Genomic DNA, 60,948 nt, shown 5'->3' with positions numbered 1-60,948 from the left:
CCGAAAATCGGAGGGCAACTAGGCTTCCTCCCCCGCTCTTTTTTCCTCAAAATCATTTGATCAAAATTATGAGAAAGCCATTTAGCCAAAAAAATAAACATACAAATTTCGTTTTAATTATTCCTCTGCGGAGAGCCAAAATCAAAACATGTATTGTATCAAAAATGTTCAGAAATTAAATAAAAAAACAAGTTTTTTAAATGAAAGTAAGGAGCGACATTAAAACTTAAAAAAACAGAAATTACTCCGTATATGAAAGGGGCTTTTCCTTCTCAACACCCCGCTCTTTGCGCTAAAGTTTTTTTTTACTGTTTTAAAATGTAGAGTTAAGAGAAAGAGTCAAACTTTAGCGTAAAGAGCGGGGCGTTGAGAAGGAAAAGCCCCTTTCAAATACGGAGTAATTTCTGTTCATTTTAAGTTTTAATGTCGCTCCTTACTTTCATTTAAAAAACTTGTTTTTTTTAAATTTAATTTGAAATAAGAGATCTGAGTTACGAGTTCATTCTAAATATGAAATTTCATTAAGATCCAATCGCTCCTTCGTAAGTTAAAAATACCAAATTTTTTATAATTTTAGAGAATTTACCCTACTCCCCCAACTCCCCAAAAGAGAGCGGATCCGTTCCAGTTGTGTCAGTCACGTATCTAAGACTTGTACATATTTTTCCGCCAGGTTTCATTACGATCACTCCACTCCAAGTGGGTTCAAAGATTTTAGGTTTCCCTCTGCACCCCCCCCCCCAAAGTCACTGGGTCCAGCAGGAATTCAAAATGAGAACTTTGAGACGCGATATCCTTCTAAATATCAAACTTTATTAAGATCAGATCACCCATTCATAAATTAGAATACCTCATTTTTTTATTAATTTTTCCGATTCAGCTGTCGCCCACTCCCCCCCCCAGATGGTCGAACTGGGAAAACAACTATTTCTAACTTAATCTGACCTCTGATACGCCTGTTAAATTCCATCGTCCTAGCTCATCTGGAAGTGCCTGAACTAACAAAAACGGGACAGACAGACCGACATAATTTCCGATCACTATAGGTCACTTGGTAAATACGAAGTGCCATAATAAAAAAAAGGTTATCTGTTTCCGTCCTGTTTTTATATATAGATGGAACAGAAACAGGTACTTTGTAAACAGAACAGAACAGGAAAAATAAAAACAGGTTGTCTGTTTCTGTTTGTTTCTTTTTTGTATAAACAGAACAAAAACAGATCCTTTGGAAACAGAACAAAAACAGAAAAAAGAAACAGAGTTCATACTTATTCTAGATGCGCCTGATAGATAAAATTGAATGCACTTATTTTGTTTTTATTTGCTTTAAAAAACCCCAAAACATACCCTCAAAGACTCTGGATGTTTGTATTTATTTTTGTCTCTCCATCTCTTTCAGTGCCTTTGTGTTTGAACGGACGTATGTTTGTCCCAGCGTCTGTCTTTGAGATTTTACTCTTTGTGTTTGTAAATATTTTTGTATCTCTGTATGTGCCTGTGGGTCTGATTTTCTGTTTTCTTGCCTCTCTCACTGTGACTGTGTTGCTGACCGTATGTTTGCTTGTTCCAGGGTTTGTCTTTGTATATTTGTGTGTCCTGTGTGTCTGCATATTATGGATTGTGCATCTTTCTTCTACGTGTTTGTAGTTGTTTTCGCCCCCCCCTCTCTCTCTCTGTCTCTCTTTCTCTCTCTCTGTCTCTCTTTTTCTCTCTCTGTCTCTGTACCATTGCCCCTTAGTAGCAGTTTGCTTGTCTCTCTCTCTCTCTCTCTTTCTCTCTCTGTGCCTATCTGTCCAGGTGGGTGTTTGTTTGTCCCCGTTTCTGTCTTTGTCTGTTTGTAAATCTGTGTATTTGTGTGTGTTTTGTCTATTTGTATGTGGAGGTTTCCTTGTCTCTTTCTCTATATTTCTCTGCTTGAATGTCTCACTGCCTCTTTGTTTGTCTCTCTCACTGTGCCTGTGTGTCTGATCGGATGTTTGCCGTAGTAACTTAGAGTAATTTATAGGCATAATAATTGATAGGTTTTCTAGTGATGATTGGTTTTGCAGCGGTAGCTAGTCTATGCTAGTCAAAACTACCTTAGTTTTGAAAATTAAGAATTACGGCAGGAACCTACATGGTAGCATAAGAAAGCTACAAGCTCTAAGAAGACTCTTTAAAGATTTTAACTCAGATCAGAGGATTCAAAGGATTTAATTGCTAACCGTTACACCATGAGAGTCTAATATGGTGCAGAATTCTAACAGCTGATGGGTGCATATACGGATTGAGGTGGTAGCTAACCACCACAACCCGTTTTTGATCTAATCTATGATAAGATCAAAAAACGAAGTACACTATTAGAACCAACTCTTAAGAAACACTTATATAGGAATCTTACAGCTCGTTGGTTTGAATAGCGAAGAAGACCTATTGGCTTAAAAAACACGAAAAGTTTCTTGAACTGTGATATTCTGCATCGACGGTATCTTTTGTTTCTTTTTTTCTTCCGCAGCTTGGAGGGCACTGAAACATCATAGAGAGCTGTTAAATGGCTCTTTTTAAAGGAAATTGACTTATTGAAAAGCGTTTTGTAATTGACAAAAACATTTTTATAATAGAATCAACATTTTAAAAATAAACTGTATCTTCGTGTACATGATTGATGAATTACGTCATAATCATTGGCTGTAACTATATACAACATAAATCTAAATTTAAAATTATGATGTTAGCTGCAAAGACATCAGTAAATTTTAGCATATTTTAGTTCAGAATCGCTAAAGTTATAATAAAAACTGCAAAAATATTTATGGTGTCTGAGCATTATAGTAAAGACCTCAAGCCCAAAAGAACTAAGCCCTGTGGTTCATTCATATAATACTCATTATTTTAGCTAGGAGGTTTTGTAATAAGAGTTAAATAAAGGATCGATGTATTTTACAGTAAAGAACGGACAGTAAGGCCCATAATAACTGAATACCACTAAAAGACTAAAAGTTTGCAATAAAACCTTACAGATAGAACTGAACACTGGCGTATTTTGGCTGCAACAGTAGCAACAAGCTAGTTATGATAATGGAAATTATTCTTATTATTAGTTTCAGTTATTTTAGTCAAAGGAGACAGAATAGCATTTCATGACTTGTTGGAACCCAAACTTAGACTAAAAATTCTTCGCAAGTATTAGAAACTCCTTTGTAACTTTGACTTCTGTGAAATTAGTCAAAGTAGAAAGTAGAAAGTAGTAGAAAATAGTCAACTTTGACTCCTTTGTAACTTTCTACTTTGAAAATAGAAACTCTTTGCAAGTATTAGATGAATTTGTATTGGATAAATGTCTGAACAAAGCATTTAATGAATTTGAAAATAATTAGCTAAGCTTTTTGAGTAAATTCAATGGGACTGAGTATTTCCCGTCGTGAGAAATATTGATGTTATCAATAAGCTAGAAGTTAAGTAAAAGCATGAAGTAATTTAGATAGCAGAACTATTTCTCATGACAAGAATTGCAGTTTTGTTAAATCATTCTAATATCCAAATAGCACAAATATTTACTAATTTTATATATTTTTTAAATTTCCAAGTCTTCTACGAATTTCAGTTACAAAAAACCTGTTTCCTATCAAGAATTTCAGCTCTTTAAATATTTGGGATTTAATCAATTAGACTTATTTTCCAAACAAGGCAACTTGATAAGTTTTAGCTAAATCCACAAATATTCACGAATAAACTTACGTTTTAAGATTCAAGAGAATATTCTTAATATAAACTGAAGAAAACTTAATCTGGAGTTTATTGCTTACATGCCAGTTGATACTAAAACATGGTATGAATCTATGAATCTTCATCTAAATACATGGGTATAACGCACGAAAGTTTTGAAAAACATATCTTTACTGGTATGAAACGAAATATTCAGGAAAAGGCAGCTTTCAATTTACCTACGTATAAACATGAAAAGAGCACGAGAGACACATTTCATGAAACGGGAAGGCAACATGACTATAATCAAGACCAGTTACGAGAAAGTGAAAAGGATCGTCACCATAAAACAGAAGAGAAGCAGCACACGCGACAAATGCACCAAATTCAAAATCATCATGGCCATCAGCAAGGGGAATCAGGAGAAAGTGAAAAAAATCGTCAATATAAGAAAGAAGAGGAGCAACAGAGACATCAAAAATACAAAATGGAAAGGAAACATGCCATTAAGCAAAAAGATTCACGAGAAAGTGAAAAGGTTCTTCGAGATGAAAAGGAAGTGAAGCAACACCGACATCAAAAACACAAAATGGAAAGCCGACATGACCATAAGCAACAAGAGTCAGGAGAAAGCGAAAAGGTTCGTCGATATGAAAAAGAAGGGAAGCAACACAGACGTCAAAAACATAAAATGGAAAGGCAGCACGGCCATAACATTGAAGAGACAGGAGAAAGTAAAAACGATCGTCGCCATGAAACAGAAGAGAAACTGCAGCACATACGGCAAAAGCACCAAATGGAAAAGCGACATGACAATAAGCAAAAGGAGTCAGGAGAAAGTAGAAAGGATCGTCGGAATGAAAGAGAAATGAAGCAAAACAGACATCAAAAACATAAAAAGGAAAGCCGACATGACCATAAGCAGGAGGATTCAGGAGTAAGTGAAAAGGATCTTCGAAGTGAAAAAGAACTGAAGCAACGAAGACGTCAAAAATATAAAATGGAAAGCCGACATGACTATAAGCAGGAGGACTCAGGGGAAAGTGAAAAGGTACGTCGACATGAAAAAGAAGAGAAGCAACAGAGACGTCAAAAAGACAAAATGGAAAGGAAACACGACCATAAGCAAGAAAAGTCAGAAGAAAGTGAAAAGGACCTTCAAAATGAAAAAGAAGTGAAGCAACACAGACGTCAAAAACATAAAATGGAAAGTAGACATGACCACATGCAGGAGGAGTCAAGAGAAAGTGAAAAGGTTCGTCGGCATGAAAATGAAGAGAAACAATACAGACGACGAAAACATAAAATAGAAAGCAGACATGACCATAAACATGAGGAGTCAGAAAGTGAAAAAGTTCGTCGGCATGAAAAAGAAGATAAGCAATACAGACGTCAAAAGCATAAAATAGAAAGGTGACGTGTTCATAAGCAAGAAGGGTTGGGAGAAAGTGAAAAGGATCGTTAACATTAAAAAGGAAATAAACTGCACAAACATACACAATAAAAAGGAAAGGTGACATAACCATAAGCAAGAGGATTTAGGAAAAAGTGAAATGGATCGTAAACATTCAAAAGAAGAGAAGTAACAAAACTCTAGAAGAAAGTAAAGGGAAATATAGAAAATTCCCTGATTAGTTTTTAAATTTCTTATTGAAAAAGGTGAATGAACCGAAAAAATATTTTGACCACCACCGATGCAGCGTCAGTTAAGGAATTAAAAAGCATATTTGAATTAAAAAGGAGAAAAGAAAATAAAAGAAAATAAAAGAAAATATCCGTAACAGGGAATTTACCGATCTGGTGACGTGTAAATGAAAGTCAAAAGCAAACAGTGGACGGTATTTTACGAAACTGATGTGTTGCCATCAATGATTGTTAAGCCCTTAAGAGAAACCACCAAAAGTAAACCACTTCAGGGTGTAGTCATACCCTGTCCTAGCTTGTCCTCCTTGTACCTAACTACTACTGTCCTACTTGTAGTAGTCAAAGAGTCAAATACTGTTAGTGGTTGGGTTCAAAAGGATCACTTCAAGTGGAAGCAATGGCTAAAATCTTGTTTTTGGCCACTACTGACGTTTTACTTCAATGGAACAACAATTTATTGCATTTTCTGGCATTATAGTAATGAATGAACTCTAGCTTATAGGAACTGAAATAAAAAAATAAATCAATCATACGTATTATGATGCAACACTAATATCTTTTGTTAAGATAATACAGCACAGGTATTTATTTTAAAGTTGCTTATCCGGGTATGGTACGTGGTTGCAGCAGTAGCTGCAACCTAGTAAGTGATGAAAACGTCCCACGGTAACAAAAAACAAGCCTGATCTCCCTAAAAAGGGTGTCGGACCGAAACAAAAAGTACACAATTGAAATCATTTATTTGACCGCTTTGAAAGCTTCATGCTGTGCTAACTGACTTTATTGAAATCTTTACCAAAACATCATGCATATTATTTATGTTGTGTGTGCATTGAGTAGACACCGCTTTGCTCAACAATTAGTGAAAAAAGATAAGTTTCCTTTGTTGTAAATTGTTTGTCAAAGTTACTGCTGATAATATTGTAGTTCATAATGTTTGGCAATGAAATATACTTACACAGAATGGTTTTACTTCGAATCTAATGAGTTATTATTTTATTTTTAATACTTTTGCCTTGTACTTTGGTCTTAACAAAAGATGCACCTCATCCTTTTCTTCAAAGATGACGTCACCGGTCACAAGGTCTTTACTAGTTAATTTTAACCTGAACATACGATGGATTATGTCTACCTAAAGGCACTTATCTATTTTTGCAAAAGATAATTTGTTAATAAAATTTTTTCCGTTATCATGGCCGCAGCGGTAGCTACGACGTAGTTTGAGGCAAAAACATACCATAGTAATAAAAACAATAGCCCGAAACTCTTACATATATTGTCCCATCAAAACCTAAAGGATACCATTAAAACTACCTTGTTCGAAAGCTGTATAAAGGAAATTTGCTTTCCCTAGGCTTGCACAATAAAAGATCAATTGGCCTGAAAAACAAAGAAAGTTGCTGCAACCACGATTTTCCTCATGGAAAGCAATTTTTTTCATTTTTTCTCCAGCATCATAAAGAGCTATTTAGTGGCTCATTTTAAAGAAAACTGCTACATTTAGTGCCTTTTGTAATTAACAAACATTAATTAATAAATAAAATCAATTTCTTAAGAAAAACTACATTTTCGTATACAGAATCGTGGCTGCAACAGAGGTGCCACTTGGAGGGGTCAGGGGTGGGCAAATGCCCACCCCAGATTTTCCAGTAGGGCCAAGACTTCCACCACAAAGGGCTCTATTCCGGCCATAATTACCCATTATGTCCAACATAATCCATTATGCTGCAGAGCCCATCTACCAAGTTTAGCTCAATAGTGCCCAATATATGTGTGCTGGTTCGTCAATGGCGTCACCAGTTAAAGCAGTGGCTATCCTGACAGTTTTCTGTGCCATCAATATGCAAATTAAGTACAGGAAAAATACTTCACTTGACCTTTCTTCACCCCTGCATACGGTGGCGCCATCTACTTTTTCGAACTTGGTGACTTTTAATCTTCTGACGAAGCCACCAGATGCTGCTGCCGTCCCTTTTTTTAGATGTTAGCACTGTTCACAGTAGAACAAAGCCGAGTGATATTTTCATCTTTTTTTTGTGTGTTAGTTTGTTATTTAGCATAGTGAAGCAACACAAATTAGCTGTTAGCTATGATGTTGTTTAAATAAACCTATCTCTCTCTCTCTCTCTCTCTCTCTCTCTCTCTCTCTCTCTCTCTCTCTCTCTCTCTCTCTCTCTCTCTCTCTCCTCTCTCTCTCTCTCTCTCTCTCTCTCTCTCTCTCTCTCTCTCTCTCTCTCTCTCTCTCTCTCTCTCTCTCTCTCTCTCTTATTATGTTCAAATGATTTGAACTGCACGCCTATTAGCCAAAGAGCGTAATTACCTGACGACCCATGGAGTAATTATGCTATTTGCTATTAATCATTGTAAACTTTGAAAGTAGGTTAGATTCATAATAAAAGTCTCAAGTTCTGTCAAATGCTCCATGTCCACCCCAAGATTTGGCCCAAATGCCGCCTCTGGGCTGCAACCTAGTAAAAGACAAACAAGGCCAATAGAGATCAAGCAAAACAACTTAAAGCTCCTAAACATTGTGTGTGACAGAAAAAAACATATTACATAAATTGTAATAAGGTTTTTACGGTTCCAACAACAATTCGATCTTTCGAATTGAAGCTTGAAAAGTACCTAAAAACTTAAAAATTCGTTAATTTTAGTTCTTAGTTCCAAATCTCTGAAGTGTAAATATAATAATAGTAAATAGCTGTAGCTACAACCTAGTAAAAGTTGAAACTCTGCCATTAGTAGCCAACAGTTAAAAAATACTACGCAATATTAAAGAACGATCTGTAGCCGATAGTAACTGAAGAATTTAAATAGATGATTATATACATGATAATGCAACTCAGGCTTATAATTCGACAAGATAGTATAAGCATAATAGCCTTAGAAAAATTGGTTTCCTCGTTTATGGTTACAGCTGTATCTGCAACCTAGTTAAAGGCAAACCGCTGCAATAACGAGGGAAATCTATTGGCTTGAAAAATAAGATAAGTTGCTTTAACTGCGATATACTGCAAGTATGGTATCTTTTTTCACTCTTTCTCCTGAAATAGCTTGGCACTGGAACATCGTAGAAAGCTGTCTAATGGCTCTTTTTAAAGCAAATTATTGCGGTTAAAAACCTTTAGTAATTTAAAAAACAATTTCTGAAATACAATAATTTTTTTTACGAAAAACTTCATTTCTTATGCTCAAGATTGATCAATGACATCATAATTGTAGGTTGCAGCCAGGTCGTCTCTTACTATTCCAATTAAGAAAAAGCCATAGGCTTTTTCCTGTTTGCGATTCCACAGCGTTACATTGCAAATGGTGAATATGCAAGATTCGTCATATAGAGATGGAACCAAGCGGTCTATTAGACATCTAATAATCTCCTTATAAATAGCGAGTTTTATCGGCATCTTGGTTGTAGATTGTATTTAGACAGATACGAGAAACAATATATTGATTAGTGATAATTTTTTTAATAGCTTGAGCTGTATAGCTTAAAAAGCTGTTTTAACGGCATATTTTTCAACTTTTGGTTACTATGTGCTGTAGTTCGTCTTTTAATAGATTTCCGCTAGAGCGACAACAATGATCTAAAGTAATATCTATTTTTAACGCATTATCCTGGTAGAAAAAAAAAGAAAACACGTCTGTACTACCCATGTCAAAAATTGATTTTCCTTGTTGTTAAAGGCAGGGAATTACAATTACCTTGTATAGAGTTTCCGACCATGCTGTTCCAATAGTTCACTTTTAATTTCGATCTTACTCCATTTTTGAGGGGTAACATGTTTTTTCCCAAATCACCATAAATTTGTTCACGTTAAAACGTTTATTGTTCAAATTCAATGAAAAAAAAATACCATCCCTGAGTAAGTGTCAAATGCCATTTTTTCTCATTAAGCTGTTTTTTTAACATATTTTTCAAATTGCTACAACTATAATTAAACAGCGGTCTATGATGCTCCAGTGCCCCACCAGCTACAGAGAACAACACGGATTAATAAAATGATTTTGATCCAGAATATGCAGTCAATTTTCCTGTTTTTGAAGCCAATAAAATCTCCTTGTTGTTCAAGCTAAGGGGCTTGTGGGTTTCCTTTTTAAGGGTTTCAGACAAGGCAGTTCAAATTGTATACTTTGAAGGTAGTATTGGTAAGATAAGCCTTTAGTACATGTTTAGGAGCCTTATACGATCTTGAACACCAAAAACTATGGTACATTATGGTGTTTTTGTGCCCTAAGGTTCAACGTTGAGTAGGATTTTTAAATTAATTAACGGAGCTCACAGAACAAACTAGCACTCTATATTATATTAAGTTGCATTCTCTTGCAATAACCAATCTTTTACAATAGCCATTTTTTTTATTTATCTACTAGAATATGTGTGTGTAAACAATCCTCAAAAAACAACTAATTTTGTAAAAGTTCTTAAGCCGAACTGCCCAGCAGTCTCGTTTGTTGTCTTTTCATTGAGGTTTACCTTCTTTTGTTGTTTTTTAAGTGATTTTGTTTACACTTTCTTCCTCAAAGCGTAATATTCAAAAATAGGCTGACCAGCCATGAAAGCTATAGCTGCGGAATAACTACGTAACTTTTGATGAGAGATTTTAGAGTAAGTCATTTTGGAATCAAAGGCACTCCTGTAATCCTAGAAATTATTTTTGTTAAAAAAAAAACATCATGAATGGCGAAATTCTTCAGGTTTCATTTTTCTATAGTATTTATTTTGGCAGTGAAGCAGTATATCTGTAGGGAAGCTTCTAAAATAACGTTTTATGCTATTGCACTCACCTTATTCTTTTACGGTAACCTTAAATGATGATAGTGATGCAAAATAAGGTAAAAATTTTCTGCTTCGATTTTTGGTCACCGATCCTTACCGCTATTCTGTCTGCTCATGCTCATGACATATTGCTCAGCTTTAACCTAATATGTAAGAAGCTCAGTGTGCTTGCGCATTCTATGAAACTACGAGAACTTCAGGATTCTAAAGATAATTATTATTCTCAAATTCATCAATTATTTCGATTAAATGAATCTATTTAATTGATTAGTGGGACTTGCAGGTTTTGGACTGTATGTTCAGGATTTAAGTGTACCATGGAACTTGTTTCAAATAATCATGATAATTACTTCAAGGTTGGGCTTGAATCACTTTTTAAGTTGATGAGGTTCGATATTCTGTCTATCTAAACATATTAAAACCTATTATATAGAATTTGTTCATAGAAAATTTGGTTCTTTCACCCTAAACCTAACAAAAGCCCAGTGTCTTGCTCAAAGGAACAAACAAAGCAAGAAAAAACTTATCATGTACAGCTTCACCGAAAACTAGGTTAAGTTACGAAACTAGGTGGATAATAACATCCTTTCTTTTTAAAGATACCAAGTCGATTAGATCTTCTTGTATTTATAACGAACAAAATAATAATACAAAGAACAAAATAACACACAATGAAATAGAACTGTGCTATTAGATTTTAAAGTTGCTGCTTTATTTAAGTATGGTGAGAACAAAATGGATTCAGAAACCTCATATTCTATACGCTATTTTGTATAAGGTTTCACCTTATTGGCGTTCCGCAAATTTGTTTTCAGAAATCTCTCTTGTGAACATAGGTTTTAACAATTCATTGTTAAAAATTACAGATAGCGCTAGTGGCTTCTAACATAAAAACAGAAGAGGCTGTTGAAGGCTCTTTAGCTAGCGAAAAGCTGGCTTCACTAGCAGCCCACGAAAATGCATCCTACCTTCGCCTGACCTGACTCATCTTAGTCAGTGGCTTGGGCCTTTGATATTCGCAAACTTTTTATTATGTCAGATTTTTAGTTTTTCTGTCGTTTTTTATACCCATGTCCCGTTTCAACTTTGAAAAATTGTTTTAAATAAATTATGACCTTTATATCTCGACTAATTTAAACTCTGGTTCAATACCAGCTTAATTATATGCTAGAAACTCATTCTCTATGTGTTTAAATGAAGCACTAGCTATTAACTTCATAGCTACATATTCATCATATAGCAAAGTGATTACATTTGACATATTAAAGTAAGGAAATTTAGTAAAAAGGTTCCACTGTTTATTAGCTATCACTCATCTTTTTCTAATTTAAGGAGGTAAAGTCAATGGCACCGGTGGAAAATTTTCTGGGGGGGGGGATCAGACGCAAAAATAGCAGTGGTGGCTGGGTGACAGGAAATATATTTCAAGATATTTTTTCGTAGGAATATGTTTATTTTTAAATGCTTCTAGAAAAAAAAGACTCAAATAAAAAGAGCAATTAAATTGCATTCAAAATGAAACAAAATACAGTAAATTTTAAACGACAGGGATTTCTGGTAAAGGGGTCAATTTATCTGATCGATAATATATTTAACTATTATGCATTTCATCTTAAAAGAAAATCCAACTCAAGTCAAAATTACAGAAGAATTTATTGATTCCATGGATTATTCCGAAAGTAAAACGGTTAAAAATAGGGATGAAACTTTTTAATTGACAGTGAACAGATATAAAATTATTTAACTGGATACTTCGAACACATATACAGTGTTCATCATCAGCAGTAAAAGTTTTACTGCTGATGATGAACACTGTATATGTGTTCAAAATATCCAGTTAAATAATTTTGTATCAGTTCACTGTCAATTAAAAGGTTTCATCCCTATTTTGAACTGTTTTATTTTCGTCATGGAAAGGCAGTGTGGCCTTCGAGGTTATCTATGGATTATTACAGATGTAGACCTGTCTTTATGCAATTTCCTAAGCCTTAGAATAGTTTACAGAAGGAGTAGAGATACTCAAAAATCGTCCTGCCTGGATAGATACGTTTTGATTTTACAACGGACATGTAAAATGCACCTCTTTCATAACAGGGCAATTTTCCCCCTCAAAAATATATACATCAGTCAAATTGCAATCCAGCTGTCAAATTGACCCTTTTCTTTTTATTGTCCTATTCAACTAAATAAAATGAACAGGTTCAAAAAATTTTCGGCACAAGAGAATCTTATCAAATAGTTCGTGATAAAAAATTGGAATTAAAAAATGACTTGGGCCAATCTTCACCAAAACTAAAAATGCAATCCTCATGACAATTGCTACACCGACCATATTGGCTTTTTATGCCAATTCTAAATATAAAAAATTCTTCCCGTTTATTGTTAAAAATCTGAGTTTATTGTTATAAAAACTGAGTTTACTGAGCTTATGGTTTATTGTTAAAAAACCACAAATCTGAGAAAATTTGCCTGATTTAAAAAAGGGGGAGACGTCCCCAAAAATGCAAGCGATCTTATTGAAAATCCCTTTATTAGATTTATCATATTAGAGAACCCTGCCATAGAGGTTTCAGGCTCCAACCTTCAAAATGTGGAATTTCACTTTTTTTTCAGAGGAAACATAGTTGATGCTTATTTATTTGTTTTTTTGAATCCAGTTGTAATTGTATCAATCCAAAGGTCCAATATATTTGGGAGGGAGCTCATATAAACGTAAATTTAAATATCTTTTTTAAGTGACCATACAGATTGGACCAGGAGAAGGTCTTGTTTTCTGCCATTTTAGGACACTAAACTACGAATCTACCCCAAAGACGATGAATATGCAATCATTTTAAAATTCTGAGATGTTAATTGATTCAAAAATATCAATAAGTCTGTTTTAGGCTTCACAGTTGCAAAAGAAGTAATACCACACGGTGGCAGTACTGGATTCAACCAAGTTGATTCGCCTTATTTGTAATGAAATTAGGCTATGTTTGATGATTTAATTGCGTATCTGCTATAATGAGGGGGGTGAGTCATTGTTTAGTTGGGGGCAGTGTAGATTCCTAAAAAACTACATTTTAATGGACAGACTGCTTACTGATAATGCACAGAGGCTTCAGATAAATATTTAAAAAGGTAGGGGAGGGAGCAAGAATTAATTAGAATGTTTCGCTACACAACTAAATTGTTACATTCCCATAGCTAACAGCACAGAGGTGGTAAAAGCAAGGCAAACTACCATCAGACCCGGAAAAAAAATTGGGGGTGGCAAAAATACTGCTAGGAACTTAGTTTACAGCGATTTTGTATGCTAATATTTTTCTTTGTCTATTTATAGTAGGTACATCAGTGTTTTTAAACAAATGTATGTAATACATTTATCGATTAGAAAATCCCATGGTAAAGAATGTGATGGCTTCAGTTATATAGAAGATCAAAAGTCTCACAGAATTTTCATCCATAAAAACAATAATACTCCTTTTCATCGAACCAAAAATCTTCAGTAGTTATATTAACAAGGACTTTTTACCAAAATTTCTATTCATCGCTAATTTTTTGAGTATATTGAAATTTTATCAAAAATTGAAATTGCGAATTCAAACGTAGGATGGTACAGCTCAGCATAGGATTGTTGATTCACTCATTTTAAAAGCAATTAACCAGGGATTCAAGGTACCGGTACCTTAGACTATATCTTGGTTAGCCCTGGGTATGATTTAGAAAACAATCGGAAATAAAATTAAAAAAAGATCTTTCCAACTGAAAGTAAGGAACAGATTTGAAACCTATTTGAAAAGATTATTCCTTATATGAAGGGGCTGTCTCCTGCTTAGCTCCTTACTCTTTAATGTGAAGTTTGGCATTTGTCCAAATTTTTAAAGAGAATTTTTAATTGAAAAAAAAAAAGATCTTTCAAAGCACTAAAAAACTTTTGTTTAGTGAGCAAGGTGTTGAGAAAAGGGCAATCCTCCTTGTATTTTGAATAATTTTGATTTGTTTTAACTTTTGAGTTGCTCCTTACTTTAAATGAAAACCCTTTCCTATTTGTGTTATGAAACTGAAAAGTTTTATGAATACAATACTTTTGGTAGCGCTGAAAAAACGGTCAATATTTCATTGATCTCTTTTTGGATTTTGATAGGTAATCAAACAGTTCGTGGTAATGAACTGTAAGTAAGGAGCGACCTGACCAATAGTAACGGAAACTCTAAAAAACGGAATTTTCATACCAATAGAAATTTCAAAAGAATGGACTTATTATGCTGATTCCAAATATATTAGTTTCATTAATTCAGTCTTACCCATCAAAAGCAACTAGCCTGATAAAATTTGTCTGATTTTCAAAAAAGTGGGGAAAGACCCCCTAAAATTCATAAAATTTTTAATGAAAATCACACCATTAAATTTAGCGCATCAAAGAACCCTACTATAGAGGTTTCAAGCTCATATCTGCAAAAATGTCGAATATTGTAATTTTCACCACAAGAAAGATCACAGATGCGAGTTTTTTTTTCAGTGGTGATCTCATCGATCAAGTAGGCCCAAAAAGTCAGGAAAGGGCTTATCCTAACTGAAATTAAAAGTTCTAGGACTCTTTTTAAGTAATTAAAAAATTAGAGGGCAACAAGGCCCCCTCCCACGCCATTTTTTGAAATCGTCCGATCAAAATTTTGAGATAACTATTTTGTTCAGCATAGTCAAAAGGCCCAATAATTATCTCTTTGAGATAAAATGACCCCCTAAAGCCATGGGGAAAGATTTTTAAGTTATAAAACTTGCCAGTTATAATACAAGTATACATACATTTTTCGGTTGGGGTGGGAAGGACGAATTTTTGCTGGGAGGACTTTGCAAGGGGAGAACTTTGCAGGACTTTGCTACGCGTGGATACGTTAAGGGTAATTGTCCGGGGTAAATTTTTGCCAGGATTGAATTGCCCAGAGGATATTTCTGTTGGGATGAGGATTTATCTGTGGAAGTGGAGCCAGCTATCCAAGCATTATTTAAAAAACGATCAAAAATTAAATAAAAACTAGTTTTTTTTTCAACTGAAAGTAAGAAGTAACATTAAAACCTAAAACAAACAGCAATTATTACGCATACGAGGTGGTTTCCCCCTCCTCAATCCCTCACTATTTACACTGAAGTTTACATTTCGTCCCAGTTCTTTAAAAACGACTTCTGAACCACTGGGGTTGTTTAATTAGAACAATAAGTAACTTTTTTTATAGTGCCAAAAATTGTAGCGTGGCCAGCAAGGTGTTGAGGAGGGGGCAACCCCCTCATATACGTATAATTTCTGTTCGTTTTAAGTTTTAACGCTGCTCCTTACTTTAAGTAGAAAAAACTTGTTTTTTTTATCTAATGAAGCTTAGAGACAAACGTTTTTCTAAAGGCAATAGAAGCAGTATGTCAATTAAAGTAAATGTATATAAAAACGGAAAAAGTAAGTAAGTACAAAACATGAACCAAAACAATAGCCTACTTACAAAAACTAAGATATAAACTCCCAGAATTCAGTTCTGCTGAGCAATGCCGAAGCGTTGGACGGATATTTTTTTAACAATACCGATAGTTTTGAACTTGGTTATCAAGCACCAAAATATTTAATATCTTTAGACTCAGTGTTTATAAAAAGTAACGCATTATTAGAGTAATTTCTTCAAAGTAAAGCATTCAAAGTAAGGTTAAGAAAATCAAATCAAATTTTTTGATTCAACATTTTTAATCTATTTTGAATACCAAAAACCAATATGACACCTTTATACTTCATAACTGCAAAAAATTAAATCTTTTTCAAAGTGACAACTAGATAAATACAATCACTACTGGAAATAAAATAAATAAATGTTCATAAAACACAAAACGTAAAACAAACAAAACGAAAATACAGAAATTCACAGAATTTCATCCAGGGGAAACATTTCTGATTATAGTGGTCTCATATATTAGCTCAAGGGTACTCTTGCAATGCAAGTAAAAGTTGACGGCATATTTTTGCCGAAATTTCTCCTTATTAATTTGTTTTCCTTCTGTTTTTCATACGCACTTACGTACTTTACTTATACGTACTTTCTTGTCTACAAATTAATAATAAAAACAAATATATATTTAGGATCACAACAAAAAGCTGACTCTTCAATTTATTGATATCAATAGTTTAGCTCATAATTTTTTTTTTTGCTGACAAGGATCAATATTTACTCACCATTCATTACTAGCAATACAAACAAATTCAAACATGAATTTTTTAATCTATCAGTTTAGCACAGACGTGTCCCTGAGTACTTATTATCAAATACTATTGTTTCATTTTATTCTTTTCTTTTTTTTGTGTATTTAGTGCCATTTCGATGTTTAGTGTTAAGAAGATAAATGATTTTTTTCGTTGCCTCTTATTGTTTACTCAAAGTTTTTAGTGTTGAGAATATATGCAATCTCCTTTGTGTTTAGTGTTGTAGTTCTAGCATTTTATGTTTGTCACCAGGCATTTGGTGAATGTTCGAAACTGATGTAAATATTTATTTTAAAAAAATGTACTAGTTTTGACTTTATGCATGTCTTCATAATAGTAGAGAGCATAACGCTACCTATAAAATGTGAATTTAAAAATACAGTTTGTGCAAACGCAATTTGTAGTTGCACCACTATTTCATGATCTTCTGTTGTCCATATTAGCCGACTATGTGCTGGCCGTCTATGGGGAAACTAACACCTTTTCTAGTTCCCGATCGTGATTCTACTCGCGCTTTGGTTTTATAAATATAGCCCCTTTTCTCTTGTCAAACTCTTGTCTTCCCTTGATTTATCTTCTCCCTTCCATTTTTTGCTAAATGTCGTTTTACATCAAATAAGTGTTTTGTTGTTTTTTATTATTAATTTATTGTGAAGAGTTCATTTTTAAATATATCTAGCGAATCTTCATTTTACAGGTGTAGAGACTTTAAAAATTAGAAACACGTAGGAATAATATTGAATAATAATGAATAATAACATTCCTTAGTTTCATCGCCACAAACAAGAAAAAGAAAAAAAGCTCACATGAATAAAACACAAAATATGGCCAAGGTTGAACACATATTAAATATTTGAAAAAAAAACGATTGTTTTCAACTGAAAGCAGGGATCAATATTAAAACTTGAAACGAAAAAAATCATTCCTTGTATGAGGGGGGCTGCCCCTTCCTCAACCCTCGCTCTTTACACTAAAATTTTTTTTTTAATACTTTTAATTAAGATTCCAAGGCCCTTGTGTCTGAGTAGTCTTTCTAAAATAACAGTGGCAAAAAATTAAACTCTAGCGTAAAGAGCAGGAGTTGAGGCAGGGGCAGCTCTAATATAAGGTTTAATTTCTGTCTGTTTTAAATTTTAATGGTGCTACTTTCTCTTAGTAAAAACAAAAATCTTTTTCTGTTTAATTTCTATAACCACTTCTTGGGGGAGGTTGTTCCATTCTTTTACTACTTAGTTTGAGAAGACCCAGCTTCAAACTTCTTTATTAAAAGTGTTTTACTTTAACTTAAGATTGTGTCCTAAATATTGTTTATGTTGAAGAGGAGTGTTTTCACTGGTGGCGGAGGAAATGCTTTCAAGGGAAGTCAGGTTCTTTTAACCATCTAAATCCGAATTTTAGCATATACCCTGTTAAAATTTCTATTTTAGTTTTAGACTAATCCTGTTCACTTTGTTGTTTTTACATAATTAAATAAAAATCAAAAATATATCATCAATAAAGTCTAGACAAAATCAATTTTCTTGCCAATTGACCCAGCACAATATGAAAGTAGGAGGGGGTGGTTCCACCTCCAACCCCACTGCATTTTTGCAGAAAATACATAGTCTTTGGCTTTAGTAGCAAACATAGTACTTTATATAATGATTTTCGTATCCTAAATATGTTTCGATCTTTGGGGGCAATGCAATAATTTTAATATTTATTGAAAGCATATTGTTTTTCTTGATTCAATATTCAATTAGATCTGTGAGAAATCGACGATATTTATTTTTCTTTGTTGTTTTTTTTTTTTTAACAGCATATAATATTTTATGAACATAATTCCATTCTTTTTACTTATCATGGTTTCTGGGTAAGTATAAGTACCTTATCTAAATGTTTCCCAAAATTTGACATATATGTATAACCTGTTCCATAATTTTTGTAACGCTGAGTACCCTTCGTAGAAAAAATGGATGTGTTTTAATGATATTCAAAAATGTTCATTTTTTCTCTTTTTATGCTCACATGCATGTGTGTGCCCGTATGTACAAAATGTACATGCGCGTGTACAAAATGAAATTGATATTATTATTGAATAACATTTGTTTGGATCAATGAGAAGAATCAAACTATTTATACCAGAATTTCGTTCTTTGGTTGTTAATTTTAATGTTCTTTGGTTGTACAGGTGTATAATCCTACCACTCCAGCACAACGCTTACTCCTACCATACTCTTCTCATACCCCTGAGGGTACATTGGATACCCTCATTTTGAAATGAGGGTATCTACATTTGGAAACACTGCGAAACGTAATAATAGTAGATTTTGTTTTCTTCAACAATTGGACGATTTTTAAAGACACTACTGAACAGAATATTGAATTTTCATGCCTCAAAAGACAGAAGACACAAGTTTTAATGATACATCAGATAGGAAAGCATATGGGGAGAGCGATTTCTCTGATCCTTCCCCAAAAATATTCATATTTTTATAAATTGTCAATATGGTCCATTAATTGTCTTAGCAATTACAATTTTGTGTACTTTTGTGTTATACATATAACTTTGCACACTCACTTTAATATTTTGGTTTCGTGCGGATATACATCAAAGATCTAACAGGCTCATGATGAATGAGCCTGTACATCAAAGATCTAACATGTCAGGTGAATGAGAACTGGGTTGAAGTAAAAATGGTCAAATTATCCTAACTAAAGACCTATAGGAGTTCTTTTGTCACCTCTGCAGTAAGGAGTTTGGTATAACTGCGAATGAAGATGAAAACGCCTTTGGTGAGTATTCCTCGGCACCTATTCTGTATTGCCTGGCGCAGTTTTTTAAGCCTCTTATAGAAAATTCTTCATTGATATTTTCCCAGGTAGAAAAACTCAATCAGTAACCGATTTGCTCACAGAAGACGTGGCTTCATTCATAATAATGCTCGCCCCCGTACTTCAACTGTGACAAGGTTATCCGTACAGGACTTACTCCCCAAAAACAACTCAAAAGCTGGTGAGTTGTTATTACTTGACTTCCTATACATTTTAACTGAAGAGTAAATGCAATTTTTTTCATGGTTGTAACTCAAAGTAATTTTACTGGTCTTATCTTTTAAGTTTTCAAGTCAACAAAGTTTCTATTCAATAAGCAAAAAACTTTCTTTTTACATGCAGACAGCCCAGATAATGTTGTCCTGGTTCTCTACCTTCGGCCAGAATTACATTTCGTGGCTGGGGACAAATCGTCCGAAGTTTCCAGTATACCCCTCGCCAGATGTCTCCGGGTATCCATTTCAAAATGGGTTGACTTTGGCTGAGCTTACAAATCAAACCGCTGATCCCTATTCCAAACCAACACTTCCAAACCAAACACTTTGGCTGAGCTTACAAATCAAACCGCTGATCCCTATTCCAAACCAAATAATTAGCGACACCTTTACTGAAACCTTCCCCTTTCGGACACAATGATTTCAAGTCCAGTGCGCTAGCCGCTCGGTAAGTACGGGTCAATAAATCAAGATTCATAAAAACGGGTTTACTTTCACTTAATAAATACAATAAATATAATAAATACCCTTCACAATTCCCTATATATTAATCATTTTGGCAGTTTCTAATTTAAAATGATTGGCACAAAACCGGTTTCCATCACTGGTAATGTAGTTTTTCCGCTGGTTTGTATGCTGTCTTCTCTCTTATTAGCTCGCTGAACATCCAAATTCTCGGAATCATCATATTCAAAGCCAGAAATGCTTACTTGAGGGCTTGGTATGAATGGTGCATCGAGATCTTGTAGCTTTGGAGGATCAGGTGTAACGCCTGGTGGCAATGCAGCAAGTTTTTGGCGTGTTGATGCAGCATAAGGCTTATACACTGGATGGCGATTGTGACTGACCTTGAGCGCTTTTACAGGCTGCGCATCAAACTGAGGACTGAGAATACTTGCTTGTGACTTATGACGCTGTTTTCCTTCGGGAAAGAATACAGATGTTCTGTTTCTCTTTAATGGGTTTGAATTTATCACTTGAGGTCGTTCTTGGGGCTGACCCTGTTTTGAGGGTAAACTTTGGGAAGCAGAGTTTAAGCTTAAAGAAAAAAGTGGGGGCATTGGCATACCAGGTGGGAACAAAGGTGGCTTATTGTCTTCTGGTAACTGCTTTTCAGGTTCTTCAGATTTGATTATGTTCCCAGAATATTCAACCCCATCTGGCTGTTGTAATTTAGCATTCTGAAAATTTGGTGTAGAAACAATTTCGTAAGGGTTTTGACCTTGTGATGAATCTTGACGTAGAGATTCTTGATTTCTGTTGTTAACAAGCAGAGACTTGGGTGGCTTATTGTTGACTGATGATTGCTCTTTGGGTTTTTCAGAATTCAGTATGTTTTCTGAAGCTTTGGCCCTATCTGGCTGTTTCAGTTTAGAATTCTGAAAGTTTGGTATGGAAACAGTTGGGAATGAGCTTTGGACCGGAGATGAATCTTGAAGAAGAGATCCTTGTTTTCCATTGTTAAAAAGCAGCGACTTATCTTGTTCAATTTTTAAAGAAGGGTTCTGCTTTATCGACCCCTTTTGTATATCTTTAAATTCAGGCTGGGAAGACTGCTGGTCAAACCTTTCTTCAAAGTCCTCTTGAACTGGTGACGCTTCAATAATATAAACCCCATCCCGGGAAAAGCCAGTTTTTACTGGTATTCTTACATATCTTTCTGCACTTGGGAGGGCCTCAATATCCTCTTCTTTCTCTTTGACTGCGGGTACATCCGCAGATTTTATTTCAGGCATATTTACTGGGAATAGTTGAGGCTTGGGATTTGGTATAGGTTTTTCTTCTGTAAAAGGAGAATTATCTGAAGATGATGGATTTTTTTGATTAGTTTCTGCAGGCAATGATAAAGGTGTTACTGGCAGGATAAAAGAAGATGTGGCAAGATTTTTATTAATTCGTTCTTCTTCTTTTTGAAGAGGAATTAGGTGAATAGGTGGTGAAAAAGGCGTGTCAGGAATAGAGCCAGCTTTAGCAGGTCTAATAAGAGACAAATCAACAGTTCCTCCATTAGTTGTCTTCAGACCCTGTTTTTGACTGCTCCTCAATAACTGAAGTGGATTTAGCTTTTTTGCTGTACTCTTTACAGCTGTAGACACAGAGCTAAACACATTTTCGTCCCCGTTAGGCTCTTCAACCACACCAGCATTTTGTGGTATGGAAAGCTCACTACTAACTGGATCAAGGACAGCTTCTACTGGCTGTCTAGATGTTTGGATTCCAGGGTAAAGATTCTTTTTCGGAAATACCACACCATTTCGAAGAGATGATTGCTTAGCTTGGATGTGATGGACTGATTCTTCACCATAAGAACTTCTCTGAAGAACTGAATATAAGCTGGGAAGTCTCTTTAACCCGAGAAAGGACTTATTCTCCTCTTCATCTATGTCCACTCTCTTAATTGCAACGTTTTCTGGATCGGACTTATTGCCAATAATTGGCTCAATATGTACCAATTCTGCACCCTCTACAAGAGGAGCATCACCATCAAATGGCCCAACAACAAGTAAAGGTACAGTTTTACCAGGGGGGTAGTAATAAAAATGAGGAGGTAAGCCATCTTTTTGATATGTTTCATTTCCTTTTAATTTTTCAATGTTTTCCATATCACTTCTGCCTAATTTAAAAGCCGTTGGAGCCCTCTTGGATTCTAAGGAAATAAGTTCTTCATCCACTGACCGTCTTTTACGGCCAGCCTTCCTTCCAAATAATGAGGAAAACATGCTAGTAATAGATGACAAAGGACGCGACGATTGTTCACGATTTGGAGCTGGTTGCCTGTTATCTTGCCTGATTTCAATTCGAGGAGGTCTTAAGAAAGATGTTTCTCCTTCATTTCTAAATATTTCTTTTGGATGCTGACGGAAAAAGGGCTCGCTATGTTTTTGTAAAATAGGAGGTCTAAACCCAATTGGCTCTGATGGAGTAAACGGCCGTTTGTATCCAGGTTGAGGGAATCCTGGAACAATTTGATGAGGTTTATAGGTGTTGGGTCTTATATTTGGTCGAACCTCATAATTACCAACGGGTTTATCATTTTTGAACGGAGAGTCACTATTGAAGACAGATGGAAAACCACCTTGTGTAGGTCCTGTTTCAATATTTTGCGGGATCGGTCTTTTCATCTCAGACTTCAAGTTGGCACCTGGGTTATCTCTAGGAAAGAGTGGAGGTTTTTGTACAATTGATGACTGATAATTGTAATTTTGCTGTGGTCCATGTGAGTGATGTTGACCATCACTTATAAAGGAATTTTTAGTTGCATGTGGAGGAAGTCCATGTGAGTTTGTTCCTCTTATGTTAGATTCTGGCTTGGTCACATGGAAATAAACGGATTTATCACCTGTATTTCTTTCGTCATCATAATCGTAAATTATATCTTCATCATAAACAGGTTTATTAGGAAGTGGTGTAGTTTTCCTTTCACGGAGGAATTCCTCTGGATATTCTCCGCCAACTCTTACGTCATTACTTGGAGTAGTATAATAACTTTCACCTCTATATGTTGTTGGCTTTTCAGGCTTGCGCTCTTTTGCCTTTGAGGGGTATCGATCACCATCGTACGGTCGTGAATATGTTCTTGTATCTTCAAACGATTCAAAATGATCTTCAGAAGGTCTTTTAGCTTGCATTCTTGGAGGTTGAGTGGGTGTATAAACTGGAACGTCCTCAGAAATTATTTCTTCTACTGGTCTACGGAATGATTGGTCATAATTATTCTTATTTCTTTTATTGTAATCGTCATCTTCATCTCTAACAGATGTTCCATCGTCAGAAGGATATTCAGGTCTTTCAAAGCTTGGTCTTCTGTTATACTTTGAAGGACGTCTTTCTGCTTCAAAGTTTTCGTAAGTGTCATACCCTGGAGTAGTAACCCTGTTTTTATTCTTTGAAGGTCTTCTTACTTCTTCATAATTGTCATAGGCGTCTGGTCTTGAAGTAGTGACTCTATATTTCTTTCTTCTACGCTTTGGAGTATGCTCTTCATAGCCATTTCCCTCATCTTCTTGGTTGAATCCCCCTTGGAATTTCGTATTAGCATAACCACTAGAAACTAATGGTTGCTTCGGTCTTTTCTTAAACTTTTCATAGGTATTCAACGTAGTTCCGTTACCATAGTCATGAATTGGGATGTCTAATAGGTCATGGAAAGTTGGTGGGAAAAGCTGGAAAGGATTAATCTCATTGTCATCTGGTTCTGCAACCTCATCAGCTATACGCCTCACGTTGTCATTGCTTGACAGTCCCTTCCTGCCCTGCAAGTAAAATAGAATCTTTAAGCAAAAACTTCAGAATGGGAGTCAGATCTTCCCAATAATCACACTTTCAGTTTTAGATGTTAAAGCCAGGATGTCTTAGACTTTATGTCTAGCTTCATAATTTTAAATTGTACCTATTTAAAGGTAGAACTGTAGACTAAGCCAATTTTAAAGTTTTCACAACTTTCCAGAAAATGACCAAGATTTTCACTTTGCCATTGTCTTGGCTTCCAGAATATACGCAATTTTCCTTAATATATGCCCAGATGCAGAGTAACATTGCCTCTAAAATTTTCATGCTTATTTATAACTCGCATACTAAGCCAATTTTTTAAGTTTTCACAATTTTTCAGAAAATGACCAAAATTTTCGCTATGCCATTGTTTTGGCTTCCAAAATATATGTAATTTTCCTTAATATAGGCTCTGATGCACAGTAAAATTCTACTTCTAAAGTTTATCATGTTTATCTACGGCTTGTTTACTATGCCGATTTTTTTCAAGTTTCCACAATTTCCCAGAAAATGACCAAGATTTTCGCTTTGATATTGTCTTGATTTCTAGAATACATATAATTTTCCTTAATATAAGCATATATGCACAGTAAAATTATGCCTCAAAGTTTTCGCATTTATTTATGGTTTGTATAATAAGCCGATTTTTTGAGTTTACACAATTTTTCAGAAAATGACAAAGATCTTGACATTACCATTTTTTTGGGATTCCAAAATTTTCCTTAATATAGGCCCAAATGCACAGCAAAATTTTAGATCAAAATTTAACTCTAAATAACAATAGTTTTGATTAATACATCGAGTAAACAATAAACTGTCACTTATGCCTTTTCACGTTTATTTGGGGAATTTTTCTTAAATTAATGCAAATTAGGTTCCTACTTTCACTAAATACATCATTGTTTTATAATCCAAAAGCAAATATGTAATAAAATTTCCCTTTTTAATATTTTTGGTGAATGTTCTGTTGGTTTTTTTTTGTTTTGTTTTTTCAAAATCTTAATGCTAGTAATTAGCCTAGTTCCTGCAATTGAATAAGTACAGTATTATTAATATTATTTATTTGAAAACTGTTATATAATAAAAAGACGGAATGGCGAAAAAAAACAAAAGCAAAAGAAAAAAAAAGAACACAACGGAAAATAACGATACTAACGAAGACAAAGAAACAAGTGAAAACATTACAATAAATATGAAGGAATGAGGGTATAACTAAAAACAAACAGAAAAATCAGGCCAGTACTAAAACCCAAGGATGATTTAGCTTCAATTACCAGGCATTACAAAAGCACCCTTGTTTTTGAATAGAAATGTTTGAATCAGCAAGTTTATGTTTTCTCGGAATAGCTTTGCAGCTCCATAGTGGTGTGGGGGGGGGGGCGGAATGTTAAACTTCCATGTGTAATGCTAATAGAGCCACCCAAAAAGGTCTAATTGAAAATTACACTGTTTCTGATGAAAATGATGTATTACAAAATTTAAAGCGTATAAACATATTTTTTATGGTTGAATTTTAATCAGTATTGTAAAAAACGTAAGTTTTGGAAGAACATTGAATTACAGCATTTCCAAACGGAAAAATAGCTGTTTGATTGAGTATCTTTATCTATTTGAGTCATCTTTGTCTAGTTTACCAAAAAATTGAACATTCAAATTAAAGAATGAAATATTCATAAAGTATTATTCTATATTTGACAATCAGCTTTGTAAAGCAATGCTGCTATAAGCTAAAGGAACAAAAAGTAAAAAGTAAATAACTAATTTACTTAAAAAGTAAATAACTAATACTACTACTACTTCTACTACTACTACTAATACTGCAGCTCACTGCAGCACCAAGCCCCCCGAGACCAACACAGCTACGCACGCTCCTCCATTCAAGGCCTCCCTCTTTGCACCCTCTCAGGAAGTTCCCATTTTCTTTAAATATTTATTTATGACATCCTTGCGACCCAGACGAGGACAACATGCTTTCCGTGTAGCTCCAGACGGTTGTCCAAAAAGGACAATCTTCGGCAATCTGTCATCCTTCATCCGCAGAACGTGGCCTAGCCATCTCAACCTTTCTTTCATTATAGTCCAGGAAAGCGGGATGGAACCACATTTTTCGTACAATCTACTGTTTGAAATACGGTCAGTCAGCCGGGTACCCAGAACAATCCGTAACCAATTTCTCTGGAAAACATCTAGTAAATTTTCGTCTGTTTTTCGGAGCGCCCATGCTTCAGAGCCATATTTATAACTACTATTATCACTGTAGCTTCCAATATTCTAATATTGGTTTGCACACTTATCTCCCTATTCTTCCAAACTTTTTTTTAACTGTGAAAAAACAAACTGAGCCTTAGCTATTCTACTTTTAACGTCTTCATTGCTCCCACCGTCTTTACTAATAATACTAACAAGGTAAGTGAAGCTGCCAACCTGATCAATATTTTCGTTACCCAACGTCACCTTTTCATCTTCATTTAATGACTTAGTCTTCTTAAGATTAATTTTCAAGCCTATTCTAGCACCCTGAACACGCAAAACCTCTAAGAATTCATTCCTTTTGCTCACACTTTTATCTAATCTGCTTAAATAATCAGCATAATCTAAGTCCAAAAGTGTTTTTCCTCCCCATTTGATTCCTTGGTCTCCAATTGCCTTTCCTGTGGTCCATTAGACGAAGTCCATCAAAATGATCCATACAAAGGGGGATAGAACACAGCCCAGCTTAACTCCTCATCTAATACAAAACCAGTTACTAACTTTATTTCCTACCTTAACCGCAGCAGTATTATTCTCGTACACAGAACAAATCACCTTAATGTATTTGTCTGGTATACCATATAAGGATAAGACCTTTGCTAATGCTCTTCTATCAACAGAGTCGAAAGCTTGCTCATAATCAATAAAACTGAGGACCAAAGATGTTTGACAACGAAGGGACTTCTCAATTATTAACCTAGGAGTGAAAACTAAGTCGACACATCCTCTACCTTTTTTAAAACCGCACTGTTCCTCCCTTAAAACTTTGTCTGCAGCATCTCTCAGACTAAAAAGTATCCTATTACTAAGTAATTTGCTCACTCACTCTTGTCACCTTTCTTATACAGTGGTTTAATTAAGGTTTTTCTAAAATCATTAGGTACTTGCGAAAAAACTACAATTATTTGAAAAAAACGCATACATGTTACAATAAAAAACAAGAGCTAAGAGCTCATATGGTACATTTGACGAGGCCGGAAGAGCCAAGAGCCAGGAGATCATATGGCATGAGCTCTAGCAAAATTCTAAGAATCAATAGATTGCTTTAAAAGGAAAATCAGAGGCTTAATGCCGGTCGGGATTTAAAATAAGAGCTCTGAGTCACGAGGTCCTTCAAAATATTAGAATTCATTAAGATCCGATCACCCACTCGTAATTTAAAAATACCTCATTTTTTCTACTTTCCTCTCCCTTCAGTCCTCCAGATGGTCGAATCAGGAAAAACGACTTTATAAAGTCAATTTGTGCAGCTACTTGACACGCCTACCAATTTTTATCGTCCTAGCACGTCTAGAAGTACCAAACTCGCCAAAGCGCTGAATCCCACCCCCCTAACTCTCCCAAAGAGAGCAGAGCCCTAACTCCAATCCAATTACATCTATTACGTATCTACGACATTTACTTATTCTACTCATCCCGATCTCTCCACTCTGAACATTTTCCAATATTTCCGGTTTCCCCCTTCTACTACTCCAAATATCAACAGCTCTGGTCGGGATTTGAAATAAGAGCTCTGAGACATGAGTTCCTTCTAAATATCAAATTTCGTTAAGATTCGGTCACCCGTTTTTAAGTTAAAAATACCTCGATTTTTCTAATTTTTCCAGATTAACACCCCTCAGCTCCCCCAAAGAGAACGGATCCGTTCCAATTATGTCAATCCTGTATCTATAACTATTGCTTATTCTTTCCATCAAAGTTTCATCCCGATTTCTCTACTCTAAGCATTTTCCATGATTTCCGATTTCCAAAATTTTTGTTTCCCCCTACAACCCCTTGCGTCCCCAGATCTGATTCAAATTGAAATGAAGCATCTGAGACATAAGATCTTTCAATATATAAAGTTTCATTAAGATCCGATCACCCATTCGGAAGATAAAGATACCTCAATTTTCACGTTTTCCAAGATTTCTGGTTTCCCCCTCCAACTCCTCTGGGTCTGGTCGGGATTTATAATAAGAGCTCTAAAGCATATGGTCCTTCTAAATATCAAAGTCCATTAAAATCTGGTCACCTGTTCGTAAGTTAAAAATACCTCATTTTTTCTATTTTTTCTTAATTAACCCCCCCCCCCAAACTCCACCAAATAGAATGGATCCGGTCCGGTTATGTCAGTCACGTAGCTTAGACTTGTGCTTATTCTTCCCAACAGGTTTCATCCTGATCCCTCCACTCTAAGCCACTTCCAAGATTTCCGACCCTCTCCCATCTCCCCCCAACGACACTGGATCCGACCAAAATTTAAAATAAGAAATCTGAGTTACGAGATCCTTCTAAATGTGAAATTTCATTAAGGTCTGACCACTCCTTCGTAACTTAAAAATACCTCATTTTTTCTATTTTTCAGAATTAACCCTCCCCCCAACTCAAACAAAGAGAGCGGATCCGTTCTGGTTATGTCAATCACGTATTCAGGACTTGTGCTTTTTTCCCCACCAAGTTTAATCCCGATCCCTCCACTCTAAGCGTTTTCCATCATTTTAGGTTTCCCCCTTCAACTACCCCTAATGTCACTGGATCCAATTTTTTTGTGTGTATGTTAACTTCACTATTTATCTTGTGATGTAAGCGGGTTGTACATAAATATTATTATTACTAGCTATTGGGGTGGCGCCCCAACACCTAGTTGGTGAAGGCACTTCGCACCCCACCCCCCAAGCTCCCCCCCCGCGGGCGTAAGTCGTTACGCGCCATTGTAGTTGTGTCCCTGTGTCCCACCTGTGAATAGATATATATATATATATATATATATATATATATATATATATATATATATATATATATATATATATATATATATATATATATATATATATATATATATATATATATATATATATATATATATATATACTAGCTGTTGGTGGGGCGCTTCGCGCCCCCCCCCCCAAGCCCCCCCGCGCTCGTAAGTCGTTACGCGCCATATTAGTTACGCGCCATTGTAGTTGTGTCCCTGTGTCCCACCTGTAAATAGAGATAGATATAAATATATGTTTTTAACTACGTAAAACATGCGAATATACAACATTCTTCGCTGTCCCATTGTCTGTGCATATAAATAGATTGTCAGGTTTACTGACTCTTGAACATGCAACATATAATTGTCCATGGGAAAAACAATCCGTATTCAGATCTATACCTCATTATTCTAATGATGTGTACCTGTGTCCCGGTCGTCATTTATATTCCCTGTGTCCCGGTCGTCATTTGTGTCCCGGTGTCCCAGTTTGTAATTTCTCTTTGAGTGTCCCGGTCGTCATTTATATTCCCTGTGTCCCGGTGTCCCGGACGTCATTTGTGTCCCGGTGTCCCGGTCTGTAATTTCTATTCGAACAATCCCTGTGTCCCGGTCGTCATTTATATATCCCGCCTGTGCCCCCGGCGTCCCCGTTGTAGTTGTGTCCCTGTGTCCCGGTCGTCATTTATATTCCCTGTGTCCCGGTCGTGATTTGTGTCCGGGTGTCCCAGTCTGTAATTTCTCTTTGAGGTTCCCGGTCGTCACTTATATTCCCTCTGTCTCGGTCGTCATTTGTGTCCCGGTCTGTAATTTCTCTTTGAGTGTTTTTTCTTTTTAGTTTTTTTTTTTAGTTTTTTACCTTTTTTCTTTTTTCAGTTTTCTTTTTCTTCTTTATTTTTCAGCGTCATTATGAAGTACATATCGACGAACCTTTGTTTTTTTAACTTAAATCTGGTAGGCATTGATGACCTTATCCAAGTCAAAATCCCAAACCCAATCATCATCGCTATCATTTTCAGTTTTGATATGTTTTGACTCTCGCTGTCCAGGTGGATTTTCATATAACTGCGCGGTTTTGCGTTCTTTAGCCGCAAGCCTGTTTTCTTGCTGTTCTTGTGATTCCTCGGAACGCTTTCTTTTCTTACTTTCTCTATCAGCAGCAAGTTTTTTGGCATAAATTCTTTGAGCAGCTTCCTCGGCTGTTGCCATTGTAGGTTCTTCAGTCATTTTACAATTAAACATTTTTCCGTGAACAAATGTCTTAAATACCGTTAATGACGTCACCGTCAAAGCAAAAATGACGACAACTAATTTCATGACGTCAGCCGACACAGAAACATGACGTCACCTGATCCACAGACAGACAGACAACTTATTTATATATATATATATATATATATATATATATATATATATATATATATATATATATATATATATATATATATATATATATATATATATATATGTGTGTGTGTTTTTAACTACGTAAAACTTGCGAATATACAAAATTCTTCGCTGTCCCATTGTCTGTACATATAAATAGATTGTCAGGTTTACTGACTCTTGAACATGCAACATATAATTGTCCATGGGAAAAACAATCCGTATTCAGATCTATACCTCATTATTCTAATGATTGCCCTTGAGCTTTGTTGATGGTGATTGCTAATTGAACATTCCCTGTGTCCCCGTCGTCATTTATATATCCCCCTGTGCCCCCGGCGTCCCCGTTGTAGTTGTGTCCCTGTGTCCCGGTCGTCATTTATATTCCCTGTGTCCCGGTCGTCATTTGTGTCCCGGTGTCCCAGTTTGTAATTTCTCTTTGAGTGTCCCGGTCGTCATTTATATTCCCTGTGTCCCGGTCGTCATTTGTGTCCCGGTGTCCCGGTCTGTAATTTCTCTTCGAACAATCCCTGTGTCCCGGTCGTCATTTATATATCCCCCCCTGTGCCCCCGGCGTCTCCGTTGTAATTTTGTCCCTGTGTCCCGGTCGTCATTTATATTACCTGTGTCCCGGTCGTGATTTGTGTCCCGGTGTCCCAGTCTGTAATTTCTCTTTGAGTGTCCCGGTCGTCATTTATATTCCCTCTGTCCCGGTCGTCATTTGTGTCCCGGTGCCCCGGTCTGTAATTTCATCAGTTGATAAACATGACGTCAGTCGACAAACAACTTCATGACGACATACAGCTCAATCCTTATAATGACGTCAGTCGACAAACATGACGTCAGTCGACACATAAACATGACGTCACTCGACAGACATAACACACATACAACTTATTTATATATATATAGATTATTACTATATTGTTATAAGTTTTTCCAAAAAAATTATTTTTATGTTGACAATCTTTAGGTAAACGGACTTCATGATCAAGAATACAAAAAAAACATTAACAAAAATGATAACAAATTTTAGCCAATTTTAATAATGAAATTGTTTTATCATAATTATTTCATTAGTTTTAACTAGCTTGAAATTAATTTTTAGAAAAGAGCTGCATTGCTCAAAAATCCATTTTATGTTAAGTATTCTATAAAGTTACATAAATCAATTAATTTCAGTCCTCAATTAATCTCGGTGTCCCTGGTCTTCGGTTAAGTAATCTCAATATTTAAAATATGTATTATAAACATTTTAAAATAAAATAAACTTTTTAATCAGCCTTTTGATCTTTTATAAAATTGGACACTTGTTTTTTATACGCTTATGAAAAATAAAGGCTATTAATAAATAGATTTTGTTATAGAAGTTGTTTTTGAGTTTACGACCTGTGTTTACTTCGTTCTTCCACGTTTAAAAATATGAGAAGAAAATTTTAAAATAAAATGATAACTTATAAAAGTAGAATTTAGCATTAAAGTAGTTTTACATTTCTATTATTGAGTTAGTTTTAGTTTTAACTAGTTTAAAATTAATTTGTAATAAAGATTTGCATTGCTCGGAAATTCACTCTTTTCTTATCGTTCTATCGAGTCGAATCAACCAATTGATTTCTTTCGCCCTCGATTCCTTTTATGTTTACGATTTTAGGTCAAGTGGGCTGCTAAAAATATAAAACAAATTTCATATTTTTTTTTGTCCCGTCTTTTAACACTTAATAATATAGCGTATTATTTATTTTAATTGTTCAATTTTTTAATACGCAAACAAGATAAGTTTTCGCAATTATTGTTTTACTCCCCCTCCCCTCTCTGTCAAGGCATGATTAAATTGGTCACTGCTATCGACATGCACATGGACCTGTCATTTGGAGCAAATGGGGCGAGCACTGGCCCCCGTCCTCAAATTTGGAGATATGTCTTGTTTTAACCTTGTGTTTTTCATAATAAGGTGATTTTAATAATCTGTTCTCTTAAAATGTTAAAGTCCAAGAAGCAAAAATAACGGAAGTATAATTTCTTCTGAGAATCTCAAAACTTTTTGCAGCATTGCGGCAGAAAATTGTAATAGCAACATCATGAATTTCCGTATAGTGTAGCAACTATACATCTAAAATTCTTTTAATGTCCTTCAGTTTTGTTCCAGAAATTTTATATTACATATTATTTAAGTAATAATACATTTTTTTATCTGCAACTCCTCAAAGAAAGGGTACCGCTAATAATATACCCCTTAGACCTTTAATGTGACAAAATTATACATTTTTCTATGAGGGAGCCAATACTAAAGTTTAAACTCAAATTAGCAAATATTATTGCTTGGTGCAATAATTTAACTACAGACACCGTATCTGAAAAACTGATTCAATTAACCTAACTTGTGATATCTTCACTACATCTTTAGAATTATGGAAGACTAGCGCTTTACTGAAAAATGAGCTTGCTAAGTGAGTCAGATAAAAAAATCCTATGACAAAACGTTTTGATCTCATGGCAGGTGAAATGTTATTGAGAGTCCCATAAATTGGTCTTTTACAAATGACGGGCTACTTAAGGACTTCTCTGCTCCCAATTTTATTTTGTTCAGCCGGTTTTGTGTTTTCAGTTTTGTGTTTTCCGGTTTCAAAGCGCTACTTTTTTTTCAGGAGTCTAGGCACAAATATAGGGAAACATCACGAGTCAGTTTCTTTGAACCAATTTTTCAGTTGTATAAACGGTAAGCAAGATTTTTTTTTCTTTAATACTTTTTGTATAATTTTACAAGAAAGTATTTTTTACAAGAAATCCAAGAAGGGGGCTTGGTCGCTTTGGAAACATTATCACATATCTTTTTAACATAAAATCTATCACAAAACCAGAGGTTTTTTAAAGTTATTTATTATTAATAAGCACCGGCGGATAAAGTAAGTTGCTTCACCAAAAAATGTTTTCGTTGAAAGATTGTAAATAACAACGCGTCCATGCACAGGAATTCTATACTAATTTAGTTATCAGATACCGAAATTCTGAAAATTTTATGATATATTGTTGAAAACGGCTCGACCCTGGAAGCCCGGTGGCCAAAAGCCAGTGGTCTTTAAACCACGGTGGTCTAAAGTCGAACAATTTGGACATTGATGAACGTTTTTAAGACAAAATGCTCTGCTGACTGAACATATATTCAGAGTTTAAATGCAATACCCTATGTAGTAGAGTGCAAACTACATCCGTGTTGAACTGGTGTTCAAGGTCTTGTTGTGCACATCTGCGTTTATTTGTGATATTTACTGCATGACGGCCTCTTTAACCCTTAGGCATGGGTCCTAAGAAAGGTATCAGTGATTCCATAGGGAAACAACAGCTATCAGAATAAATAATTGAATTAAAGGAAGAAACTATATTAAACTTGTTGATAAACGTTTGTGACTCTGACCTGGCCACCCAATAGAATGTGGTGAAGAACTCCTTTTCAAAACAATGTGCTCTTCTTATCTTATCTATTCTTATCTAAATTATTTAATCTTCTTCCTCTCCTCCCTCTTCTTATCTATCGTTTAAATACAGGTCTTTTTAAACTGTATATAACTTTGGACACATATTTGCATAAAAGTTTATCAGACGGTTAAAGTGCACCATCAACTTTAACTAATGTTTCAGGGAAAATTTGCTTCCCATTTCGAACAAATCGGTATTCGACCACATTTCTGGAGCATATTAGGTTCGACAAACAAGGTTCCATTTTATTCTTTATTTGAAACAGAACATACCAATACTTTTCAGTAAAACCTTCCAAAAAAGAGAAATTGCAGCTTTAATCAACATCTGCCATATGCCTTACAATAATTAATATAGTAGAGAAAATTAACCAGTCATTACCGTCACACTGTTGACAAGCAATCTAATCCATCAATTTTTTTTGTCTCATATGAAATTGAATACCATTGGAGTATAGTTAACGAATACAATACCTGAATCTTTTTGTTTGGCAGGCTGACTTTCCCTGTCTCGGGGTCTCTTTCTCCATAAGCCGGTTTGGCATCTTCACCGAAGTAAGCTCTAATCCGGTCATTTGAAAGCTGACTTGAGACATCAGCGTCTTGTCGGTTTTGCCGTTCTTTTTGAATGACGGGCCACTCTTTGTCGTCTGCATCTGAAAAAATATCAGATATTTCTCGAATTTGACTTGACGGCGCTTTCACTGGCTCCGGTGGTAGTCCTCTACTTTCTAGCGCTAGGAGTTCTTCAACTCCCTGACTTTCTAAGGCTAATAAATCTTCGCCATATACACTGTTGGCAGCTGATAGACAAACTACCAGCGATAAAAATATCTGAAAGAAGAAAGTAAAATAATGGGTGTGCACAGGTCCATAATCATGGGAGGTAAGAAAAGAAAATTCAGGCCCAAATTGCAAGATTTTTTTAGTGGAACGAAGGGGGGGGGGTGCATTGCATCAACCTTGTGCAACTTTCGGCTACCATACACCTCTGTCTACAGGTATGACTCTAAAACAAGTACTGTACCAGACTTAGTACTAAAGAATGAAGGATATTGAGGCAAAAGTTAAGATCAGAAGGACAGCGTAAAAGGCTGTCATCAAAGAGGCAATGTTTACTGACCCCTAAGCGACTCCACAGGTTCATATTTCACTTAAGAATGTAGATTGCTTTTATATTACGGTTTATTCTACGGATCTTTTTCTTCGTCCTGGAGATAACTTCAGGTAACGAATAGCTGATCTAAAGTAAGAGGCACCGCAGCAAACGGTTGCAGGTCAGCTATTAGTATTAAAGAAAAAAAAAGTTATCGTTTGCTGGCCAATGGTCTGCGAGGCGCAGATATCAATCGTCTGATTCAATGCCTTAGGCCGGGAGCGCGACAGGGGGTATATGATCCGGCGCTTCCCATGTTTTTGTCCCAGATTTCTCTAGATTCCCATTTAGAGTGGTGTCAACTCTGACTGAGCTTACAAAGTAACGTTAACGGTTGACCTGCTATCTTCAGTACAGCTGGAGAAAAAGTAAAAAACAAAACTAATTTTGTCCATTACTATTGAGAAGATTTTTTCGCATTGAAATTCAACTTATCAAAACACTGAGGTGTGCACATTTTTCAGGAAGTTTCGTAAAGTCAGATTTATGTCTGCTTCGCATTTCGTAACGCAGCAAAAACAATTAAAATAATTTGGCGTCACACATGTGTACAGTGTCTGGTGCGTATTAGGAATTCAATTTCAAAGGAACCTAAAGATTGATATCGTTTGAAAAAGGAAAGTTGCTCGACAACCTTTTTTCAAAGCTGTCACATCTGTAACAAAAGAAAGGGCGCAGTTGGCCATATACTATTTATCAAATAGCTAAACTATACTTCTGTTGACAATGCTGATTCATTTCACCCAATTACGAAAACTAGGATATATATATATATATATATATATATATATATATATATATATATATATATATATATATATATATATATGCTATGGTACTTATCTGTTATACGAGCCCCACTCGAAAAGTGAAGTTAGGTTAATCCTACTGATATATACCAAAAAAAAATGAAAATAAAATACTTTAGAAACAAATTTGGGCTATTTATTTGCACATTAAGGGAGTGGGGTAAAATATAGCGGATCTGCATGCAAAATTTGTTAGCTGAAATTATTCTGTATATTATAAGGTGCGAATTTGTTTTCTAATTTCACGCTGTCCAAATACTTCATTATAATTACATTGTTTTTATTATAAACATTGTTTTCCAAATACTTATACTTTTTTCAAATAAATATTGTTTTACATATATATATATATATATATATATATATATATATATATATATATATATATATATATATATATATATATATATATATATATATATATATATATATATATATATATATATATATATATAAGAAGAGGATATAGAAGAGGATTGCCAAGTGCTAAAAACCATGTTGTGACCAAGATGGGCCCAAAATTGCACTAAGTCTCCTTTCATACTGGAGGTCCAAGGTACTTCTTGCTCTCCGGTTCTAAGCTGCCTTAAGAGCTTTTGTGTAGACTTAATAAGATATGTGATTCCGTCCTGCACTGGCATCCAGTATCAATGCTTTTCTTGCGGCCAAAATAATTTCAACGATTTAAAGAACATGAAAATTGGACCTTGGAATGTTACGACGTTAAAAAATGATTATCGTATTGACATTTTACTGACGAATTCAGAGGATTCGAACTGGACTTACTAGGAGTTTCAGAAACTCATACCCTAGGGGTAGAAAGCATGAAATTAGGTAATATAGAATTTGGTTACTCAGGCAGGAAGGATGGGATACAGTAAGAGGCAGGGAGTAAAGCTCATGATAAATAAGAAAGCTGATAAATCTTGTTTAGGCTGGGAAGGCATTAAGAATAGAACACTAATTGTTCAGTTTATAACTAAAGAGTTCAGGGTATCAGTCATAGTAGCATAGGCCCATGTTGAACCAACTGAGGGAGATACTTGTGACTCAGATAAATTTTACTTCCAATTACAGGAGCAAATAGACAGGGTCCAAGGTAGAGATATGGTGTTTTTACTAGGAGATTTCGACGTCTAGGTTGGTAGACATAGGGATAGACGGTATGCTAGCCTTGGTAAATTTAGTATAGGAAAAGAAAACAGTAATGGATACAGATTTTGCAAATTTGTAGGTATAACAATCTAGTTATAGCCAATACGATGTTTGGTCATAAAATGGCCCATAAGTTGACATGGTGCTCACGTGAGGGTAAGACAGAAACCCTTGTTGATTATGTTATAGTAAATCGAAGACTGACAGGATCAATACAAAATACTAGGACACATAGGAGTGCTGCTAGTGATGTTACAAGTAAAGATCACCATCTAGTAGTGTCTAGGGTTAATCTAAAGCTGAAATTTAGGAGGTGTAACTACCTCCCGGGAATTTTTGATGTTTGTAGACTCCACGATGAGAATTTGAGAGAAACTTTCCAGGAACAGTTGAATACTAGACTTGAGAGTTTAATTTTTGACAATGTTGAAGATGGTTGGAATAATTTTAGAAAAAATTTGTGAAGTTGCTGATGATGTCTTAGGGAAGAAAGTTAAGACTTCGGCTAGGAATATTAGTGAAGAAGCTTTATGTTTGATAGAGAAGAGAATTGGTCTGTACAAAAATTATCTGAGTGATAGATCATATGAAAACAAAAGGAATGTGAAGAAAGTGGAGAAAGCATTAAAATGCGTACTAAGGAGGTGTGAAGTGGAGGCCATGGATAAAAGTGCCGAGGATCTGGAAGATGCAGCTAGACGGCATAATAGTAAAATATCATACTGGCATATTAATAAATTGAGAGGGATTAATCAATCCAGACTTGACTCCTAGTTAAAAATAGGAACGGGGCCACAATTAGTGATAAGGATAGAGTTAAAGAGAGATTTGCGGAAAATTTTGAGAAAGTTCTAAACCGAGATACAGTTGCAGGAAAAGATATAAAGGAAAATTAAAAAGTTTTTGATAACTTGGATGTGAAGCAAGATTTGTTTTTTGAGGAAGAATTAGCGACAGTACTAAAAGGATTAAAAAATAATAAGACTCCAGGTGCTGATAGTGTGGTAAATGAGTTTTTTAAATATGGTGGCTCCGAGGATAAAAATAAGCTACTGAAGTTTACGAATGTGATTTTTGAAAAAGGGGAAGTACCTAACGATTTTAGGAAAGCCTTAATTAAACCACTGTATAAGAAAGGTGATAAGAGTGAGTGTCGTAATTACTGAAGCATTAGTCATGTCTCTGTAGGAAGCAAATTACTTAGCAATATGATACCTTTTAGACTGAGAGATGCCGTAGACAAAGTTTTAATAGAAGAACAGTGCAGTTTTAGCTAAGGTAGAGGATGTGTCGACAAAATTTTTACTCTTAGGTTAATAACTGAGAAGTGCATTAGTTGTCAAACATTTTTGGTCCTCAGTTTTATAGATTATGAGCAAGAGTTCAATTCTATTGATAGAAGAGCTTTGGCAAAGGTCTTATCCTTATAGGGTATACCAGACAAATACATTAAAGCGATTAGTGCTATGTACGAGAATAATACTGCTTCGGTTAAGGTAGGAATTGGGTTAGCAGCTAGTTTTCCAATTAAATCTGGAGTTAAGTAAGATTGTGTTCTATACCTCTTTATATGGATCATTTTGATGGAATTTGTGTTAAAGAGCACAAGAAAGGCAATGGGAGACGACGGAATCAAATGGGGAAGAAAAACTCTCCTGGACTTAGATTATGTTGATGATTTAAGCATCCTAGATGAAACTGTGAGCAAAACGAATGAACTTTTAGAGTTTTTGCGAATTCAGGGTGCTAGCATTGGTTTGAAAATTAATTTTAAGAGGACTAAGTCACTAAGGCTAGGAATAAGTGAAAATGGAAGGGTGATGATGGGTAACGAAAAGATTGATCAAGTTGGCAGCTTCACTTACTCTGGAAGTATTATTAGTAACGACGGCGGGAGCAGTGAAGATGTTAAAAGTAGAATAGCCAAGGCTCAGGGATAAGTACCAGGGTCAAAAAGTTTGGAACAATAGGAAGATAAGTCTGCAAACCAATATTGGAATATTGGAAAGTACAGTGATGACAGTGGTCAAATATGACTCTGAAATATGGGAGCTTCGAAAAGCGAAAAGCGGAATTCCAGAGAAATCGTCTACGGATTGTTCTGGGTACCCGGCTAACCGATCGTGTTTCAAACAGTAGGCTGTAAAAAAAAGTGCGGCTCAATCCCGCTTTCTAGAGTTATAATGAAAGAAAGATTGAGATGGCTAGGGCACTTTCTGCGGATGAAGGATGACAGACTGCAGAAGATTGTCCTTGTCGGCCAACTGTCTAGGGATAAACGGAAAGTAGGTCGTCCTCGTCTGGGGTGGGAGGATGTCATAAAGAAAGATTTGAAGGAAATGGAACTTCTTGGGAGGGTGTAAAGTGGGAGGCTTTGAATAGACTGGGAAGGAGGAGGAGCACGTAGGCTGTGTTGGCCTCAGGCGGCTTGGTGCTGCGGTGAGCTATTAGGAGTAGTAGTAGTATATATTATATATATATATATATATATATATATATGTATATATATATATATATATATATATATATAAATATATATATACATATATATATATATATATTTATATATATATATGTATATATATATATATATATATATATATATATATATATATATATATATATATATATATATATATATATATATATGATATAGGATATATGTATATATTGCATCGGAAGCCCCAGGCTTCGCCCGGCCCCGGTATGCTTGTATTTATTTGATTTTCTAAACTTTATTAGCATAACCTTAGAAATTTTGTTGTAAATTCAATTCCTCAAAGGTAGAATTTCCAATAGCAGGATTTTACATAGGGAGAGAATTTTCCGGGGTGAACTTACCAGGCGAAATTTTCTACGGGTGGAATTTACAAAAATACCAATACAAAATTCTTTTTATTTGTCTTACTTTTTACTTGCCGACTGAATTTTATATTTGCAGTTGTTCGGGGGGCACTGTCCGGAGAAAATTTTCAGCTGGATTAAAAAAACAAGTTTTTTTTTTTCAAATGAAAACCCAGAAAAAAATTGATTTTTGGGTTTTGAAATTCTCCAAAAATCCTATCGATTTTCGTTGAAATAAAATCTTTTTTCGCTTATCAAACAGTTCGTGGTAACGAACTGTAGTAAGGAGCGACCCGGCTCAATAGTAACCGAGACTCTAAAAAATGGAATTTGGTACCAATAGTTACATCAACAGAATCGCATTTTAATGCTGATTTTAAATATATACATTTCATCAAGTTTAGTCTTACTCATCAAAAGTTACGAGCCTGAGAAAATTAACCTCATTTTAGATAATAGGGGAAAACACCCCCTAAAAGTCATACAATCTTAACGAAAATCACACCCATCAGATTCAGCGTATCAGAGAACCATAATGCAGAAGTTTCAAGCTCCTATAAGCAAAAATGTGGAACTTCGCATTTTCTGCCAGAAGACAGATCACGGGTGCGTGTTTATTTGTTTTTTTGTTTTCTTTTTTTCCAGGGGTGATCGTATCGACTCAGTGGTCGTAGAATTTCGCAAGATGACTCATTCTAACGGAAATTAAAAGTTCTAGTGCCCTTTTTAAGTGACCAAAAAATTGGAGGGCACATAGGCCCCATCCCAAGCTCGTTTTTCACCAAAGTCACCGGATCAAAACTATGAGATAGCCATTTTATTCACCACAGTCGATAAAGCGAATAACTATGTCCTTGGGGACGACTTACTCCCCCACAGTCCCCATGGGAGGGGCTGCAAGTTACAAACTTTGACCAGTGTTTACATGTAGTAATGGTTACAGGGAAGTGAACAGAAGTTTTCAGGGGATATTTTTGGTTTTGGGGGGGGGATACAGGGGAGGATCTTTCCGTGGAGGAATTTGTCATGGGGGAAGAGAATTTCAATGAAAGGGGTGTATGATTTTCTAGCATTATTTAAAAAACAATGAAAAAAATATGAAAAGTTTTTTCAACTGAAAGTAAGGAGCAGCATTACACCTTAAAACGAACAGAAATTATTGCGCATATGAGGGGTTCACCTTCCGTAATACCTCGCTCTTTATGCTAAGGTATTTTGATTTTCTTAAAAAGCAGAGTAATTTCAACTATTTATATTACGGCCTTTGTGATTCAGGGGTCATTCTTAAGGAATTGGGGCAAAATTTAAGCTTTAGTGCAAAGAGCAAGGTATTGACGAGGGGGTGAACCCCCTCATATACGTAATAAAAACATACGAATATAGAAGTTCGTTACGTAAGTTAATTCGTAAGCTACGTATATTTTTTACTAATGAAAACGTTCGTAAAAAATTAAAAGTTCTAGTTGCCTTTTCAAGTAATCAAAAAATTGGAGGGCAACTGGGCCTCCTCCCCCGCTCATTTTCTTATCAAAATCTTCGAATTAAAACTATGAGAAGTCATTTAGCCAAAAAAGTTAATATGCAAATGTCTTTTAATTATTTATGTGCGGAGAGCCAAAATCAAAACATACATTAATTAAAAACGTTCAAAAACTAAATAAAAAAATCAATTTTTTTTATTGAAAGTAAGGAGCGACATTAAAACTTAAAACGAGCAGAAATTACTCCGTATGTGAAACGGGCTTTTCCTCCTCAACGCCCCGCTCTTTACGCTAAAGTATTTACTGTTTTAAAATGTAGAGTTACGAGAAAGAGTCAAACTTTAGCGTAAAGAGCTGGGCGTTAAGGAGGAAGAGCCCCTTTCATATACAAGGTAATTTTTGTTCGTTTTAAGTTTTAATGTCACTCCTTACTTTCAGTTAAAAAACTTGTTTTTTTTTATTTAGTATGCTTAAAAATTCTAGAGTGCTTTTGCCAGAGCAACCAGAAATCAGAACACAAGTCTTAAAATCAGTATGAAATCGCGAGCCCTTTTTGTTATCTAAATTTACGGAGTTCAGTGATTTTCCACACATGTAACCCAACGTTCAAGAAATGTCTGATTCATCTGACAAAATTCATAGCAAAATATTCATACATCAGCACTGGGATTTTTTTTCTAGAATTCTACAAATATAACGAAATTCCACAAATTTTTTTGGAAAAAGGTTTTACTCGATAAACTGCGAAACAGTAATTTTTGTTTGTTTTAGTTTTGAACCTCGCTCTTTGCTTTCATCATAAGAAGTTCGTTTTTTCTAATTTAACATGGATCAAAAGTCTATAAAAAAAAAAAAAAAAAAAAAAAAAAAAAAAAAAAAAAAAAAAAAAAAAAAAAAAATCCCTAGGGTTTTAACTCTTCGTGAAAAACAGACATGATAAATATTTTTTTACGCTTTATTAGCCAATACGTAATTAGTAAAGAAGACATGGATGAGGGAGAAAGAAAGTGATATTCGATCCACTTTTACTTATACTCTGTAGAAGTTAAAATTTTGTTTTCTTTTTCTCAATTCAATGGCAGCCAACTATAAAAGCCACAAACACAATTGTCTTTTTATAATATGAAGTAGTTAAGCAGTAGTATACGATAGCAAACAATAGGCAATCTGTTTGAACACTGACAGATATCTAACAATAGCTTACCAATCAATTTGGCAAATATTTTTATTGATTTTTGTGGCAAGAAAAAAAAACAATTCCGCAATGTATCGGCAGAAAATAGTATGAGTCTATGACTTGCAGTATTGTAAAATTTTATTTTTGAAAGTTATTCTTAAACTCAGATTCAAGGTTGCTGCGGCTAACATATTATAATCTCACTAACAGATTTGTTTTACTTTACAGAAGAGGCTGGTTAAATGACTTAAAGTACAAAAAACAGTAAAAATGATCGGTTCAGTGGAAATCTTAAAGAAGCATTAGGACTTCGAAAATAGATCAGGAAATCAATATGGAGTTCAGATTTAAGTAGCAGTGGGTGCCGAATTTAAAAGGAAGAAACTTGGGTGAAAAATCAGCCAAAAATTAGCTGAAATGCTTTCAAGAAGATGGCACCAAACAGCTTGAAAAAGCACAGCTTTCCTTTAAGAAAGTTCCTTTAAAGATGTAGTTGTCTTCGAGTCCATCGAGAATACTGGGTTGTTGATGTTCGAATTTTCACAGACAAAAGCGTTGTCAAATTTAACCAATCAGTTTTACTTACTTTTCTTTTTTTTTTGCATTTCAACATGCTGATATTGACAAAGATGTAGTTTTACATAAAAAATCTCATAATTCCTAAGCGAAATAAAGATAAAAATGAAAAACCATGATTCTTACATAAAATTCTAAATTTTATTTTCCCATGACAAAAAAGAAACGTTTACAAAGTTTTCTTTCGGCAAGTAATTTATATGAAATTCGATCATAGGCAATCCCGTAAGGACTGGGGGAGGGGGACATCAAAGCACATATTCACTCTTCCTTTAATCTTCATAGTAATTCCCCTCTTCACCTTTCAAAAGAAGAGCTAAGAGCTCATATGGCACTTGTGACGAGGCCAGAAGAGGTAAGAGCCAATAGATCATATAGTATGAGCTCTAACAAAATTCTAAGAATCAATAGATTGATTTAAAAGGAAAATCAGAGGCTTAATGCCGGTCAGGATTTAAAATAAGAGTTCTGAGTCACGATGTCCTTCTAAATATCAAAATTTATAAAGATCCGATCACCCACTCGTAAGTTATAAATACCTCATTTCTTCTAATTTTTCCTCTCCTTTTAGCCTCCCAGATGGTCGAATCTGGGAAAACGACTTTATCAAGTCAATTTGTGCAGTCCCTGACACGCCTACCAATTTCCATCGTCTTAGCACGTCCAGAAGCACCAAACTCGCCAAAGCACTGAACCCTTCCCCCCAACTCCCCGAAAGAAAGCGAATCCAGCACGGCTATGTCAATCATGTATCTACGACATTTGCTTATTCTATCCACCAAGCTTCATCCCGATTCCTCCACTCTAAGCTTTTTTCAAGATTTCCAATTTTCCCCTCCAACTCCCTCCAATGTCAACAGATCTGGTCGGTATTTGAAATAAGAGCTCTGAGAAATGAATTCCTTCTAAATATTAAATTTCATTAAGATCCGTTCACCCGTTCTTAAGTTAAAAATACCTCAATTTTTCTAATTTTTTCAAATTAACACCCCCAGCTCCTCCAAAGAGAACGGATCCGTTCCAATTATGTCAATTACATATTTAGAACTTGTGCTTATTCTTCCCATCAAGTTTCATCCCGATCTCTCCACTCTAAGCGTTTTCCAATATTTCTGTTTCCCACCTCCAGCCCCCCATGTCCCCGGATCCAATTCAAGTCGAAAATGGAGCATCTGAGACATAAGATCCTTCTATATATAAAGTTTCATTAAGATCCGATCACATATTCGTAAGATAAAAATATCCCAATTTTCACGTTTTCCAAGAATTTCGGTTTCCCCCTCCAACTCCCCCCAATGTCACAGGATCTGGTCGGAATTTAAAATAAGAGCTTTAAAGCACAAGACCATTCTAAATATCAAATTTCATTAAGATCTGATCACCTATTCGTAAGTTACAAATACCTCATTTTTCTTAATTACACCCCCCCCCCCACCCAACTCCACCAAAGAGAGCGGATCCGGTCCGATTATTTCAGTCACGACTTATTTTTATTCCTCTCATCAAGTTTCATCCCGATCCCTCCACTCTAAGCGTTTCCCATGATTTTAGGTCCCCCCAAACTCCACCCGATGTCAACAGATCCGGTCAGGATTTAAAAAAACAGCTTTGAGACACGATATCCTTCTAAATATCAAATTTCATTGAGATCCGATCACCCGTTCGTAAGTTAAAAATACCTCGTTTGCTCTAATTTTTCAGAATTAACCCTCCCCCTCCCCCAAATACCCCAAAGAGAGCGGATCCGTTCCGGTTATGTCAATCATGTATCTAGGAAATGTGCTTATTTTCCCCACCAAGTTTCATCCCGATCCCTCCACTCTAAGTGTTTTCCAAGATTTTAGGTTTCCCTCTCCCAACTCCCCCCAATGTTACCAGGTCCGGTCGGGATTTGAAACATGAGCTCTGAACCACGATATCCTTCCAAACATCAAATTTCATAAAGATCTGATCAAACGTTCGTAAGTTAGAAATACTTCATTTTTTCTATTTTTTCCGAATTAACCGGACCCCCACTCTCCCCCGGATGGTCAAATCGGGAAAACGACTATCTCTAATTTAACCTGGTCCGGTCTCTGATACGCCTGCCAAATTTCATCGTCCTAGTTTACCTGGAAGTGCCTAAAGTAGCAAAACCGGGACCGACAGACAGACAGACCGACAGATCGACATAATTTGCGATTGCTTTATTTTACTTGGTTAATACCAAGTGCCATAAAAACAGGAAGTAGAAACTTACACAAATTACTATGAATGGAAGGAGGCTTCCACCGCTTTTAGCTCCCAGCAAGTACGGTAAAGTTTAGTTTGCAATTTATAAAAGCACACTAAAATGTATCACGCACAGTCAAATTGTGAGTACAAACATTTTATTTATTGGCCTTGTTCCAAGACATTATTTCTCTTTTTCATATCTGAGACTTTTATTAAACTTCATAAATACAGTTTAAATTTAATAGTAAAGCTTGGAAGGTTGAAAGAGCGTCAGTCTGTTTTATACATAGGGTATTTTTTTTTCGAGCCTTGACGTCCTTTTTCTTTTTTAGGAAAAACAACTCGTTTTGAATTAATAGTTAACGAGAGATACCGACGAAGGATAAACTTAAGCCGACCCTCGCACAAGACGAACTATGTTCAAACGAAAGAAATAAAAATTACCCTGTGCAGGGCCTAAAAAGCACCTTCACACAGTCTCCTGTGATTTACAATGAAGTTTAACTTGCAGTTTGCTAAAACCTATTATAATGTAGGTATTGTTTTATGTATTATCTTTCAAAATGTTTTTTTTCTCTCCCATATAATCAAAATCCACATATATGAAATGTGTCGGTTCTAGTGACATAGAAACTAAATTTATCAAAACTCAATTAGATTTATCAGTAAGAATAATTGTCAAAGGTTATTCATTGATCTGTAGGATAAACGTGTAAACATTCCTATCAAATTACACCATGTAATTTGCTTGGGGGGAGGGGGGTGGAGTTCCAACAGTCCTGTCAAATCTTGCCATGTACAATTGAAGCAATAAGTTTATTGAGCAATGAGCAGAAAAGGGGAACCGTCATCTAATCTACTCATTTCTGTACCATTTAGACGGATAAAGGAATTATTCAGATCGGAAACAAAAACAATCTGAATATTCGCCAACATAAAGACCTATTATTTAACTGGGCGACATGAAGCTTAAGCTGGGCGTAGCTTAAGACAATACTACTATTGTAGTATATGGTATGGCATTTTGTTATTTTTGCGCCAGTCGGACAAAATTTCGAGGGGAGTTCAAAGAGGGTACCCCCCCCCTGTGGATACAACAATGTTCCCTATAAAAGACTTATAATACTGCCTAAAAAGAATATATAACAACGTGAGACAGTTGTATAAAGATAGCCTTCAACGCATTTTGGATAAATTGGATGACAGATAAATAGGATCAAGCTAAAATTTGGCCTCAATCCGACAGAATGCAATCCAATTTGGGGAGAGGAACATAAGCCCACTATTTTTTTGCCTCCCATAGATTTAGATCACATAGATAGATTCCAAAAATCTATAAATTTTTTGCAATATTCTATTGAAAAATGTCTTTCTGGCATTTTATTGAAAAAGCACACACACCCCCCTTCCTAGACTTTGATAGTACATATTGCCCTGCTCCTAAATGCTTGTGAATTGACGCCACCGGCAAAGCAAAGCAATTAGCCGTAATTTCTGAAAAGTTCTGCTCTTGAAAAATTGTCGCCTTGCATGAAGAAATCCCTAGGGGTTTCACTGGTCCATAAACAACGACCTCTTCGTTTTGACAATTTTTCATTACAGAGGAATAATGATAGTGACGAGTCATTCCTGTCATGCAAAATTACTTCCGCCACTTTTATTTCAAAGTAAAGTAGTGAAGAGAAACAAGAAAGGAATGATTGCAAACACTTTTTGGTGTGACTCACTGTCACAATTCTACTTTTTAAACCAATAAAAAACTTTAGCGTAAACAGCGAGGCGTTGAGGAGGGGATAACCCCTTGCATATACGGAATAATTTCTGTTCGTTTTAAGTTTTAATGTCGCTCCTTACTTGCAGTTAGAAAAACTTATTTTTTTTATTTAATTTTTGAACGTTTTTTTAATTAATGCATGTTTTGATTTTGGCTCACCGTAAATGAATATTTAAAACGAAACTTGCATATTAATTTTTTTTTTGCTAATTGGCTTTCTCATAGTTTTGATCGGACAATTTTGATAATAAAAGGGGTGGGGAAGGAGGCCTTGTTGCCCTCTAATTTTTGGTTACTTAAAAAAGGCAACTAGAACTTTTTATTTTTTTACGAACGTTTTTATTAGTAATAAATATACGAAACTTACAAATTAATTTACTTAACAAACTTCTATATTTTTATATTTTGAATACATATATGAGGGGGTTCGTCCCCTCGCCGATACCTCGCTCTTTACATTAAAGCTTGAATTTTGTCCCAATTCTTTTTGTCCCTGAATCGCAAAGGCCGTAGAATAAATAGTTGAAATTACTAAAAATACTTTAGCGTAAAGAGTGAGGTATTGCGGAGGAGACGAACCCCCTTATATACGTAATAATATCTGTTCGTTTTAGGTTTTAATGCTGCTCCTTACTTCCAGCCGAAAAAACTTATTTTATATTTACTTTTTCATTATTTTTTTTAAAAATACTAGAAAATCCTGCGGTCCCTTCATGGACATTCTCTTCCCTCATGATAAATTCCTCCATAGAAAGATCTTCCCACTTAATTAAACCCCTACCCCCAACCCACCCGCCCGCCACAACGTGAAAAAGTCCCCCTGAAAACTGTCTGTACACTTCCCAAGAACCATTATTATATGTAATCAATGGTTAAAGTTGTAATTTGTAGCCCCTCCCCTGGGGACTGTGGGGAATTAAGTCGTCCCAAAAGACATAATTATAGGTTTCTCGACTATGCTGAACAAAATGGCTATCTCAAAATTTTGATCCGGTGACTTTGGGAAAAATGAGCGTGGGAGGGGGCCTAGGTGTCCTTCAATTTTTTCACATAAAGGGCACTATAACTTTTAATTTAAATTAGGATGAGCCCTCTCACGACATTCCAGGACCACTGAGTCGATACGATCACCCCTGGGAAAAAAAAAACAAATAAACAAATCCGTGAAAATAAACAAAAACACATCCGTGATCTGTCTTCTGGCAAAAAATACGAAATTTTGTAGATAGGAGCTTGAAACTTCTACAGTAAGGTTCTCTGGTACGCTAAATCTGATGGTATGGTTTTCGTTAAGATTCTATGACTTTTAGGGGGTGTATCCCCCTATTTTCTAAAATAAGGCGAATATTCACAGGCTCAAAACTTTTGATGGGTAAGGCTAAAGTTAATGAAACTTACATGTTTAGAATCAGCATAATAATGCGATTTTTTTTATGTAACTATTAGTATCAAAATTCCATTGTTTAGAGTTTCGGTTACTATTGAGCAGGATCGCTCTTTACTACAGTTCATTACCACGAACTGTTTGAAAAGAATGCCTTTAAAAAGGAGAGAACCAGGTCTAAGTGGCAGGTTTTTTTTTCCAAATCGCATCCATCACATGAGAAAATCAAGGAAATAAATAGTATTTCCTTAGTGAAAACAACTTATATTCACCGGTGCATTCATTTAATAAGTAACTTTATTGCTTACATGCCATAGGCTATAGGAAATATTAGGAGGGGAATTCCCTCTTCCCTGTTGTTCTTCCGAAGTGCTTCTGTTCGATAAAATTTGAAAAATAGTGGTCCAAAAACATACATTTATTCCAAGTTCCATCCCCATGGAAAATGCTCCCCATCCCTCTCTTAGGGTCAGACCTGAGCTTTACATTCATGATTACTTATTAATTTAGATAAACTGTAATGCTCATTTTAAACTGATCAACTGAGAAAAAAAATGCGTAAAGATTGAAAAGTTTTGGACTAATTTATGGCAAGGGTTGTTTTTACTGTGGGAGAAATTTCATCAGACAAGACAACTTTAAACTCTTAAAGTAAATTAATCTTTACAGAATTAAATAAAAAACGAAACTTTTCAAATGAAAATAAAAAGTTAATCCAAATGATTTAAAACATGTTTTGTCAAATAATAAAAGATATTTAGATGATATTTTGGTCTTAAATGTAAGGATTTCATTGATATTTCTAAAAATATATATCCATCAGAGCTTACTCTTGAACCTAGTCATGGCGCTGGTCATGAAGAACATTTCTTAGATTTAAATGTTAATATTTGTGATAATAATAAATTAAGTTTTAAAATGTATAATAAAACGGAAGATTTTGATTTTGAAGTGATTAGTTTCCCATTCTCTGAAAGTAATATACACTCAAATATCACGTATTCTGCGTTTTTCTCACAGTTACTTCGTTATGCAAGGATTTGTAGTAATTATATTGATTTTAAAAATAGAAGTAAAATCTTAAGCCAAAACTTGATATCAAGAGGTTTTTCTGCAAATAAATTAACTTGGCAATTTAAAAGATTTAGTTTTCATTATAATGAACTTTTAAATAAATATCAAAAGAATTATCTGGAAATACTTAAGAAATTTTCAACTAATTTCGGAGGTTCGACAAATGATGATGCAGCGCCATTTATTTTGAATTGTGTTTCTAATAGAGTGGATTTTTTTTAAAAATAGCCACATGGTAAAGATGAGTTCTATAATTGTTTAGTTCATTAAATTTTTTTTTTGCAATGTGTTAATATTTGTGATTTGGTAAATTTTATCATATTTAGTTTACCTATTGTTGCTAAAAAGAGGGATGTATTAACAGGATAAGCTTGTTTTGGTGTTACTTGGTTGTTTTACATTTGCTGGTTTTTTTTTCATAGGCATGTATTTTGGGGGTGATACCTGACACGGGGATGCCATGGATATTCTGTGGTAGCCACAACACTTGGCTGGGTAGAGAATTTAAGTGGCGAAACCCTATAGGCCAGTGTATTCTCCTGATGAGCCCTTGTGTTGGGTTGTTGCCTCTGAATTATTTGTCTTTATTATTTTTTCTATTGTTTGGTAAATGACGACTTATACTTATTGACGACATGACTGCCTGTCCATGCATTATTCTTTATGGTTGATTGTGTTTGGCTATGCTGTTTGACCTATGTGATTGTATGGATGAGTAGGGTTAAGGTCTCATTCAAGTGCTGGTCTATATTAATCACTAATTTAGGAAAACAGTCTTCCTTTTCTCCTTCTGTCTCTTTTTTTTTTTTATGTGTTTGTGCTGTTGCATTGGTGATTTCTCTTTTCATGATATATATATATATATATATATATATATATATATATATATATATATATATATATATATATATATATATATATATATATATATATATATATAAATTTTATACTCTCTAATTTCATTTGAAATTACATTACATACTCTCTCCATTTCCAATGTTATATTCAGCATACATTAAGTATGGGAAGCACACCTATCCAGACTCCCCTAGTCATTAAGTCACAGGTTCACTTTTGCTTATCAAAATTCCAAATTGAGTTTTTCAAGTCTTATAGTGAAATATTGCTCCTGGGGTGATCGCCCCAGCCACTTTTTGCAGATAACCATTTATTATCGTAATAACGATATTTATTACAGAAAATGTGGACCATAAAACCAAGGAAAATAATAGAAAATAGTAAATAATTAAGGAGTTATTAACATAAATGGATATACATGAAAAGTAGCGTACAATTCTCATAATTTTCAAGTGATCCGGCTCGTCTGTCGTAATATCCCTAGTCACTTATTAGTATCAAGTAATTATAATCAGTTCCGCCACAAATACTCATGTAATAATTAGGGAGGGACTCTCTTAAATAAGGTAGATGGACACGTGTGATACGATAACGCAGTTTCCATCAAACACGACACCCCTTTTAAGGGGTGCCTTCTCCCCTTTCTAAAATTCTGCAGATATTCTAAGGCTCGTAGCTTACTATGAGCAATTTTGAATTGAACTAATTTATATATTTAGAATTACCATAGAAAATGTGTTTATTGATATCAAAATCTTAGGTTTTAGAGATTCGGTTACTATGGGCAAGGTTTCCTCTTTACTTTCAATCCGCTCTCACGAATCGTTTGGGTAGAGACCGTTAGCACGAAATGTTTGTACCAGTTCACCCTCAAGGTTTATAATTTAAATGAAAGATGTACATTGGTATAAGTATTTACATAAAGAGATTTTTGAAGTCATTGATTTTGAATAAAAGAGGAAAAATAAAGGATAAAATTCTAGATTTTATCGGTACATTACCGGTATCGGTAAAATTTTCGTTGTTCATATTATTGACTCACAAATACAGGTACCATACCACTCGCTGTTTTTTTTTAAGCTCTTGACGAACAAAATAATCGCTTCTATCACAAATTCAAATTTAACCCCTTTTTGAGCTCTTGAAAATGACCAAAATATTTCTAGTTTTTGAGTATTAAAAAGGCTTAAAAAATTGTCTTCAAACTTAAAACAAGCAATCTAACCTAACCTTTGAAACAAACAAAATTTGCGATTAAAGCTATTATTATATTCGAAAAGAGCTTGAAAAAGGTATTGAGTGGTATGTTCACTTTATTCGTAAGTCCATAATATGAAAATTGAAAAATTTACCTGGGTATCTCGGAAACTAGTGGAGTTAGGTGGATTAATTTTCAGAAATTGATCCAAAGCTTAATCTTGTTTCAGAAAGATCTTTGGAAGCAGCCATATTTATCCTTTCCCCTATAAAGGGTCCAGGTGTTTGATTCCTAAGAGAAACTAAGGAATCTTAGGTTGTCCTAGTCTAAATAGAAATATTTAGTTATTTTATGATTTTGTCTTTTCAAATTAGAGTTATTTGGTATTATGAACTGACTGCTGATGAGAGTCAAGTGCAAATAATATTTCGAAGCAGCAAAATCAGCGAACTTTTGGATGTAATCTAGTGCTACATCCAGGCATTAGGGAAAGGGCTGGGATTTAGTTTTACTGCAGCATTTCCAAAAAACAAAGCAGTATAACTTTTCTATATGTAACAAGTGAAAATTTTACCGTTAAAATGTTTTGTCCTGAAGAAGGCATACAGTAAAATGGTATCCCATACTCCATTCAACCTTAATCGACTAATCTTTAAATTAGCAAAAACACCATTATCTAAAATCTCACAAAAATATAGTTTAGCACGATCTTGGATCTAGGACTATTTGCCAACTTAATTAGCAAAGGGGGTAAATTTTTCGTTGTTCATATTATTGACTGTGTTTTAGATAAAATATCGAACAAATGAAAGCCGAAAGAAGAAGGCGTAGAATTGTTAAGTTAGGTTAGGTTATGCTATTTTAAGCCTTTTTTATACCCAAAAACTAGAAATATCTAGGTCATTTTCAAGAGCTCAAAAAGAGCTTAAATTTGAATTCGTGATAAAAGCGATTATTATATTCGTAAAGAGCTTAAAAATGGTATTAAGTCGTATGTTCACTTTATTCGTAAGTCCATACTATGAACAATGTAAAATTTACCACCAAGGGTTTGTAGTCTAGGCGTTGTTATTAGATTACCTCAAATCAGTTAATTGATGGCCAAAATATATTTTGCTGGGACACAGGTAGTGGCAACGTTTCTGAGGGGCAAGGGGGCAGGGTCAATGTTCCTGTTACCTGAACAATTGTTTAGGGTCATGAAACTATTTTTAATAGATGCATTTTGACTTTTGGAACATCTTTTCTCTCTTGCAAAACTACCGCAAACTCACCGTTATGGAGTTATTCCGGCCCAAATATCCTGTAACGAACTGTAGTAAGGAGCAACCCGGCTCAATAGTAACCGAAACTCTAAAAAATGGAATTTTGATACCAATAGTTACATCAAAAGAATATTATTTTAATGCTAATTTTAAATATACAAGTTTCATCAAGATCAGTTATACCCATCAAAAGTTACGAGCCTGAGAAAATTTGCCTTAGTTTAGAAAATAGGAAGAAACACCCCCTAAAAGTCATACAATCTTAACGAAAATCACACCATCAGATTCAGCTTATCAGAGAACCTAACTGTAGAAGTTTCAAGCTCCTATCTACAAAAATCTGGAATTTTTTTGCCTTTTTCTGGAATTTTCCGGCATTTTTTGCCAGAAGACAGATCACGGATGCGTGTTTATTTGTTTTCTTAGTTTTTTTTTTTTCCCAGGGGTGATCGTTTCGACTCAGTGGTCCTGGAATGTCGTGAGAGGGCTCATCCTAATTTAAATTAAAAGTTATATTGCCCTTTATAAGTGAAAAAAATTGGAGGACACCTAGGCCCCCTCCCACGCTCATTTTTCCCCCAAAGTCACCAGATCAAATTCTGAGATAGCCATTTTATTCACCATAGTCGAAAAACCTAATAACAATGTCTTTGGGGACGACTTACTCCCCCACAGTCCCCGTGGGAAAGGCTGCAAGTTGAAAACTTTGACCTGTGTTTACATGTAGTAATGGTTACTGGGAAGTGTACAGACGTTTTCAGGAGGATTTTTTTTGGTTTAGGCGGGAGAGTTGAGGGGGGGTGGGGTTACGTGAGAGGATATTTCCATGGAGAGACTTCTCATGGTAAAAGAGAATTTCAATGAAGGGGGCGCACGATTTTCTAGCTTCATCTAAAAAAACAATGAAAAAATAAATATGAAAAGTTTCTTCTACTGAAAGTAAGGAGCAGCATTAAAACTTAAAACGAACAAAAATTATTACGCATATGAGGGGTTTACCTCCTCGTTATACCTCACTCTTTCCGCTAAAGTATTTTTAGTAATTTCAACTATTTATTCTACGGCCTTTGCGATTCAGAGGTCATTCTTAAGGAATTGGGACACAATCTAAGCTTTAGTGTAAAGAGCGAGGTATCGACGAGGGTTGAACCCCCTCATATACGCAATAAAAACATACGAATATAGAAGTTCGTTACGTAAGCTAATTCGTAAGTTACGTATATTTTTTACCAGTGAAAACGTTTGTAAGAAATTAAAAGTTCTAGTTGCTTTTTTAAGTAATCAAAAACTTGGAGGGCAACTAGGCCTCCTCCTTCGCTTCTTTTTCTCAAAATCTTCCAATTAATTGCAATTAATTAATATACAAATTTTGTCTTAATTATTTATGTGCGGAGAGCCAAGATCAAAACATGCATTAATTCAAAAACGACCAGAAATTAAATAAAAAACTAAAAGTAAGGAACGACAGTAAAAATTAAAACGAACAGAATATACTTCGTATATGAAAGGGGCTGCTTCTTCATCAACGCCCCGCTCTTTACGCTAAAGTTTTTTACTGATTTAAAAAGTAGAGTTAAGAGAAAGAGTCAAACTTTAGCGTAACGAGCGAGGCATTGAGGAGGAAGTAGCCCCTTTCATATACGAAGTAATTTCTGTTCGTTTTAAGTTTTATTGTCGCTCCATACTTTCAGCTAAAAAAAACTTGTTTTTTTTATTTAATTTACACATATAGAATTGCATTCATTTTCGTTTTCGCTGATCGGATATTTGAAATCGCGAATTTGTAATAGTTTAGAAACAAATTTGGGGTGTATATTTGCACATCAGGGGGGTGGGGGTAAAGCATAGCATATATTAAATACGTAAACTAACTATTGCTGTATTTAATATATGCTATGCTTTACCCCCACCCCCTTAATGTGCAAATATATAACAACTCCATAACGGTGAGTTTGCGGTGGTTTTGCAAGAGAGAAAAGATCCTCAAAAAGTCAAAATGCATATATTAACAATAGTTTCATGACCCTAAACAATTGTTCAGGTAATAGGAACATTGACCGGGAGCAGTTGCCCTCCAATAATTTGGAGAAACAATATTGTGTAACCCATACACCTTGACTTTCGAGACAAAGACCCCTCTTGCCCCTCTATAAAATATTGGAGCTACGCCCCTGGACACAGGGGCCCACTCTCACTGATTTATAACAGGTGATCCCCCTTGTAATGGGCTATTGGGAGGCCATGTGACTGCAGTGAGACGAAGAAATAGGCCGAAAAAGAATATGAAAATTTGGTAAAGGTTTACTTTCGTTCCAAGTGCTCTAAACTGGAAACTATGCTGCGAAACAGCATAGTTTCCAGTTTAGAGCACTTAGAAATACTAATTCTAGAATCGCATCCATTTCTGGTTAACCCTCCTCATTCATGGGGCAAACTAAAAATGCGTGAAGTGGGCTTGCTTACAGGTAACATTACCTATAGAGCATTTTTTTTTCAGTTTTATCACTCTTTGTTGAATAAACATAGAATATGGACCTCGCCCTGCTGCCCGCGGGGCTCATGGACTAATACGCTTCACTCTACAGGTAACGTTACCTGTAAGCAAGCCCACTTTACGCATTTTTAGTCTCGTTGGAGGGGATTTTAGAAAGCTGAAAATAGATGCGCTTCTCTAATAATGACAAAGCAACAATATGCAATCGTCAGAATCTTGCTATATGCAGTAATACGCACTTTAGAGCACTTGGAACGGAAGTAAACATTTAACGAAAATGTGAACATAAAGACGAAACAAATGTCCTAATAAACAACAGTAGGCTTTTTCTACAGGTAGGCCTATTGTTTTAATTTGTTCCTACTTAACATGAAAAAAAAAAACAAATCGTGTTGGTAATATTCAAAATTTCATCGTATTTTGCAGGACAAGAAAAATATTACAGCAGTTTTCAAACAGTTCGTGGTAACGAACTGTAGTAAGGAGCGATCCGGCTCAATAGTAACCAAAACTCTAAAAAATTGAATTTTGATATAAATAGCTACATCAAAAGAATCGCATTTTAATGCTGATTTTAAATATATAAGTTTCATCAAGTTTAGTCTTAGCCATCAAAAGTTACGAGCCTGAGAAAATTTGCCTTATTTAGGAAAATAGGGGGAAACACCCCCTAAAAGTCGTAGGATCTTAACGAAAATGACACCATCAGATTCAGCGTATCAGAGAACCCTACTGTAGAAGTTTCAAGCTCCTATCTACAAAAATGTGGAATTTTGCATTTTTTGCCAGAAGACAAATCACGGGTGCGTGTTTATTTGTTTGTTTGTTTTTTTGTTTTTTTTTCCCCAGGGGTCATCGTATCGACCAAGTGGTCCTAGAATGTCGCAAGAGGGCTCATTCTAACGGAAATGAAAAGTTCTAGTGCCCTTTTTAAGTGACTAAAAAAATTGGAGGGCATCTAGGCCCCCTCCCACGCTCAATTTTTTCCCAAAGTCAACGGATCAAAATTTTGAGATAGCCATTTTGTTTGGCATAGTCGAAAATCTTAATAACTATGTTTTTGGGGATGACTTACTCCCCCACAGTCCCTGGGGGAGGGGTTGCAAGTTACAAACTTCAACCAGTGTTTACATATAATAATGGTTATTGGGAAGTGTACAGACATTTTCAGGGGGATTTTTTTGGTTTTGGGGGTAGGGTTGAGGGAGGGGGCTATGTGGGAGGATCTTTCCTTGGATAAATATGCCATGGGGGAAAAAAATTCAATGAAAAGGGCGCAGGATTTTCTAGCATTACTATAAAAAAAAACAATGAAAAAATAAACATGAAAACGTTTTTTCAAATGAAAGTAAGGAATAGCATTGAAATTTAAAACAAACAGAGATTATTACGCATATGAAGGGTTCTAAAAATACTTTAGCATAAAGAGCGAGGTATTTAGGAGGAGATAAATACCTCGCTCTTTATGCTAAAATATTTTTAGTGATTTCAGCTATTTATTCTACGGCCTATTTGATTCAGGGGTCATTCTTAAAGAATTGGAACAAAACTTACGATTTAGTGTAAAGAGCGAGGTATTAACGAGGGTACAAACCTCCTCGTACACATAATAAAAATATAAGAATATAAAAGTTTGTTACGTAAGTTAATTCTTAAGTTACGTATATTTTTTTATTAATAAAAACGTTCGTTGAATATTAAAAGTTCTAGTAGCCTTTTTAAGTAACCGAAAAATTGGAGGGCAGCTAGGCCTCCTTCCCCACCCCTTATTTCTCAAAATCGTCTGATCAAAACTAAGAGAAAGCCATTTAGCCAAAAAAAAATTAATATACTAATTTCATTTCAATAATTTATGTGCGGAGAGCCAAAATCAAACATGCATTAATTCAAAAACGTTCAGAAATTAAATAAAAAAACTAGTTTTTTTAACTGAAAGTAAGGAGCGACATTAAAACTTAAAACGAACCGAAATTATTCCGTATATGAAATGGGTTGTCCCCTCCGCAGTCCCACGCTCTTTACGCTAAAGTTTTTAGTTGTTTCAAAAAGTAGAATTGTGGCAAAGAGTCAAACTTTAGCGTAAAGAGCGAGGGACTGCGGAGGGGACAACCCATTTCATATACGGAATAATTTCTGTTCGTTTTAAGTTTTAATGTCGCTCCTTACTTTCAGTTAAAAAAACTAGTTTTTTTATTTAATTTTCAACAAGGCAGACGTTTTAAGGTAGCCTACATTAAGCATTTAAGGTGAAACGAAGCCGTCTCTGTGCAGCTTCGTCGATATTTTTATCAGGATGGCCAAAAGTACACGAGAAGGAAGCCTTAAATTCAAACATACCCTCATTTTTCTTTTAGTGCATCCAAACGAAATTCCTTAATTGTGTCACTGTAACATCTTACTGATGCCGTCCTTTCAAACGTCCTTACAGAATATCCAAACATAAGCCCGAGAAAATGATCTCAACAAAAATCAGGTTTACGGGTACCGTTGCGTTGGCGACTTTCCTATACCCGTGCTTTTTCTGCAGTATGTCAAGTTTAAGAAGCTGATAGTATCGATTCGGGATTTTTAGGGTTTTTAGACCTCCTTTTTATTGGACAACTTAGCAACTATCTTTTTTTGAATAGACTCTTCTAAATCTGTTCTACTTATGCTACATATAAAGCAGATTTCAATAAATCTAATCAAAGTTCATCATTGACTTGGGATATGCAGTGACGTAACAGTCAGTTTTTTTCTGTCGATTTTCATCATACTAGTCTTATTCTTGTTCTGAAATTTTTGTTTTAAATTAACTTGATTTCATCACCGAGTTGTCTTAAAACCTGACTGGGCACATAAATTAATCCATGATTACAAGAAGGAGTTTAACTTTTCCCAACCAAATTTAGCTTGTTGGTTATTTTAAACTGTCTTTAATTGATTTTTCGAACATGATGAATATATTCGTCTCTTAAATAGCACACCAAATTTTGTGTGCTTACTGAAAAAATTTCTGGACATTTATTATTCAGATTGTCAGAAATAGTTTTTTTTCGCCATTATCCTCCTCCTGCAGAAATTCTCGAATAGATTCCTGTCAGATACGATACGAATTAGTTAAAGGGTTGTAAAGCATGGCAAATCTGTACCAAGCACAGGGGAATTGTGGCACACACGACGTTCCAAGATGTCCACCAGGTGGTGGGAAGTGGGCAGCCCCTCAAAAATAGCTCACAGTAAAAGACAAAACTTGAATCACAAAGTTAACCCTTTTATTAAAAACCAGAGCAATAAAAATCCAAGTATGGACTGCAATGTTTTTTTTTTTTTTTTTTTTTATTGTATCGGATTAACGACGATTCTTGACTGCTAAGGTCCTTGTGTCGTCCCTGTGGTGCGTAAAGCCAATACACACTACGTACTACCAGTACGTCCCTGTACAGCAAGGTTCGCACTAAAGCTCAATATCTGCACCAACAGAATCTACTATTCAAAATTACTAATTCAAAATTTGCTTTTTAAAAGCTCTTAGCACATAAAAATTTGCTTCATTTTAGAAAAAAATGGAGCAATCCGAGAAAATTTTAGAAAAAAAAATGAGGCAATAAAAAAAACCGAGTATTTTCTAATAAAACAAAACCGAATATGTTTTCCTTTATCATTTTCAGACAAATATTGCTAATTGGACCTTCAAAAATCCAAAGTCTGTCGAACAAACCTTCTAGATATCCGTCTTTGAAAGTTATAGGGGAAATCACTCACTTTAACTTTTTGAGGAATCTTAAAACTTGTGAATCAAAAACCTCCTTCAATGTAGAAAATTATGGCTTTTGAGTTGGTTTGGCAATCTTAATTTTGGCTTAGTTTCTTTAATTTTAATTTTAGAAAATGTTGAGCGATCAACGACCAAAAAGATGACAAACCGAGTATTTGCCCCTTTCCTTCCCTGGAGGACAAAAAAAATTCAACGGGCTATACTTTGTAATTTTCGAAAAATGACCCTTTCCTAGGAAGGAAATATTTTCATAATTCTCATTTTGAGATTGTATTGGTATATAAATGCTTCAACTGCTGATAGATTAAATATTAGTATGCGTATGCAAAAGATCCCAATCCCAAAAAGTATATAAGAAACTGGCGAATCCCAAAAGGAAAATATGAGGGAAATCGTAATAATCTTGGGCTTAGGCTAGAGGTGTGCAGACCTCAAACTGTCAAGAATTTTGTCAAACATAAAATTACCCCCCCCCCACTTCTAGACTAATTCATGTAGTTGATCTTCATGAGCTATTACTGTTAAAAAAAATATATATATGAAACGACACGTTTTAGTTGAAACTTAGAAATTGCCCTTTATCAAAGTAAGGCAGCCAGTCTAAAAAGAGTATTGATTTATTTAAAAAAGAATAAATAAAAACAAGACGTCAGGAATCAATGCAACCAGATTTGCTTCCAGCTGAGGTGCCCTTGATTCTGAATCTTTAATTGACACGTCTTCACGACCTGAAATATTGATCATATCTGCATAATAATGTATATTTCACACTGAGAATCAATACAATGATATTTTTATTGGAAATTTTCTGTCCTTAATAAGCTCCCGTTGGTTACTCAAGTCAATTTTAAGACCTACTTGATCTCCTTGTCCAATATTCCCTTAAATTTTCAGCTGGATCCCTTAAGCCGCTAATTAATACTCCATATGCAGGTACACCCTTCTGAAAAAGTGGATGCACATAGATTCCCTAGATTGGGTTCAACGTTCTCCTCAGCATTTCCTGAAAGTTTTAACTTAATTCGTTTAGTAGTTCCTGAGTTATTGCATATACGCCTTTTTGACAACCCGGATGCGCCGAGTGACTGTGCTGCCTATAGTGACTGTGCTGCCTATATAGGCAGCAGCGCTGCTGTGCTGCCTATGATGCATTTTCTTAAAATTTCAATAGCCTAAACCATTTTTCCGTAGAAACTTGGGTTGCTTTAAAAAAGTTTTTGTTCCAATTAAACGATCCTTATCTTTCAAATGTCATTCTTGAAGAATTCTGTAAAAAAAAGTGAAATTTTCAGAGAAAGAGCAAGAGTTGAGGAAGGGGTAGCCCCCTTGACTACTGAATAATTTCTGTTCACTTTAAGTTCAAGTGTTTTGCCTTACTTTCAGCAAAAAAAAACTATTCTTTATATATAATTTCTTATTGCTCTTCAAATCATGCCGGAAAATCTTTCCTCCATGAGAAATTCCTCCCTCCCCCCTGTGGACAGTCCTCATGGAAAATTATCCTCACTTTTATTTAATTGTTTTTTTTTTTTTGGTTAATTTCCGATCATTTTTAAAATCATGCTGAAAATCCCCCGTTCCTTTGGGAATTTTCCCCTTAAGAAATCCGCATATTTCCCAAATACTATATGTAAACAAAGGACAAATTGCACAATTAAGAGCCCTTTTTCCTGTGTAAAATTTGCCCTAGAAAATTTCCCCCGAAAACTTTCCTGCACACGAAAAATTCCCCCACCGGGAAATACCCGTAAGCACATAATTCCCCCGGAAACAATTTCCTTATGTTTCCCAATAGCAATTATTATATCTTAACAACAGGCAAATCCCTTTCCCCAGGGCCTGTGGGGGTCACGTCGTCCACAGAAGCATAGATAGACGACTACGCTTTTCACTACGCTGAATCAAATCGCTATCTCAAAATTTTGATGAGATGTCATTGGGGGGAAAGGGGGTGTGAGATGGGTGTAAATTACACTCCAATATTTGGGTCACTTAAAAAGGGCACTAGAACTTCCAATTTCTGTCCAAATGAACCCTCATTGAGTCTTCTGGGAAACATTGGTTTGGTATGACTTACCTCTGAGAAAGAAGAACAACAGCAACAAAACAAAGAAAATAAACACGCATCTGTAATTTTAACTTTGGCAAATAAAAAAAAAAAGTACAAAAGTCCATTTTTTGTAGAGAGAAGCTTGAAACATGTAGAATAGGGTTCTCTTACAAGCTGAATCGGATGGTTTGATTTTCATTAATATCGTTT

At 35.1% G+C, this 60,948-nt stretch overlaps 2 protein-coding genes across 2 annotated transcripts; one reads left to right on the top strand and one right to left on the bottom strand.

Moving 5' to 3' along the window:
- Positions 1-2,947: 2,947 nt before the first annotated feature.
- Positions 2,948-5,182, top strand: LOC136032217 (trichohyalin-like). Its single transcript, XM_065712429.1, has one exon. It carries the CDS (start codon positions 3,839-3,841, stop codon positions 5,099-5,101), a length of 1,263 nt encoding a protein of 420 aa, XP_065568501.1. The 5' UTR covers positions 2,948-3,838; the 3' UTR covers positions 5,102-5,182.
- Positions 5,183-19,830: 14,648 nt separating this feature from the next.
- Positions 19,831-57,392, bottom strand: LOC136032216 (uncharacterized). Its single transcript, XM_065712428.1, has 3 exons — positions 57,269-57,392; positions 33,947-34,306; positions 19,831-23,610 (listed from the first exon to the last, which is right to left on the bottom strand). Exons 1-3 carry the CDS (start codon positions 57,272-57,274, stop codon positions 19,924-19,926), a joined length of 4,053 nt encoding a protein of 1,350 aa, XP_065568500.1. The 5' UTR covers positions 57,275-57,392; the 3' UTR covers positions 19,831-19,923.
- Between the last annotated feature and the right edge of the window lie 3,556 nt (positions 57,393-60,948).

Source organism: Artemia franciscana, chromosome 10, assembly GCF_032884065.1.
Source record: "Artemia franciscana chromosome 10, ASM3288406v1, whole genome shotgun sequence".
Taxonomy (NCBI): Eukaryota; Metazoa; Arthropoda; class Branchiopoda; order Anostraca; family Artemiidae; genus Artemia; species Artemia franciscana.
The sequence above is the reverse complement of the archived record's forward strand: the minus strand, read 5'-3'. Positions and strand labels throughout refer to the sequence as shown.

What these genes read in the sequence shown, in the direction of transcription:
- LOC136032217 (XM_065712429.1), top strand. Translation starts at nt 3,839, where the DNA reads ATGGGTATAACGCACGAAAGTTTTGAAAAACATATCTTTACTGGTATG.
- LOC136032216 (XM_065712428.1), bottom strand. An exon ending in TGCCAAACAAAAAGATTCAG is followed by an intron (nt 23,611 to 33,946) that starts GTATTGTATTCG and finishes TTTTACTTGCAG; the next exon opens with GGCAGGAAGGGACTGTCAAG.